This window comes from Alnus glutinosa, chromosome 13 (genome assembly GCF_958979055.1).
Source record: "Alnus glutinosa chromosome 13, dhAlnGlut1.1, whole genome shotgun sequence".
NCBI lineage: Eukaryota > Viridiplantae > Streptophyta > Magnoliopsida > Fagales > Betulaceae > Alnus > Alnus glutinosa.
This window is the reverse complement of record NC_084898.1, coordinates 23,143,545-23,215,633: the sequence shown is the minus strand read 5'-3', so window position 1 is coordinate 23,215,633 and position 72,089 is coordinate 23,143,545. Positions and strand designations below refer to the sequence as shown.

The 72,089-nt window shown below is 34.3% G+C and overlaps 6 protein-coding genes across 6 annotated transcripts; 4 read left to right on the top strand and 2 right to left on the bottom strand.

The window, feature by feature from the left end:
- Positions 1–1,867: 1,867 nt before the first annotated feature.
- Positions 1,868–2,579, top strand: LOC133853651 (late embryogenesis abundant protein 6). Its single transcript, XM_062289648.1, has 2 exons — positions 1,868–1,954; positions 2,072–2,579. Exons 1-2 carry the CDS (start codon positions 1,868–1,870, stop codon positions 2,351–2,353), a joined length of 369 nt encoding a protein of 122 aa, XP_062145632.1. The 3' UTR covers positions 2,354–2,579.
- A 923-nt stretch (positions 2,580–3,502) lies between these two features.
- On the bottom strand, positions 3,503–9,769 carry LOC133854754 (uncharacterized). Its single transcript, XM_062291022.1, has 2 exons — positions 9,248–9,769; positions 3,503–3,904 (listed from the first exon to the last, which is right to left on the bottom strand). The coding sequence occupies exons 1-2, from the start codon at positions 9,494–9,496 to the stop codon at positions 3,668–3,670; spliced, it is 486 nt and encodes a 161-aa protein (XP_062147006.1). The 5' UTR covers positions 9,497–9,769; the 3' UTR covers positions 3,503–3,667.
- Positions 9,770–14,224: 4,455 nt separating this feature from the next.
- LOC133854386 (AP-2 complex subunit mu) lies at positions 14,225–24,622 on the top strand. The gene is made up of 13 exons (XM_062290570.1): positions 14,225–14,542; positions 15,555–15,732; positions 16,481–16,571; positions 17,494–17,588; positions 17,813–17,902; positions 17,981–18,029; positions 18,110–18,248; positions 19,130–19,246; positions 20,478–20,568; positions 20,650–20,792; positions 21,103–21,217; positions 24,127–24,171; positions 24,259–24,622. Exons 1-13 carry the CDS (start codon positions 14,460–14,462, stop codon positions 24,337–24,339), a joined length of 1,317 nt encoding a protein of 438 aa, XP_062146554.1. The 5' UTR covers positions 14,225–14,459; the 3' UTR covers positions 24,340–24,622.
- Positions 24,623–29,017: 4,395 nt separating this feature from the next.
- LOC133854803 (AT-hook motif nuclear-localized protein 8) lies at positions 29,018–38,804 on the top strand. Its single transcript, XM_062291073.1, has 5 exons — positions 29,018–29,654; positions 29,744–29,796; positions 33,084–33,215; positions 37,848–38,009; positions 38,202–38,804. The coding sequence occupies exons 1-5, from the start codon at positions 29,153–29,155 to the stop codon at positions 38,469–38,471; spliced, it is 1,119 nt and encodes a 372-aa protein (XP_062147057.1). The 5' UTR covers positions 29,018–29,152; the 3' UTR covers positions 38,472–38,804.
- A 3,391-nt stretch (positions 38,805–42,195) lies between these two features.
- On the top strand, positions 42,196–42,870 carry LOC133854570 (auxin-responsive protein SAUR77). Its single transcript, XM_062290805.1, has one exon. It carries the CDS (start codon positions 42,387–42,389, stop codon positions 42,747–42,749), a length of 363 nt encoding a protein of 120 aa, XP_062146789.1. The 5' UTR covers positions 42,196–42,386; the 3' UTR covers positions 42,750–42,870.
- An 11,999-nt stretch (positions 42,871–54,869) lies between these two features.
- LOC133854399 (AT-hook motif nuclear-localized protein 23-like) lies at positions 54,870–56,472 on the bottom strand. The gene has a single exon (XM_062290595.1). The coding sequence runs from the start codon at positions 56,091–56,093 to the stop codon at positions 55,194–55,196; it is 900 nt and encodes a 299-aa protein (XP_062146579.1). The 5' UTR covers positions 56,094–56,472; the 3' UTR covers positions 54,870–55,193.
- Between the last annotated feature and the right edge of the window lie 15,617 nt (positions 56,473–72,089).

Below are 72,089 nucleotides of genomic sequence, written 5' to 3'. Positions count from 1 at the left end.
TCAGATGTTCCTTATAATTTTCTTTTTTTCTTTAAGAAACTTGAGTTATTAGAGGGCTTTCACAATCTTGGAACTAGTAAGTGCTGTCAATTTAAATCAACCTAATTTTTTTTTTTTGGGGGGGGGGGGGGGGGGTAATAATCAGATAAAAATAAAAAACAAAAAGACAAATTTAATTTAAGTTGCCATGAAAATTGAAATGGTATCCCCCCTAGCCTTCTTCTCCCTTTTTCCATCTCGATCATGCCTCCTATCCAAAATTGTAGAATATCTTAAACATTTTACATTATCTTATTTTCATATATTCAATGCACATTGTCAAAATAAATTAGATGTAAATAGCAAAATCTAATATTGAATAAATCTCATAAGATAAATTATTTATATACTATAACTAGGTTTAATATAGGGCAAACTACAAAAAAACCCCTCAAACTACAAGTCATATTTAAAGTAGCCCATAAACTACCAAATGTAGCAATATGACCCCCCCCCCCCCCCCCCCCCCCAAACTACCAGAGAGTGCCAAAAGGACCTATTTTGTCGAAATATTCTTATAATACTCTTGTCACATGTCATATATGATATATTCAATTGAAAAATAAAAACAATTTAAAAATTAAATTTAAAAGTCAAAGAAAAATTAAATATATATATATATATATATATATGAAGGGACGGCTCAAACCACTCCTTTGAGCCTGGCCACCCCCATTTTTGCCAATAAGGTGGTTGAGCCACCCCTATGGCCTGCTTGGAAGTAGCCGAACCACCCTATGGCCCTTAGGGGTGGTTGAACCACCCCCAAATTGCAAAATAGGGGTGGCCAAAACCACTCCCAAGGGCCTTGGGGGTGGCTCAACCACCATCGTTTGGCTTAAGGGTGGGTTCGGCCACCCCCAATGGCCAAACCTTAAACCTTTTTTTTTTTTTTTTATTTGGCATTATAAGAGTGGCCGAACCACTCTCATGGGCTATTAGGTGGTTCAACCACTCCCAAACCGACCGGTCTAAGATGACCGAACCCACTCTCAGGTCAAATGGGGGTGGTTTTGGCCACCCGCATTTTGCTCTTTGGGGTGGTTGAACCACCCTCAAGGGCCATGGGGATGGTTCAGCCACCTCCAAACTAGCCATGGGGTAGTCATCCCCTTGGCCAAAATAGCCACCCCTTCTTTTTTTTCTTTTTTTTAATTTTTCTTTGGTTTTTTTTATTTAATTTTTATATGTTTAATTTTTTTTTTAATTGAATATATGACACATGACAAGGGTATTATAGAAATATTTTGACAAAATTAGTCTTTTTGGTACTCTTTGGGAAGTTATATTGCTACACTTAGTAGTTTATAGGGCTACTTTAAAAACGGCTTATAATTTAGGGTGTTTTTTTGTAGTTTTTCATTTAATATATGATAGTACCATAACATTTTATATCAATACTTTTTATTTAAAGACTTGATATAAGATAAATTATTGGTCTTATTTCTTGCAACAATTCACTTTTCTCCCCCCAAAAAATCGACCTCTTTTCAAAATTATTACCAAACAACTTTAATTACTGTTCCCTCATCCACTTTGTTTTCGTTTTCGATGAGATCCAACAATAATTAATTAAGAACAAGAGAATTTGTTTCTTTCTTGTTCGCAGCATTGTGGCAGCATATCAAACACACCCAACCTGCATGTTCAACACGTGGCAATCAACGTGTCGAGCCCCTCGATTCTTCTTGACAATTCACTTCGATCCCCGTCTTCCTCTTTTCCAATTATAAATAATTGGAAAAGATTGAATTAATTAAAGAGCTTCGTGAATTCCTATCAAATATTCAAAGCCTTTTCTTTTCTGTCTGTAAAGAAGAGATATCAGATGCAGTCTGCAAAGGAGAAACTCAGCAACATGGCAAGTTCAGCCAAGGAGCACGTAAACATCTATAAAGCCAAAGTTGAAGAAAAGGTTATTTAATTTTGAACTAGAATAGATCGAGCAAGATCAGAATGGTTGGAATATTATATTATGGAGTACACTCGTATTTAAAGATTAATAATTTAATCAATACTTTGATGATTGCAGGCCGAGAAAGCGGCGGCGAAGACTGAGGAGGAGAAAAAGGTGGCGGAGGAACGTAGAAAAGCTAAGGAGGCTGAAGCCAAAATGAAGCTGCATGCTGAAAAAGGGAAGCACGCGGCGGAGAAACTGAGCAACAAGTATCACCACAGCCACCAGGCCCACCACCACGAGCCACCGCTTGTTGGTACACACGGGCATCAGCCTGTTGGAACCGCGGTTCCTATGCCTGGGGCAACTGTTCCAACATACCCGCTTGGAGGGCACCGTCCAGGGCACAAGTATTAAGTAGATTTGTTTGGCTGTAATAGTATGCCTAGTTGTGGGGTTTTTCTTTCTTTCTTTTTTTTTTTTGGATTTTGTGGGGAAGAATTGCACGCCCTCTCTTATATATTATGCTTATGTTGTGCGTTTTGAGGATTAATTGAGTCGTGCAACTGGTTTTGAATTTTGTATGAGAAGCTTTCAGTTGTGACTTGAAAGATTACTGATCATTTGAGCTAAATGTTTAATTAATGGGGTGACTTTAGACCAAATTTATGCACTTGAGTTATTAGAGGGCTTTTACAATCTTGGAATATTAATTAAATAATTAAATAATTTTTTTTTAATTAAAGTTTTTTAAATAATTAGTAATTTAACCTGATATTATGTATTCAAACTTTTTTCTTCATTGATTTTCTTTTGTCATTTCAGATAAATATTTGGGCCTCACTTTTTTTTTTTTTTTTTTAATATATATGACAAGAAACCTCTCAATGTAAATCACTTCATGTACTCATCTCTATGACATTTCGGGCCCGTGCAAAGGCGCCCCTTTATATGGATTGGGGATAAGACCTGACTTCATTACTGACGTGACTTAAAAAATTGTTTGCACTCAAAGATATTTGAACCTTTAAAGGAGCATTGGGCCTATTAGATAAAATTGATACAAATTTTCATCCGTTTGAACAGTGGCAGTTTGGACAATAGGTAATTTAACCCATAATGCATGATCTACAGAATTGGGCCCTTTTCTGAAGAAATTTCTACAAATTTTAATGGCATCTTTTCTATCATTTATATCAACAAAATGAATCTCATCATGAACCAACATGGAATAAGTATTCCTGCCCATCCCACTTTGTACATTTATATTGCAAAATATTTTTGTTTGAAAAGCATTTTCATCTGTGATAAACTTCCAAGACTTATTTCCAACTTTATTTATCACATAAAAATGAAATCATGACCATGAGCTGAGATGAATACTATTTGATCTTATCAATGGTGTAGCTGAACGTTCTTTTTTCTGTTTTGGGAGGGGTGGGGTGAGAAGCTGTGATTAATTTGCACGGCCTCTTCTTCTATCTGTGTCTGTAGTTTGCAATTTAGTTTGAAAAGCATCCAATTCCCAAAAATTATTGAGCGATGAGAAGCATCAAAGAAAATCCATAAGAATAACACATCTACATTGATACGAAGGGTTGCAGCAGGGTCCACAATCCATACAGGACAAACAATTACTGTTCTTTCTAAACCAACAGACAACATACTTGTGCTGAGGCCTAAACAAACCCTACCACCCAATAAGCCTGATCAATCTCTTTTCAAGGTACTTCATGCCCACTGCAATCTGCCTTGGTGCTCCACACACTGTTGAATTTTCCCATCACGCGACAGACCCAGGTTCTTCACTTTGGCCGGCCTTGTACTGTACTTAACTTCAAACCTCGGGAATGGCCTTTGACGATCTTCTGTATTGGTTGACGTCTCCGGCAGGACCTCGTCGAGGAACTCGTCTGCTACATCTCCGTCTTCATCTATCCTCAGCTGCTTTGCATACCATCTCAGACCCTGTAAATGATTTGAATGTGCAAGAGTTGTTACATTTCCGACAATACGCTAGCAGGAAGAGGATGGCAATATAGACTTGCCACTTAACAAGAAGCAGCACCTACTAGCATGAATGCAGTGTATCCTGAGTGCCTAGCATGACTAAGTTATATATCATGTCTCATCTTCCTAATCATTTAGTAGTCGCATCCTGATCATTAATGAAAGGAAAGGAGTCTCTTTCCACTAGGAGTTGCTTCTCACACTGAAATTTTCAAGCTTGGAACAGTAAGAAGGGCAACTGCATCTCTAGATACGCACATCATAGTGTCAGGCACAACTAATGCCAACAGCTAGAGAAACCAGGCCATAACTTCTGTCTATTTCCTGGACCAATAATAGAACCAAATTTCACGAATACGTGATCAGTGTTAGTCCATATTGGAAATAGGCGTAGACAGCTATGGCAAGAACTGTAACTGATATATTTGTATTCTGCAACCAGACTAATGAAATCAACCCCAGCCAGAGGGGAATGGTTAATTCTATTCAGAAACAATAAAATGAGCTTTCATCGTATTGCTAAAGGCAGGCTGATTTGGTGTTTCCTATGGAGACCAAAACAACTTTGGCCTTTAGTCACTAAGCAGTACGATTTGATGTATACGAAAGCCAAGGAGTTTGCATTAACAGAAATTATCCCTTGGTGAATTTTCCAAGCTTTAGGTCACCACAAGTACAACTGATATTCAAGGCACGGATGCAGCCATCCAAGGGAACAATAAGCATAAGGTTACTAATGAAACACATATCCAAGAAGTTGGGATAAGATTGAACGTTACACTATTAACTGGTAGCGACAAGAAACTCTCATCTATGCATCGAGAGTCTCATCTATGTGTCGAAAGATATATAAGATCTTTCGTTTATATTGTTCATACAAAGCAGTCCAATAAAATGACGACAAGAAAGCTTCGGTCTACAATTAAAACAATGGAAATGCTATTACAATGGAGGTCTTTTAGCATTTCTAACTGATAGACCGCACACTTTCGTTTTCTCAATACATGCAGATGTGAACACCTAGCTAGAAAGAGCAAAAATGGTACATAAAAAATGTTATCAGAATCATCAGCCCAACCTCATCAAACTCCTATTATTTGGGGCATGTTAGACATATGTCTGAAAGCAGAAACAAAACTTCTATTACCACAAAGCCGTTGTTACAAAATCTCAAGTAAAGAACATCTCTGACGAAGCTGAACCCAAAATTCAAAAGATACCCATGTTTCACAGAGTGCTTGAAAACTCAACTACTTTAGTTATTTACATCCAACCGACGTCTCTATTTTATTTCCCACCTCTACCACTCTTTGTGAACTTTTTCTTTCAGCTGAATAAAACCACCTTGGACAACTTTGAATTTAGCCTCAGAAGTTTGATGCAGAAACTCATCAAATAGAGTACGTATCCAAAAACAAGACCCACTAAATTCATTGCCATGGTCTAGATGCTGCATCAATAAAAATGAAGAATATGTGGCCTCAATTAAGTGGTAAGACATCCCTTCTTCAATGTTTTCAATAAATGCGAGTTTCAACCCACAACCCACAGAGTCACATTACAACCATTTAAGCTCTCATAAACAATAGAAAGCTTTTTCTTTTTTCCTTTTTCTTTAATAAGAATTGATACTAGCTTTTATGTGGTAATCTTGAGAACAAAAGATGCTCATCTGGAGCAGACCAAACAATTAATCATAGTGTGTTCTCTACAGGGTTGGGAATGGGGCAGGTTTGGCATAGGGTTCACCCCATCCATGCTCCATCTAGAAATGTACTCTCCCTGTCCCCGGTTTTTTAGAAATACCCTCCCCCAGTCCCCACCCCACCACTTGTTGATACAGTCTGGAAGATCCCTACATTTCTTACCTCAATCTGGCCATTGACAACGAATCCTGAAAATGTATCATAAATTTTACACCAATTTAGAGAAAATATATAGAGGATGGGGGGAAACCTTGGGGGGCTGGATCTGAGCTCAGCAAGGGGGAGGAATCGTGGAGAACACAAGGGCAAGCACTATGGAGGTGAACGAATTGTGAGTTCAGGAGTTTCCTATGAGTAGAAGGGGTTTGAGGAAGACGAGATCACTGGCACCCGGGGGAGTGGGTGGAGAAAGAGAGTACCTGAGATCACCATCAACGAGGGATGAGGAGCTGGCTGAGATAGAGAGAATGAAGAATAACTACCCGTACCGGGAAGAACCCATCCCATTACGGTTGGATCAGATCAGGTACCTGGTGGGGCAGGGAAGATTGCAAACCCTGGTTCTTCAGTTTCACAAAGTCACAGAAACATTAAAATATTATTTCTCCACTCATTTTCTTTCAGTATGGGGCTAATTTCTAACGTCAATGAACCATTCCCACAGCTGTTCATTAGTTCCGAAAGCTAAAAGCTCCATATACTCTGCTATGGAATTACAATGCTAGACTCTAGGTAAAATGTTAAAATATCCACTGTTTGAAGAGTGGTAGGACCGCCAATTGAGGCGAAAAATCCAACATAAAGTAATCATGTTGACAGACTAGAAGCTTTTGATCCCATACATAACTAAGGAATGAATGACAACATTTCCTTGCACTTCATATTTTGAATCTTTTAACAATGACATTTCCCTGCAACACCTACCTCATGCATGTCTGGCACTAGTTTGTACGATGGCGTGTCATTCCCTTATTAAATACCACATGTCAACACACTATTCAATTGGAGCACCCACATCCTCATCTTCAACCACTCAGGATATGAAATCAAAAAGGACCAAGAATGGCTAGCAGAAATTATGGTCATGCTGCCTGCAATTTAACTCAATGTAATAACCCAGAGAAAGCACTAGCTACATCCACACTATCACTCCAAAAGAATTAGTCAAGTTACAATTGAAGCTCTCTATAATCACTTATAAAGCTCAGTCTCACCTAGTAGAGACCAATATGAGACTTAACACCTATGAGCACTTTTATAATCCACCGATTTAATGTGGACAACTCATCTTTCCAATGTGCAACTAACTTTCTGAGATGTCATAATCTACCCCACTTAAATCCATGACGTCCTCATCAGGGCCCATGACATGCAGTGCTTAAGCGTCACATGGTATTATTAGATTGTTCTGATACCATTTGTAACAATCCTGGTATAGTGCTAGTCACACTTTCACTATCACTTCAAAATGACTAGTCAAGTTGCGACTTTAGCTCCCTAGAATTAACTATAGAGCCTAGTCTCACCTAGTAATGAATCAATGTGGGAGTTAGCACCCATGGACTCCTTTATAATCTACTTACTCAATATGAGCAACTCATCTTTCCAATATGAGACTAACTTTCTAGGTGTCACAATCTCTCTAGAATCACTTATAAAGCTCAGTCTCACCTAGTAAGGAGTCAATATAAGACTTAGCACCAATAAGCACCTTCATAATCCACTCACTCAATGTGGACAATTCATCTTCCCAATTGGAGACTAATTTTCTGGGATGTCACTCAATTTCGGTTTCATTGACAAAAATTTCTAGTTTAGATTCTACGTAGATAAATGAGAAAAATGCCAATTCACTGTCCAATTGGTATTTTTTTTTTCCCTTGAACTAGCCAAAGCAAATCTCCCATTTAAGGAGCATGATCAACATTATTTCCAACAACTCCTAGTGCATGTTGTACAAACAACAAACACAACAAAATTAGAGCGGGCACTACGCAGATACTTGGCGAGTGGTGACTTGATGTAGGAGGACATGGTATAAAGAAAGGAAAATGCAACATATACATGGATAGTTACTATAAGTATGCATGAGGTGGTTATTCAAGATAGAGACTTGACTCCCAAAGAACCACAAGGATATGGCAGTAGATGTTACGCATTTATCTCAGATATGGCATCCTACAGCACGTGAGGTAGCAATTAGTAGCACTGCTTGTGCGTCTTCTAAACATGGGAAAGGCAAGGCTCACGTACTATAGCGTTGAGTACTTCATTTGGGCTTTGGGGGTGATGTGGGTCCGGGTTTGTGTGCTTGTTGGGCTTGAGGGTTTTCCGGGTTTTGTGGTTTTTTTTTTTTTCTTGGGATTTTGTTTGGTGTGTCATATGTATACTATCTATGTACTTAGGGGCACCTAACGCTATCAATTGAAGGCTATGAGAGCAATCATTATAGTATTTGAAAAGGTTAAACCACAATAACCAATCAATCAATTTGTAAAGTCAAACAATAATCAACCCATGCATACATATTTTGCAATGTCTAACATCTGTATTATGCATAGAATTAGATATTCTAAACGTCTACCAATACGTCACTTCTTTTCAACCAAAACAATAAGAAATTTAACCATTTTTATGTTTCCCTCTCCTTTTTTTAAAAATAGATAATATGATGACATACATAATACTAGAGGGGCGGGAGGAGGAACTCATCCTCTAATGCATTGACTTGGTGCAAAGCCAATAATATTACACTAAATACTAATCCTGCAAAAGTTTCTTTTTCATACACTTAAGTTCATATTGATTTATTAGATGCATGGAAAAAGATCGATTTTGCATTTGGATTTGCTGAATCCAAGGTGGCACAGATTTAATAAAACAGCTCCAAATTGTCCTTCCAGATGAACATATTTCAAGGTTCAAAGTCCATGAAAAATATTGTACAAAATTTGAAATTGGTATTTCTTTACATCTTCCCACACAACTAAATTGGTGGATGGAAACCAGATTCACACCCTGAAAACCCGCAAATCGCAATATGTGCATGATCCGTTTAATTTAAGTGCAACAATAACTCAATAATTCAATGAGGCACTCATTCAAAACTTTGTCAATAACATACCAACTTAAGTGCAACAATAACTCAATCAACCTTCAGTAAATTTAAACACAACCAAGCACTTATTATCAATACAATTGCCTCGTTTAGATTTTGGACTGTGAGCAAAAATCCGATCCAAAGCCCACCAAGAGAGCAAGACCCAATAACTAAACAGTCATAAAACCACTAAATCTTCCAGCTTTGAATTACCCACAAGAAAAATATACCAGATTTACAATACTAAGTTGTAGACTAACTAAACAAAACCAGAATCAGCAAATAAAATAAACTAGAGAACTAAGCAATTGACCCAATAACTAAACAGTCATAAAACTACAAAAATATTCCTGCTTTGAATTACCCACAAGAAAAAAATACCAACATTACAATTCTAAATTGTAGACTAACTAAATTAAACCAGAATTAGCAAATAGAATTAATCGGAGAACTATGAATCCAATATTGAAATGGGGAGAGGAGTGAATGATCGACCTGGACGCCGCCGTCGCCGGGGTTACAGGGACCGAGGACTGGACCGAGCTGGGGCCGGTCGACGACGACCTGGACTGGCACGCCGAAGCCTCTACGAGGGAGCCCGGTATCTTGGAAATGGGCCCGATTATGGGCCTGAGAATCAGAATTCTCATCGTTGTTGTTGTTGTTCTCGTCGTCTTCGTCTTTGGGTTCGTGATCGTCCTTGACAATTCCTAGAAAACCCGCTATTCGCCTCAAGAACCCCATCGGGCGGAATCGATCGAGGGTCAGAGAGAAGACTGGTTGAGTGGTGGTCCAGTATTATGAGTTTAAGAAAATTGAATAGAAAATAAAGAAGACGACAGGGTTGTGGAAGATGAAGATGAAGATGATATTGCAGGAGTGTGAGGGAGATGGGGTTTGGGAAGTGGAAATAAATGGTCGCGTGTGGACTTTCTGGTTCTGGCTGCTCTCAACTGCTTTTATTTCTCGGCAGATGTTTGTTTGCAGGGAAAATTGGCATGAGTTTTCAGGGAGTTGAGTTAGGTTTTGAAGCCTTGAAAAGTGGTCTCAAACGTTTTTTTTTTTACAAAAAAAAAAAAAAAAAAAAAAAAAAAAAAAAAAAAGAAGAAAAAAAAGTAGGGTTAAAATACCTACTTGCCTTTATTTTTTACCTCTTGAGTTTTAATTTTTATTATAAGTTGTACTTGTAGTATGAGAAAAAAATAGAAATAATACCTTCATCTATTTTTCCATTCAAAATTTACGGAAATTAACGCCAGCGTCATGTTACATAATTCAAAATGTGACACGTGATCATACTATTTTATTATTATTATTATTTTAGAGCCTTTAAAAAAAATAAAAAATAATAATAATAAAAATTGTAAGAGTGGGCCTGTGTGGGGGTGGTTCGGCCACCCCCAAACTGGCCACCCCATGTGGCCTAAAATGGGTGGCTGAGCCATCCTTACAATTTTATTTTATTTTATTTAAAAAAAAAAAAGTGGGGTTAAAATACCTAGCTTTTATTTTTTACCTCTTGAGTTTTAATTTTTATCATAAGTAATACTTGTAGTATGGGAAAAAAAATAGAAATGGTAACTCTGTCTATTTTTCTATCCAAAACTGACGAAAATTAACGGCAGCGCTATGTGACACCATTCAAAATGCGACACGTGATCACACTGTTTTTTTTTTTTTTTTGTAATTTTAGGGCTTTAAAAAAAAAAAAAAATACTGCAAGAGTGGGCCAATGTGGGGGTGGTTCGGCCACCCCCAGATCAGATCGGTTGGCCTGGGAGTGGTTCGGCCACCCCATGTAGCCCAAAACCCACCCCTACAATTTTTTTTTTTTTTTTAAAAAAAAAAAAAAACTTAGTGTAGCCACATGTTGCATTTTGAATGTCGCCACATGGTGCTGACGTGGATTTCTGTCAATTTTGGATGGAAAAATGGACAGATATACCATTTTCATCTTTTTTCATACTGTAGGTACCACCTATGATAAAAATGAAACTCATAAGGTAAAAAATAAAGTTTTTAAACTACAATGGGCAATTTTGTATTTAACCCAAAAAAGTACTCCACAAGTTTTTGTTACTAAAAAAATTATTTTCATTAATTTTTTTAAGTCCAAATTATCAGCCCGTCATCAAAATAAAGAGCAAGGTAAAAACTACATTTTTATCTTATAATTATCTCACATAATGTGACAGTTTCAATTAACTCTTAATTTTTTATTTTTTATTTTTTAAAAAAGGAACAATTGATTCTCTGGCCGGTTGGGACGGCCAAATCAACATTGCGGTATAATTATTGGATAAAAATGCGGTACATGCAATACTCTCAAATAAAATAAAAAATAAATGTTATATGAAACATGTTAGACATCCATCTCCTACCAATTTTCATACAACCAAGTTTTAAATTTACCATTAAATTTGTGAGGTCCAATGTAAATCCCATAAATCTAATGGTTAATTTGAAAATGAGATGGGTAGGGAATAGATTTATATCATTTTTCATGTTATATACTATATTTTATCCTACAACTATCCTACAATGCTAGCGTGGAAGTTTCAATCAACTCAATGAATTTTTTTTTTTTTTTGAAAAATATAAAAAGATAAATGATATAAATTCATCTCCTACTCATTTCATTTTAAAATTTACCATTGAATTGTGGATTTATATTGAGTCCCACAAATCCTATGATAGATTTAAAAATTTTAAAAAAAAATTATTTAAAAAATATTTATGCAATTTTAGAATTATTTAAATTGCATACTATCTGCCATTGATCGATCACCTATAGTATAGTACTGATTGATCACTAGGGTATTTAATTTAATCTGACATGTCTTTGGGCCACACCAATCAATCAGTTACTTTTATCGATCGACCACTAGGAGTTTTAACATGTCGAGTAATGATTGAATACCACCTAAAAATACAACTTTTCACCACCTTGCCTATGTAGCAAGGTGGTCCCCTACCTTAATTTATTTTTAAAAAATAAAAAAACTCAAAAAACAGTGGGGGACCACCTTGCCACATAGGCAAGGTGGTGAGAAGTTGTATCTTTGGGTGGTATTCAATCATTACTCTAACATGTCTCGCACCACATCGATCAATCATTTATTTTTGAGTAATGATTCACTACCACCTAAATATACAACTTTTCACCACCTTGTCTATGTGGCAAGATGGTCCCCTACTAATTTAAGAGTTTTTTTATTTTTAAAAAATAAAATAAAGTGGGGGACCACCTTGCCACATAGACAAGGTGGTAAAAAGTTGTATATTTAGGTGGTAAAGAATCATTTCTCTTTATTTTTAGAGTGATAAATCAGTTACTTTTTTTAAAAATAAAATAAAATAAAATTTACAATATAGTGTTCAATGATAGATCGATCGTGTTTGTTGAGTTAGACCAATCAATCAAGCCTACTCACCGATAGATCGGTCAAAGCTAAAATTCCCTCAAAGAATTGTCCGAGCCTATTTTCCCTAACTTCCACGTCATTCTTTATTCTTTATTAATTCTTAGGGTAAATGTATAATAAATTACTGAGTCGACGCGCGATTTGAAAACGATTCCTCACTTTTTAATTTTAAACATTTATTCCTTAACTTTTTCGCGTTTTTGAATTGGGTCATTCCTTCAATTTTCCATCCAATTTTGTTAACTTCGTTTGGCTAAGTCACTAACTAAGCATAAAAACGACGTCATTTCAATATTTTATTATTTTTTAAATAATTTTATTTAAAAATAATAAAATATATAAAAAAAATTAAAAAAAAAAAAAAAAACAAAAAGAAGGGGGTGGTTTGGCCACCCCAGACCGGGCAGGGGGTTGCTTAGCCACCCTTTTGGCCAAAACGATGGTGGCCAAGAGCCACCCCCTTCTTTTTTTCTTTTTTTAAATTTTTAATTTATTTTTTTTTATTTTTAAACAACATTATTAAAAAAAATAAGGAAATATTGAAACGACGTCATTTTTAGGCTTAGTTGGTGACTCAGCCAAACGGAGTTAACAAAATTGAATGAAAAATGGACGAAATGACCAATTCAAAAATGCGAAAAAATTAAGGAATAAATGTTAAAAATTAAAAAGAGAGGGCCCATTTTCAAATCGCCCGTCGACTCAAGGATTTATTATACATTTACCCTAATTTTTAACCCCTCACCAAGAATTTCTAAACTCTAGTTTATAACAGGGTAAGGTCACCTCTATCCTATTGGGGACCTAGGGTGGTCAGATGAGCACCCTCTCTCCTCCGTTGGTGTAACCACCTCCCTCTCTCTCTAAATTTGTTTTATTTTGTAAGGAATAAGTTTGTCTCTACATAAAACAAAATAAACACTAGATTTATCAAAATACTCACATAGGAAATGTGTGGAAAATTTTCTAAAAAATATTTTGGTGTTTTAGATGTCGTCTCTGGTATGGGTTGCTCGAGCTTTAGGCGACTTAGGCGGTCGTGTAAGGCTCTCAATTGAATAAGGTTCCCAATTAATAATTATACAATATATATATATATATATATATTAAAAAAATGTATTGCTCAAAAAAATATTTGAAGGCTCTAATATGGTAAAAAGTTAATAAAATATTTTTTAATTAAGGTCCCAGCTTAATAATTGTACAATAAATGTTATTTTCAAAACAAATTTTAAGACTCTAATATGGTAAAAATTTTAATAAATAATTTATAATTAAGGCCCTCAATTATGGTAAAAGTAATTATAAATTGAAAGTTTTTCAAAAAGCATCTATAAAATATTGGAAAGTCCAACTTTTTTACTATTTTTAGAAGCTCTATTTTTACATTCATGAAATTAGTCCAACGTGCATAAATTTTTTTTTTTCCAACGTTTATTTGAATTGAATATTTAGAAAAATATAAAAAGTTTTCAAAGTGCATAAATTCTAATTGTTTGCATTGTGTATAATAGATGTGATTACACCATCAATGAGTCTTCAACGTCCAACAATTTTTTTTCGCATTATGTTCTATTACAAATCAATCGTTATATAACTTATTTTTATTTTTTTTCTTTAAATCTTATTATTTAATGTCTTTAAATCAAGTGATAAGTCATTCTATATCTAATAAGTTATAAAATAAAATAAAAAGTTTTAAAAAATATTTTATAAATAAAAAAAAGTGATCTAATTGAGATATTAAATAAAATAAATTTAATTAATATTTAAAATTTAAATTTTATTCAGATTATATCAATTTTTTTTTATAGTTTTATCTCAAATTTTTTAAACCATTCAAATATAATCTAAAAAAATAATTTTTTTTTCTTTCGATATTTACAATTTTTCAAAAATTTGTACGTCTAAACGAGCCGTTAACTTTTTATTTTTGTTTTCCAAAAATCTTTTAAAAATCCAAAAGACAAGACACAAATTTTGCGACCCGGGCCCCAAGCCCCCAACTCTTTTGCACTGATTTTCATTTGAACGGCACGTGCCGCCAGCCTCGCCACGCGTGGGATACAAACCAAGACCGGATGCGCTGACTGCAGCTCTGCGACCTGAAACTTTTCCATTCTGTGTCCCTCACATCCGAAGAGCACGACCATTTCCGACGCTGTAGTCGCGCACGCAACGCCGTCCGTTCTCCAGATCTGACGTCCCACCCACCCCTCGTCACCGTCCATCTGATCGGTGTTTCTGTATTTTGGTTTTGTACGCGATCCACTGGATCAGACATGCCGGTGGCCGCTTCGGCTATATACTTCCTGAACCTCCGAGGCGATGTCCTCATCAATCGCCTCTATCGTGACGATGTCGGGTGATTATCCTCTCTCTTTCTCTGTTGCTCGTTAATTCTTGGTGCTTTGGTGTAAAATTTGATGGGTTATGTGTAAAATGATGCTTAAATTCAAGTATGTGACGCATTGATGTGACAAAATTTTGTTTATAATAGCCAAAGTTTGATGTGTTCAAAGAAGGTTTTTGAATAATGGATTAGCTGTTTTTGTGGGTAAAAGTATCTGTGTAATGGGTATGTCGTGCTTTCATTTAGGTTACAAAAAGCAATGAAAGTGTACTGAATATCGATCACATGTTGGACATGGGTACATAGTTTGTTCTACATACTATAGAAGTGTACAGGCATTTGTGATCCTATTTGTCATGCAGCTTAGATTGGTTGGTGGCAGTGATTACCAAATTAAATTGTTGGGATTAAATTAAATGGTATATAGTTTTTGTAGTTTGTTCTCAATCTATGGATTTTGGGAAGGCCTTATTGGTGCAGGCACTGGTATATACATTTTCAAGTCTCTTCCTATGTGGTTGAGCAACTTGAGAAAATTTGGAGTTGTTTCTTGAGGAGTAGGAGTGATGGTCTTCGAATAGTGCGTTAATTGTTGTTCTGTCATAGTACATGATTTGCTGCTTTGGCTTAGGTGGCCTGATTACCTTGCTGTTGCATCAAGTTTTTAATTGGTTTGGGCACAAAGTCTTGTTCAAATAATGCTTTGAGGAAATGTTGCAAATGCTAATTTCTTATGCAAGTGTATTTATTTCAAATACCAGTTATAGATTATTAATCGTGTGATCAAACTTTATGTGGAAACTTTTGAATTGTTACTCTGGTTTAATTTTGTGTTGAAGTATATCTGTTTCAAAAAATGGCAAATATTTTTGAAGCTCTCTGCTGCCTAGTTGAGCTGTTGAAGCTTCATGCGAAAACTTTATGCTAGGCATTTTTTTGGGTTTTATGTAAAATAATTTTATTTATGCTCGTCATTTTCTTTTTAGTCCACGTTCTATATACCAACTCTTATACTTTATGTCAGGGGAAATATGGTTGATGCTTTCCGTATGCATATAATGCAAACCAAAGAACTTGGTACATGTCCTGTGCGGCAGATTGGTGGTTGCTCTTTCTTTTATATGAGAATCAGCAATGTCTACATTGTGATTGTTGTCAGCAGCAATGCAAATGTAGCTTGTGCTTTCAAGTTTGTTGTTGAGGTAATCAGCTTCTCCTTGTCATTTACATTCTTCTTTGGTTGCAGCTTTAGCCTTTTTCAAAATAGATTTCAAGATTTATTTTTCCAGTAGGAAGTTTTTCTATATTTATTGTCAGCTAGGTTAGTGCTAGATGCAGCTTCTAAAATTCCCTTAATGGGAAGTAGATGAATCCGGAATTAAAGGTTATATGCTTTAGTTTGCAGATAGATGCAGTTGATATGTCAAAAGGCATATTGAGTCTTATTAATAATCTGGTGCTAATGAGCTATAGCTCAAAAGACACATCGTCCCCCAGTAAGAACGGGGCGGAGAGTGAGGTCATAAGTTTGAGACCTATTGGGTGCGTGAGTAACTTACAATAAAAAAAATAAAAAAAGAAAAAAAGAAAAAAGAAAAGAAGAAAAGAATCTGCTGGCATTCATTTTTCAGTATCCATAGGTAGGCTTGTATTTAAATCATAGTCCAAATCCATTTCTCAACATCCACATGCATGCTATTCATAAAATTAAAAAAAATAAAAAAAAATAAAAAGAACAAAAAAAGAACATCCATAGGCATGCTGATATTTCAAATCGTAATCCGTTATTGGGACTGGAAACGTGATCCTATTATGCACAATTTATTGTTAGGTGATGATTAATGTCTTTAGCCTATATGGTTCGAGTGGTTAATGAAGTTCTCAAAACATTCCCAATTTTTGGAAGAAATTTGGTAGCTGATGCTAATGCTTCTCCTGTTACCTTTGCAGGCTGTTGCACTTTTTAAATCTTATTTTGGGGGGGCTTTTGATGAAGATGCAATCCGTAATAATTTTGTTCTCATTTATGAGTTATTGGATGGTATGTAATTTTAGAGGCAAATGCACTCAACTACTTCCATATGCATAATTTTACCCATGATTATTAGACTTGGAATAACCTGGAAGGATCAGGCTGTTGAACTGGTGACCTGGAACCTTTATTTCCGATGAATAATAATTTATTGATAGAAAAAGCCAAAGCCCTTGCACACGAAAAGTATACAAGAGAGACAAACACTCTATTGCATCAGATGTGGCCAAAACCATTTGGCCTGGCTGGTTTTTCAGTGACCTGTGTGATCTGATAGGGTTCTTATGCACCTGGTTGGTTTAATTTTTCCCTATAAAACCTTTCTTTTTTTTTTATCTTTTTTTTTTTTGTTATTGGAAAAACATAACTGGCATGGATTTAACCGAAGGCTACTTAGAAAATAGTATAAGCAAATAACCAATTACGATTAGGCTACAATGATGCTTGTGTTTATACCATCTTTTATATTTAATTATTTCCATACACTCTTGGTAGCAAATTCTAACTTATTTGGAAACATTAATGGATGAAACAACTCAACAATTAATGGCAAAGTCTAGTATAAATTCCAGCAGTAAAAGCCAATGTTGTTTGCATAAATGGCTAAAACTAATGTATCATTATGCTGCTTGTTAGTTGGCGTATGTACGCGTTTTCTTTTTGCATGCTTGTGTGTATGCCAGTATCTTTTATATAGCTTGTGAACTATGATGTGCGCCTGTATTTGTCATGCTTGAATGCTCCTGTTATTTTCTTGTTAAATATGATTTGTGTGTGTGTCAATGTCTCATCTATTCTGTTGCTTGTTCAAAACTTTACCTCTTTAAACCAATCGTTATTTGGCAAATGAAAAGTCGTACATTTTATTTTCAATCAGAATCAAGATCATAACGTGTATGTGTTGATGATTGGTATCTACCTCTAATTGCAGAAATTATGGATTTTGGTTACCCACAAAATCTATCTCCGGAGATTTTAAAGCTTTACATCACTCAGGAAGGAGTGCGCTCCCCATTCTCATCCAAGGTTAGTTGTTAGTTATATATTTCAGGATTTGGTTATCTGATCGATGAATGCCCTATTAGCAGTCTTCTAGAACCTTTTCCGTTGTGACTTTTATGTTTTCAGAAGTATGTTACATCGTATGTCTGATATGCTTGTATCAGATGAAGATTTGATTTATTCTTCCCGGTGTTTATCATTTTAATAGGCTTTGATAATTTGTTTCTGCCTTATGAAAAAAAAAATAGCCTACAGATAAACCTGTTCCCAATGCAACCTTGCAAGTTACGGGTGCTGTTGGTTGGCGAAGAGAAGGCCTAGTTTATAAAAAGAATGAGGTGATTTTAAATTTCCTTCTCTTTTCTGTATTGGATATGGCCATTCTGTCGGGTTCTTTTAACATTTATACTGTACAGGTCTTTCTGGATATTGTGGAAAGTGTAAATCTTCTTATGTCTTCAAAAGGTGGGTAGTGCTTTTTGGAGGTATTTTGCACCCGGTCATTTTCCTAGTTTTGTCACTTATAATCAGTTTTGTAAATATAGGTAGTGTACTGCGCTGTGATGTAACGGGCAAAATTCTTATGAAGTGCTTCCTGTCTGGAATGCCTGATTTGAAGTTGGGTTTAAATGATAAAATTGGCCTCGAGAAAGAGTCACAGCTTAAAGCCCGTCCCACTAAAAGGTAACTTTTGATTATACCTTTCTAATTCTTCACTACTCTGCCTTCTACGTCTTTTATTTTTCTAAACCACTTTTAAAAAAACACCTAACTTATTGTTTCCTTGATAAAAGTTGATTTTTTTTCTTTGCAATTTTTCCACTTGGTGTTCATCTTTAACTTTTATCTTTTGATATTGTTGTAAACTATATTTGAGCTTGTTATGTTTGTGTAGCACACAAAGAACAAGCCAAAGGAATACTTGAGTCAACCTTTGCTTGTTACCTCATCAATTTGTTATCTTGACTGTTGCAATGTGTGATCCTCATTAAGAAATCAGATTACTTATTATATTATTTCTTACTTTCTTAACTGCCTTTATTTTATTTTATTTATTTTTTCCATTTTCAAAGTAGATCCTAAACTTTTTATCTCCAACTGCATCGGCAATAAAAATTTAAGAGGTTCAAATTCAATGGTTTGTAACAAATAACATATTTGTTTTATTTTTATTTTTTATTTTTGTATATGATGTGCCAACTAATGTTTTCTGCATCTCATAGTATTTGTATTTTTAGAAAATTGTTTCTGCCACCTTTTCTTTTGTTGATTTCCAATTGATTTCTATTTTGTTGCTAATATTTTTGTAATAGAGTATACCTTTTATTTTTTGTATTTTTATATTACAACATACATAAAGAATGCTTTGCTTATGTTTATATTATTATCATAACGTTATCTTTATAGGGGAAAACTTGATCTGTTGGTTCAAGACATTGAGCATGCATTTTTGCCTTGCACAAATTTACTTAAATTACTCATGAACTTATGCAATGCTGGATTGTGCAAGACACTATCTTTAGATTTTTGTCTGACTATCTCTTTGGCAATGCTACTTCTTGCAGTGGCAAAACAATTGAGCTCGATGATGTTACCTTCCATCAATGTGTGAATTTGACGAGGTTTAACACAGAGAAGACTGTGAGTTTTGTGCCACCAGATGGTGAATTTGAATTGATGAAGTACGCTCACAAGTTTTCTCACATACTATTATGTTTTATATACCTGTGTACTGTATTTTTAATTGGCAGTAATGTATGCACTCCCACCCCCTCCTCTTACCCCTTGAAATTTTCAATTTTGTGAACTTTCTTCTATTGTGTTTATCCATTTTTGAAGTTATCTGCTCTACATAATTTTTATTTCTTTTTTAACATGAAAAGGAGAACAATTTAAAATTTGTTAGTGTTGTTTGTTTGTCTCTTGTGATGATAAGATATTGAAATTTTATTTAAAGTATCTTTGGATCTGGTAGTCAGAGAGATTTATGAACTTGGTGTTCTTTTTTGGCATTCAATTTATCTGTGATATTATCAATGAGAAAATGACCTGTCATAATCAAGCATGATATCACATGAATCTCGCCCTAACTTTTGGAGATGTATGTCATAATCAAGCATGTTATTTTGTTGTATGAACCACCAAATGATGTCTGTGACTATGGGATATATTACTTTGTGTCAAAAATTGTTTGTTGTTCTCCCCAAAAGTACTCGTTTGCTCTTGTTCCACTTAAAGATTCATTTTTGCCTTTATTCTATGGTTCCGTCTGTTTACTTTTTGTCAGAAATTGTTTGTTATTCTCCCCAAGAGTACTCGTTTGCTCTTCTTCCACTTAAAGATCCATTTTTTCCTTTATTCTATGGTTCCGTCATTTTTTTAATATTAATGATTTCCAAAACATCTTGGTCAAGCCCAATTCATTTATTGCCTATCAAGGCCTCACCTAGGTTACATTTGTTTATAATGTACCCTTTTTTTATTTTTTATTTTTATTTCTCTTTCATGTTCAATTCCCTCTCCATATACAAGTTTTCATCTTGCTTGGCCTTTGCAACTATGCTGGTTATGTTACTTTTACATTGGAATGTCATTTTCCATAAATCATAGATATGATATATATATATATATATATTATAAGTAAATATATATACTTTTTAATGGGAGACTTAGTACTGGAGGCTCATATATTTTTATACATTGGAATTTGTATTTTGAACTGCATCTATCACTTGGTGTTTCACAAATTTGATGTGATTAGCTTCTTATAAGCTAACTTTTTGTTCATATCTTGTTACTTATATGGAAATTTTTCAATAACATGAGATGTTTAGTGGTGCCAGACATTCTATCTTTTTTTTTTTTTTTTTTGGTCATAACTAATATCCACTTCTTTCATTCTATTTACCATAGGTATCGTATCACTGAGGGTGTTAATCTTCCATTCCGGGTATTGCCAACAATTAAGGAACTTGGTCGAACACGCATGGAAGTAAATGTTAAGGTTTGTAACTTTAACATGTTGAATTTGTCAAACTTTGAATGTGAACAGCTTTTCCATTAGCTTATATATGTTAATGTTCAGGTAAAGAGTGTCTTTGGTGCAAAAATGTTTGCGCTTGGTGTTGTCATCAAAATTCCTGTACCAAAACAAACAGCAAAAACAAGTTTCCAAGTGACATCAGGTCGAGCAAAGTACAATGCAGCTATTGATTGCTTGGTTTGGAAGTGAGTGCCTTAGTTTGCTAACTTCTGTTTGTTCCTATTCAACTTCATTTCTTGTTTTCTTATAGAAGTATTTTAAAAACTACACTAAAGATAAGCCTCAGAGAGCTGCAAGGATTAATATATTCTGTGACCAATCTAGCTGTGATTGCCAAAGAGCACCCCCACCCCCCAAAAAAAATTGCAATTATAAAATATTTTTTTACAATATGTTCTATTAGTTGTTTTATTTTGTTTATTTTTATAATTAAAAAAGTTAGCTTTGTTTTAGTTCTATTGATGTTTCTCAATTAGCGGTTTCAAAATATTGTAGGATAAGAAAATTTCCGGGGCAAACTGAACCAACCATGAGTGCAGAAGTTGAGCTGATTTCCACGATGGCAGAAAAGAAATCTTGGACAAGGCCACCAATTCAGATGGAGTTCCAGGTGATTAATCAACTTCTGTTTGCCACTTTCACATTCCCCATGAAAATGGACATGCATTTATGATTGTTTTGTATTTCAGTCTTAATACCATGTTAAATAAGCATAAGATTGGGAAGAACAATTTTTATAGATTGGACTAGAGTAGAATGTAGCTGAAGCCAGTATAAATGAGGGATGAATCATCAGTCAATTGGTTCATAAACTGCTAAACTGAACTTCAAATATTTTTTTGCGCTTATTGCTATCTTTTATAAATCCACCAGTGACGACAATCCTTTTCTCCACTGCTCTTTAAGATGTTTCCTGAAATCTTTGAGAATGGGACAATAAAATAAAAAATAAAAATAAAATTGATGAGGATATATTTTTCTAATTGAGAAGTTATGTAATGCATTGGAAAACGCCAAGCGGGTGTCACCCAAGTGGACAAGTAGGATGCAAGAGACCTTGACAAGAACAAAAGAAACAAGTGCAATGAATCTAAAAGACCATAGAAGATTGAGAAAAAAAGAGGAAAAAAGAAGAAGATACAGGATCTGCTATCCGTGCAACTATTAAGTCTTAAGTTGCAGTAATGTCTTTTTCACCCTTCTAAAGTTTGTTGATATGTAAATATTGAGTTTCAGAGAAAATAACGTGTGGTAACCTGCTAGTCTGTGCATCAAATGCATGCATGCTGATGGTGTTGTGTGATATGCCATGATGTGGACAAGTAGGATGCAAGAGACCTTGAAAAGAACAAAAAAAACGAGTGCAATGAATCTAAAAGACCAGAGAAGATTGAGAAAAAAAGAGGGAAAAAAAAATACAGAATCCGCAATCCGTGCAACTAAGGACCATAAATTAAGTCTGAAGTTGCAGTAATGTCTTTTTCACTCTTCTAAAGTTTGTTGATATGTAAATATTGAGTTTCAGAGAAAATAACTTGTGGTAACCTGCTAGTCTCTGCATCAAATGCATGCATGCATGCTGATGGTGTTGTGCGATATGCCATGATGTGACAATTTGGCTGCTATATTAGTTTTTTTTTTTTTTGATAAGTAATGATAGTATTATTGAAAGCGTAAGGCGCCCCTACGTACACTAGAAGTATACAACAGGAAACACCTAACTAGAAAGCGAAAAAGAAGTAAGAAATTCAGCAAAGCTGATAGATAAAGGGTACAAATAAGCCATCGACTAGACATACAAAGTATGAAGAAACAACTCTAGCACCTCCTCAAGGGAGCTTTCTAGATTCTCAAAACACCTAAGGTTTCTTTCTCTCCAAATACACCAAAAAAGGCAATTAGGCACCATCTTCCAAGAAGTAGCGCTCCCTGATCTCCCAGACTTCCACCAACAAGCAACTAAGTCAAGCACACTCCTAGGCATGACCCACGCAATCCCAAAGCGTGAGAAAATGTTGTTCCATAGAGCTGAAGCCAAATCGCAATGCAGAAGAATATGGTCCACTGATTCCCCATCCCGCTTGCAAAGACAGCATCTATCCACAATAATTAAGTTCCTCTTCCTAAGATTGTCCAAGGTCAAAATTCTGCCTAGAGCTGCAGACCAAGTGAAGAAAGCTGCCCTCGGGGGAGCCTGAGACCGCCACACACACTTCCATGGGAACCGAGTACCTCCAGCACACATCATAGAACCAAAAAAAGACTTCACCCTGAACACACCTTTCTTGGATGGGACCCATTTAAGACAATCTGCCCTCTCCATATTCACCTTGGTGGAGCCCAGCATCTGGAAAAAAGAGGCAAAAACATCGACTTCCCAATCATGAGCCTCTCTAATAAAGCTCACGTTCCATTGAATGGACCCGCCCAAACTCTCCAAATTATCAGCCACTGACGCATCCTTCACCCGAGCAATGCCAAAGAGATCAGGGAACACTTCTTTCAGAATCAAATCTCCGCACCACAAGTCATGTCAAAATCTGATCCTACTCCCATCCCCCACTTCAAATCTAAGGAGTTTGGAGAATTTCTCCCAACCTTTCCTTATAAACTTCCACAACCCTACTTCAAACGCCCCAGCAACCTCTCGGGAGCACCACCCACCCCACAAACTTCCATACTTTCAGTCCACCGCGACTCTCCACCAAGCATCCTTATCCATGCCATATCGCCATAACCATTTGCCTAGCAATGCGCGATTAGTTTGTAGAAGTATTTCTTTTATAAGCATATACAACTCACACCCATTTGGAATTGTACTGTTAGCTGTCTGCCTAACCCTTTATTTATGGGGGAAGGAGATCGAAAGATCATTGGCAGCTTGTAAAAGTAATCCTGTAAAACTTTTTGTACATTTACATTTTCATTTTGTGAAAGTCTTTCTATATATCATTTATCGTTCTTGAGCTATGCTTTCTGTGAACAAGATTTAATCGTTGTTGAGTTGAGACATGTCTTTTGCTTTTCCGTCTTTCCCCTTACCTCATAAGTGGTGCCCGGCTTTTGCCAACTGTTCGGAGCGTGTTCATGGTACTCAAGCTGCTTAGAGTATACTCAAACATGTTCCCTTATGTTAATTTATGTGTATCATTTCGTGGTTTGGAAGATATAGAGAAAATAGAAGTCAAAAGGGTGTGGGTGCTCGGCGTGCACCATTAAAGTCATAGATATGGCTTTCTTGACATCCCAAATGAGGTTAGAGAAAAGAAGAAATGTAGGACTTGGCATCTGATTAATTTAATCAATTTTGTGGGGGTAATTATGCAAACCGATGCTCTATGTCATTCTCAAAAGTTATGGGACAAGGAGAGTATAGGGGAGCTAACCAGAAATACAACACATTTTTCAACCTTCAGGTTTTTAGTATTTAACATGATCTGCATGTACCTGTAGATAACCGTGTCATTGCAGTCTACACAAAAGGTGGACAACTGACTTCTTGAAACATTGTTTCTGCAGGTTCCCATGTTCACGGCATCCGGTTTACGTGTCCGTTTCCTCAAGGTAATTTTTCGGGTTTAGCAGTATGCCCAAATTTTATTTGAAAATGCAGCGTTTAGCTCATTGGTTTTACTAACAAATTTTCTGCAGGTATGGGAGAAGAGTGGCTACAACACTGTTGAGTGGGTTCGCTATATTACCAAAGCTGGCTCTTATGAGATTAGGTGCTAGAAACTGGAAATGCTGCTGAGACTTCTGATGAGTTGTGGAGATTCAAATATTTGTGTGTACTATCTGAAGGATTTGATTGGTGGCTCGTAATAATATTTTTCTTTTTATCCGGCATATCATTTTTTCCTGTAATATATACTATATAGTAAGAAAATGGCTTTTGTATTGTGTGCATTAAATGATACTGTCGCAAATCGATTTTGAATTAGATAATTCGTTTTGAGCAATGGATTATGATAATATAGTTGTGGATGCAATGATTATGATGTCTTACATTTTGATACTTATAGCGTTAATGAAAGAGAACGTATTGTACAGCAGACTCCATATACGAGTATGCTAGAAGTTCATCTTGTGTTACTCGTGTTCCTCAAAAGATGAGGTGACTTTTAAAGTCACCATTAGACTTGTAATTGATCACTATTGAATTTTGATCAAATGGTGATTTTAAAAGTTACATCATTTTTTTAGGGACACAAGAGTGACACATGAGAGATTTCTAGAATTACTCCTTGTGGAGAATGGCGAAGCAGAGTTTGTTTTGGCCCATAGGCCATAGCACTAAGACCTTGGGGCATACTACACGTCTAGTCTTGAGATTTTTACACTTACTAATTCATCATCATTTGTAATCTATTATTTTGGAAAATGTTAATAGGAGTAGGCACTTGGCGGGGCGGGGTGGGGCCGGCGGTTTTCACCCTTTTTGGCCCTGCCCCGCTCTCCTGGGGGTTGGGGAAATTGGACTCGTGAACCGCTTATTTTAAGGAAATCCCATGCAATATGGGTATGTGCGGGGTAGGAGTGCAGGTTTGCGGGGAGTGGCGAGTTTTGTTGAAAAGACTTATATGTATCTCTAAATATTCGGTTTTTTTTTTTTTCTTCACATTTTCTCCACAACCAAACAAGATACCACTCACAATTCACAAACCAAACAACAAAATAAAACTTCAAAAGAAAAGTCTCAAAATATTTTCTGAGCTAAAATCTCGAAATATTTTTTAAGGAACCAAACAAAAAGTCAGAAAGATACAGATCGGAGTGTGTGAGAAAAAGACCTTGAAAATCTTCATTGTTAGCCACGAGAGCATGTATGAGAACCTCACGGACCTATGGACCTCCAGCAACCTTGACCACCCCGTAACGTTTGCAACGCTCGCCATGGACTTGGAGATCTTGAGAGGTTTGTGAAGAGGGAGTATTACGAGAAGAAAAAATGAAAAATGAAGAGAAGTTGGAGAGTGCGATGCTAGAAGAAAAGAAGGAAAAAATGAAGAGGGGGTTTAGGGAACACTAGGGTTAAGGGTATTTTTATTATTATTATTATTTTAATTTACACGGTGCGGGGCAGGTCCTCGGGATTTTAAAAGATCCCGAACACAAACCGCACCGCACCATGCAATTTGTAGAAAACTCAAATGGAATCCGAATATAAGACACAAGTTAATTGTTTTTGCAAGCCGGAGTGGAGCGGCTTTTTTCGGGTCTTACACACTCCTAAAGGTCACTATCTCATGGGATGATGACACATTACTTAAGAATCAAGTTTTGGACAAAAAAATTTGGTAAGTGTATCATTTCTCATTGTGAATAGCATATGTTCACCTAGCTACCTCATTAAGGAGGCTCGTGTGTATATCAGATTACTAGCACGAAATATGATTTAGATTATCCATTTTATAATAAAGATTAAAAATTTGTGCATTTAACGGTGTATATAATTTCATATTAATTAATTTTTTTAAGACGTGCTAACATCAACTTCATATACACCATTAGATACACAATTTTTCAATCATGACCATAAAATAAATACTATTCATTTAAAATTGAGAGAATTGTTGTCCTTTCCTAATAACATTTAGTATTTACTTTTACCTAAAACTGAAAAAATAGTATTTACTTTTCCAAGCCCATAGTAATTGTAGACTCGCGAGTGACTTTAATTTTCAGAGCCGTTTCCGATTTAACTCCAAATGAGAGAATGTGCGGTTGTTCCTTTGGTAGGCCCAAGCCCATGGGCCTCCTAGGCCTTTTACATAATCCTGCTATTCAAGAAAGTAACCCCCCCCAAAAAAAAAAAAAAAAATATATGTCGAGTATTTCGAACAATAATAGCCAAAGTAGCTATTAAAAAGTATAACTCTCCACTCTAGCTACTATTTTTTCTATATTCTATCCAACAGATTATCTATTCTACTATTTACTTGCATTTAAATATTATTTCTCATTCTTTTTTTTTTATTATATTTTTGCCAACGTTCAACGAAAGAGAAAATATTGAATTTCCATACATTTTTTGAACTACACAATACGAATGTTGTACCAGTTCAATATTCTAACAAAATTACACAATTTATGAAAGCAAAGCAACCAAAAACATAGCAATTGATAATTTCTTTTTTTTCTTTTTTTTTTTTTAAAAAAAAAAGCAACAAAAAATAACAATATAAAAAGGAAAACAAAGCAACTAGAAACATACAATAAGACTCATAATTCTTAAGATTGACCATGCAATTGCCACATGTGCTTGATAAGGTCAGATTGCAACTAAGAATGAGTTTGATTGCCTCTAATGTTCACATGCTTTTCTATGAACTTTAGAAATTTATGGGTATGCTCGTGAGAAATTTGTACATAAAGAGTTTCATCGATTTATTCATATTCAATGTCACTAGCATCATCAGTATTTTGTTTGTCTTTAATAATCATGTTATGTATTATTATGTACGCTTTTATAATGAAAAGTTTGTGTATGTGTATATATATATATATATTTTTGTCATGTTCGCATAAGAGGGGGATAAAGGATTCGAACTAGTGATCTCCGCTTCATGAGATGTGATCCCCAGCCGATTGAGTTACTTATTTGGGACATAATGAAAAGTTTGTAAAAGAAAGAGTGAGATACATGAATATTATATTATTTTAGCTTTAATTTTTCTCTATATTTTATTAGTTATATAATAAACAGTGAACGTCCCATTAACTATTCATTCTATAAGAAAAATAGCCATTTTGCCATATCTGCTGGATTGAATATATATATAAAAAAAAACACTTAATAATAGTTAAATTTGACTATTTTAAGACATTTGACTGGCCTATCGGAGATTCTCTTAGAGGCCCGCCTTATTATTGCTTTAGCCAGCATATTGGAAAAAAATTTCCCTTAATTTTCAAATTTAACAAAAATAATCTTCAGAATCTTTGTTTTAATGAAGATTTGGAGAAGAAAAAAGGTAAGAAAGCAAATAGAAAATATTCTCTTTGACAAAACTCCAAGAGCAATCAAAAATAATAAGAAAAATTTACAGCATTACAATAGTAACTCGCAAATAAATTATAATTATTACCACTAGCATTAGCATACAAATATGTCTTTGCAATTTTCTTATTTATATGTGTGAGTGATTAATAAAAAATAAGTACAAATTTAATTTCAAATTTTATGTTTAAAAAAGTTTAGGTTATCTCAGAATTTAAAAGATCGATATTCCATCATAATCTAAGCTCTAAATTCTTTCAAAATTTAAAAATTTATCTTATTACTTGTTGAGTAATGCTACACATCATCCCCTTGTCCTCTTTTTGTCTTCTCAAAATTGATGTGGCTCTTAAAATCACCATTGGATCAAAATCCAATAGTGATATATCAAAAATTCAATGGTGATTTTAAGAGCCACATCAATTTTGGGGGGACAAAAGGAGGACAATAGGATGATGTGTAGCATTACTCTTACTTGTTTGGAAAATCATTCAACATATATGTACAGAGTAATGCTACACATCATCCCTTTGTCCTCATTTTGTCCCCCCAAAATTGATGTGGCTCTTAAAATCACCATTAAATTTTTGATATATGATTATTGGATTTTGATCCAATGGTGATTTTAAGAGCCACATCAATTTTGGGAGGATAAAAGGAGGACAAGGGGATAATGTGTAGCATTCCTCATATGTACATGCACGCTACTATAATGTAATCCTATATATACAGAATTTCTTATTATTAAAAAAAATATAGACATTTTCCATCATATTTTTAGGATTCTAAAAACTTCTATGAACTCCCCATAATTTTTCAAAAAATAATAAAAAGAAAAAAAAGAAAAAAAAGCACATGGTCAGTTGGTTATTACCTTTTCACCATAAATCTTTTTTTTTTTTTTGCACCAAAAAGAAAGAAAGAAAAAAGAGCGAAAATTGTTAAGGTACATTTGATATTTGGGTTTCGTGACGACTTCAAATCAAATCGTAGAAAATAAATAATTTGAAATTGTGTTTATTAAAAATTACGATTTGAAATTGCAAAAAATTTTAGTTTTTCAAATCGTAGTCAATGGAGCGTTTTTAATTTTTAATTTTTTAAAATGCATAATTTTAAATACTGAACTGTAATTTTAAAGGCTAAATTGTAATTTGATCAAATATTTAATTATATTTTTAAAAATCAACATATTTCAAACGAATATTTTAAAATTATACTTTTTGAAATTTAAACCTCAACCAACCTAACTAAAAGCATAAAATTGCAAAACCTAAAAAAAATTTGAAAACCCTAGTTTAAAAAGTTCAAACAACAGAATTTTGCGGCCCCGCTTTTCATTCCCTGTTTTTTTATTTTTATTTTTATTTTTTTTATTTTTAATTTAATCTCCACTCTCAAGTCTCGACCCCCTCTCGCTATACGGGACGTAGGTTTCAAGTAGATACCTCACTGACCCAAATCGCCTGCATTTTACTCAACTTTCTTGGATTCCAAACAACCCCAAGAAAACCTAAAGAGAAAGAAAAAAAAGGAAATTCTCGTATGGATTCACGGGAAGCTCCTCCTCCTCCACAGCCTCCGAACATGATGTTGGGCCCCACCTCGTACCCCATGTCCACCAACACCAACAGTTCCAACAATTCCTCTATGATGATCAGCCCCAACTCCGGCGGCGGTGGGCAGACGATGATCCCTCAATCCTGCGGCGCCGCCCGATTCCCCTTCAACTCGTCGAAGCCGTTGGATTCCCTCAACAACAACACCAACAACTCCGGCCCTTACGACGGATCGTCCGGGTTCAGCATTGACGCGTCGTCGGCGTCGGCGGGGAAGAAGAAGAGGGGCCGGCCGAGGAAGTACTCGCCGGACGGCAACATTGCGCTGGGTCTGGCGCCCACGCCCATCTCCGCTTCTTCCGCGGCCAATCACGGTGAACCCGCCAGTGCCATTGCCGGCAGCGGCCCTGGTTCTTTGTCGGAGCCTGCCCTGAAGAAGCACCGCGGCCGCCCTCCCGGCTCCGGGAAGAAACAGTTGGATGCTTTGGGTAAAATGTTGGATTTTGTTGATTTTGTTTGTTTGTGTGTTTGGTTTGATTGATGGTGTTGATTGTAGATAGTTAATTCGGTGTTGCAGGAGCGGGTGGGGTTGGATTTACTCCGCATGTAATTATGGTGAAAGCCGGCGAGGTAAGCGATTGAATTTTAGTTATTATTGAATTGGTGGTGTTGGAAATACATGAATTTTTGTTGTAGTACATCTTAGGTTCTAGTATGGAAAATGGAGGCAGTTGGGGTAGGAATTATGTTATGTGAGTTGAATGCTTTTCCTTGTTAAGTTCGGTTGCATATATTAATGACTTGTAGCTCAATGAAAGACGATCTTTAGCTAGTTAATTGATATAATTCTTTGGAAGGAAAGTGTTAAGGGTTTCTCATCAACTTTAAGCTTGAAATGCCTTGGTTGGCTTGTTTTGTAAATTTTGTGTTGCCACTCATATTTGGACTCATCATAAAAAATTATACAGGGAATTAGATGTTATTAAAACGAATTGGACCCATTTCAATTCTTATGCACAACAACATGGTTTTGTTTCCATGCTCTATTTCAGTGCCTAAATTGTTGATTTGCTTTCGTCGAAGTAAAAAGCAAACGGTTTTACAAAATGAAGCTCATTCAACTTTTGTTTCGTTAAAAAAAAAAAAAATTTATACTCAAGTAAAGGATTATTCCCCAAATTGGGTTGGCTTCATGAATCCTTTGTCAACTCATTGTGTAGCGATTTTCTGTTTCGTATTTAATTTTGTTATTTAAAAAATATCCGTACTTGCACACTTGGCAGCTCAATTCCTTTTGGTTCAAAAGGATGAGGGTACCTTGGAAGTATTTCTTTTGACTATTTTTATGGGGGGCTTGTATTATTTTTTCAGAACATTTAATTCACGATCTCCCATACCCCTTAGAATGCCAGTTTAATGGTTTTGTGCATAACTTAGTCATAACAATTGAGGCATAATCCTAGAGCCGGCTAAACCATTAGGCAAGTTAGGCAACTGCCTAAGGTCTCCAAATTTTTTTTTTGGTAAGTAATCAATAATATCATTAAAAGCATAAGGCGCCCTTAAGTACACATGGAGTATATAAAAGGAAACACCTAACTAGAAGAAGCAAAAAGAGTAAGAAAAACGTTATAACTAATCAACAAAGGAGTTAAATAAGCAATTGTCCACAAATACAAAGTTCTAAAGAATAAAGATAAAATCTCCTCTCGCAAAACTTCTGTCATTCTTCTCTCCATAAACACTATAAAATGCATGTAGGGACCATCTTCCACATTGCAGCACTCTGCGGACTACTAGAAATCCACCAGTAGGCGTACAGATCGACAACAAGTCTAGGCATAATCCACGACAACCCAAAATGACTAAAAAAGGCAATCCAAATGGCATAAGCCACGTCACAATGAAGAATAAGGTGGTCTGGGAACTCCCCATTCTTCTTACGCATGCAACATCTCCCCAATTTGATAAGGCCCCCAAATAGTAATTGATAATAAAAATTTATTTTCTAAAAAGATAAGTAGGGGTTTAATTATGGTCAATACTCTTAATTAAGAGCAATTATAGTAAACAAATAATTAAAGATGAAAAAATTTCAATGCCTAAATATTAATATTATACCCAAGACACATGAAAAAAATTTGCCCTCACTGTCATAGATATATAGTTGGGGGTAGGTATCTTTAATTATGATTTTCGTTGATAGACCGAAAAGTTCTTGAAAATTGATAGCATTAAAAGATAATTAATTCAATAACATTAAACGCATTGCAAGATTGCTTGTAATTCACGCATTGTAAGATTATTCTTGCGGTTGTTTCTTCTAGAGTTCCCACTTGATTTTGACGTATATATATATATATATTTATAAAACCGTTTAAAAGGATAGATAGTATTAAAAATCAATTGCATTCAATTCGTAGCATTAAACCATTAAAAATCGATTTTGATACTATTCTATCTCCACCATCTTCTCCAATGTTCGATTCTTGAAAGTCTCATAGTTCAAAATGGAAAAAAAAAAACATTTTTTTTTCAACTATAAATAACTCTCTTTATAACCTTCCATTTTATTCTCAATTTTGTCTATTCACGTCTCATTCGAAAATTCTCTTTTCCCATTTCATGATTTTCCAACTCACGGTTCAAGTCTTTAAATCATTCCATAAATGATTAGTGATAAAAAAGATTAGTAAATCATTAATTTTTTTGATTTCATTATTTCATGAATTATTGGATTTCCATATACGAGGAATATAACTAATTATTCGCCTAACATAGACGTTAGATCAATATAACTAATTATTATTTAATTAATATTTACATAAAGAAAAAGGCCCCATTTAACCTTTTCGTCGTAGGCCTCTAAATCTGTTGAGTCGGCCCTGCATAATCAATTTGATCTCGAACCTTAGATGGCGACACTAAGGTGTCACAATAAGCAAATCTGGTTATGCAAACAAGGATTTGAAGGATTTTTATTTTGTAAGCTGATATCTTACTCTGTTCAACTGCTGTTGCCTAAACTTTTCCATTTAATCTAAAACAAAAATTTCAGTTGATGTTGTTGCAAGTAACAGTGGATGGAGAGATAAAAGATGGGATTTGTTCTAATGTTAGTTTTTATAGGGATTATTTATAATTCACAAAGGGTAAAAGAACCAAAGGATATTGGTTATGTTAATCCAATGAACAGAGAAGGTAGCTTTACACACACACAGGCACAAAAGTTTACCTGCATTTATGAGATAGAATATGTAGTTCATTTAATAAGATTTGAAATTTTAAGCCCATACTGCCTACTCATAAGCACTCAATTGTTTATGTCCTAGTAAAGAACTTAACTTTAACGGTGTCCAACATTGAGACTACCCGTTTTAGGTGTGTTCATGCAATGTAATGTTTGGAATCATTCAATTGTTCAACTAAGCTAATTAGATTTATGTATCCAAGGTTTGATGACTTTCAAGTAATTAGGTTTATCTTTTCTTGTCTTAACTTTTACTTATGTAGGAGCAGCTGAATATAATTGCGAGGCCCATGCTAGACGCTTGTATATTCCCCTGCAAAAGACTTCTGGGGATTATGTGCGTGTAATTTGTAACATGATGAACCCATGATATTTATTAACCTATAACAAAATAATGTGTTTAAAACATTTTTTTTTTAATTTTTAATTTTTTTAATTTTATGAATTTGAGTAGTTAATGTTTAAAGATGTTTGTGTAAATCATTGAAGCTTGTGAGTGAAGCCTTGGTGATGTTAGGAAGTTGTATCCTTCTTTTAACTTCTAAGGTGTTGTTCTTTTATGATGTAATATGATCAGTTCAGTTGTAACTATTAGTTGGATCTTAGAAGGGAGCTGTTTATTTAAAATATAATATCCTTCTAATTAGTCTGACATTGTGGTTTGCAGGATATATCATCGAAGATTATGGCCTTTTCACAGCAGGGGCCACGGACTGTTTGTATTCTCTCTGCAAATGGTGCCATCTGCAATGTTACCCTTCGCCAACCAGCAATGTCTGGTGGTACTGTAACATATGAGGTACCTTTTCTATTCTTATAAGATCCATCTTATATTTACTCATTATTATTCATGTACAGCAATATGGGGACATGTACATGATACAATAGGTTCAACTAATGTAGAAAGTTCCTAAAAGTGAAATACAATCTAATGAGGACAATAAAGTGCACACATAAATACATACATACAAGCATAACTATATGTGTGCATATCACGTCCTTGCATATTACTGAAAACTTATACTTGCCTTTTCCTTTATGATGTCCATGCTTTTTAATATTCACGCAAAATATAAAGGCTGTGTTCATTTTCTGTACTAAAATGTAATATCATTGCTGAAACTTATCAGTAAGAACTAATTGCCTCCAATATTGACAATGGTGGTTCCTTTTGTTTTTTTAAAACATTCTCTGTGAATTTTGAATAGCATGGTTTGAAATAAGCATAATCTGTGGCTCAACTTACATAGGTATAACTGCTAAATTTAAAGGCTATGAAAATGTAGAACTTTTGGAGGCACCTTAAGAGTAGACCAGCTTATGCTCTTACTAACTCTTAAATGATTGGACCCTTCTGTTAAGAGTTCCACATTAGGTATGCCTGGTTTGTGGGCTTTATAAGTTTTGAGCAAACCTCTTCCTTTAAGACATCTTTTGAGAATGAGTTAGGCTCATGGACTTTTACATGGTATCAGAATCACAAGTTTCTTGCGATGATGGACATTTTCCTCCCGTTGTTGTCCACGTGTTTGGCCATTAGTTGTCACATGTGAGGGAGCGTATTAAAGTGTCCTACATTGTTAAGATTTTTTTCACTTGGGCACTTTATAAGCCATGGTGTCACATCCTCTCTCAAGACGTCTTTTGAGAGTAAGTAAGGCCCATTGAACTTTTTCACCGCAGCAGTGGGTTTAGCTTGCCTGTTTGAAGCACAACAAACTGCCCAAAGAAGAGCCCCGTTTTCAAAGTTCAAAAAACCAGCCACGCCCACTGATCAACCACCATTACCATCAGCTTCTCTTTCAAGAGGAAGAAACCCAATGATAAAACGACTAAACCCAACATAATTACAAGAACGAAGATCTAAGGGATTGTGTTTTAATTGTGATGAGAAGTTCTCACCGGGCCATAGACTTAAAAGATTGTTCATGATTGACGGATACTACGAGCAAGAGGAACCACCGGGTTAAGCAGTTGATCTCGATTTTGGCCCAAAGGATGACATTCCGGAAATTTTGCTGCATGCCATAACGGGAGCTCAGGCACCGCAAACCATGAGGATTCGAGGTGAGATTCATGACCAAAAGTTGATTTTATTGGTAGATTCTGGTAGTACCCATAATTTTCTCAGTGAAGCATGGGCTGAACGGGAAGGGAATCACACCCACCACACAAATCTCGTTCGAAGTGGTCGTAGCCAATGGGGTGAAAATAGCCAGCAAGGGGTTGTGCAAGGGTGTTCGTGTGGTGCTCCTTGGAGAAGTTTTAGAAATTGATTTTTACTTGTTGCCATTGGGGGGACATGACGCGGCACTGGGTGCTCAATGGCTGAGGCTGTTGAGACCGATACTTTGGGATTTTGGCAGCTTGTTGATGAAGTTTTGGTTGAATGCACGTGGCTTATAAAGTCCTTTTCTTCCCCCTGTCTTGCTGGTTCCAAAATGTCCACTGCGGATGGTGATCCTTTATCTCCAACTGACATTACTACATATCGCCAGACAGTGGGTGCTTTGCAATATTGTACCTTAACATGTTTGGATATTGCATTTTCTATAAACCAGTTATGTCAACACATGCATAATCCTTCTACGCTTTATTGGACAACGGCAAAACGAGTTCAAAGAACCCGCTCTGATACCATGTAAATGTCCATGGGCTTAACTCATTCTCAAAAGACGCCTTGAGAAAGAATGGGACGCCTTGGTTTATAAAGTTCACAACCTAGAGAAACCTTGGCAGTGTGAGACTCTTAACACGTCCCTTTACGTGTGGTACTATTGTCCAAACACGTGTACAACGGGAGGGAAGGCCCAATATCGTCCAAGGCCCTGGTACTCTGATACCATGTAAAAGTCTATGGGCATAACTCATTCTCAAAAGACGCCTTAAGGGAAGAGGTTTGCTTAAGGCTTATAAAGCCCACAAACCAGGCATACCTTGGCAATGTGGGACTCTTAACATGCCCCTTCACGTGTGGTACTATTGTACAAACACGTGTACAGCGGGAGGGAAGACCCAACATTGTTGAAGGCCTTGGAGCTTAGATACCATGTAAAAGTCTATGGGCTTTACTCAGGTGAAGGAAATCTTAGCGATGTGGAACACTTTTAACACCTGCAACTGCAATACATAGAATCACATATTTTCAGTTGCCTAAATGTGATTCAGCTGTCAGTAAGATGCTCTGTAAATGTTAATCTTGAAATTTTCATGGTACTTTGTTCCCTTTAGTAAAATGGATATGCTTATATCAATTTTGAAATAAATGAAATATGCTTGAAATCTAAGTTCCACGGATACTCCTTGAAGTATTTGAGTTATATCTGATGCCAGTTGTGCAGAATTTATCTGGGAAAAAAGAAAAGTCCAAGCATGTGAAAGTGCTAATATTTTTCTAGTATATTAAAACTTATTATTATTCATCAATTTTTTTTTCTAGTATATTAATAATTTCTTTTCATACATAATAGATCTTTTTCATATTTGAAAATTGTAATGGGAGTTTCTCCAATAAGGAGGAATACACGAGGGACTGCTTAACAATTCTGCTGTCTTACCATATATAATATTTTCCATATCAAAACACCCATGACAAATCTTTTGCCTTCATTTACAAATAAGTTTCCGTGGCATATTGCAACATGTGATTGGTCTTCCCATATAGATGGCTTGGTTACAATAAGAGCTAAAGATTTATGTTCTTTCCTTTTAAAGGGTCTCTTGTATACTCTCTGTGTACTAGGGTTGCGCCATTTGTGCCATCTGCGCTTTCATAATAAATTGACATTACTTATAAAAAGAAAAAAGAAAAAGAAAAAAAAGAGAGAAAGATGCATAAATGAAGCTAACACTATTTTTTTTTTTTTTTCATAATAATTGATTTTCCTCTCGCTAACCACCCCCACCCCCCCTTCCCCCCCCCCCTTTTTTTTTCTTTTCATTCGAAAACCATGGACGGAAGTGGAACAAAATGAAACACCTTTAGGAACTTCTATCTCGTCATATTGGCATTTAGAAGAGATTGGAACGAAATTTGATGAGTGACATCTACAACAATAAGAGTTCCTTATTTGAAGCCAATTGAATTATTGCATCTTGTGAAAAAAAGATATTGAGAAAAATTTATTGTAGTTTAATTGCATAAGATAAGGAAATGTAGTGGCTTGAATTATGTAGTGAATTTAATGCAAGCATTAGACAGGTTTAACCAGAGGAGAATAAGGGAAGAGAGGTTGGAAGTACTTTTGATATTTACGATAAGAATTCCGCCCCCCCCCCCCCCCCCCCTCCTCCCGTCACAGAAAGGATGTCTTAACTTGGAATGGCACGATTATTAATGAAAAGGTGCAAATATAGTTATCTTTCTAAAGTGTCTTTTAATGTATATTGGAGGTGGCACAACTTTGTGAATCTTGTTTGCTTTTCTAAAAAATGAGGGTGATATTGGAAATTAAAGAAGTGAGGCTACTTTTTAGTAGTGGATGTATATCTTTGGCAATCCTAAAAATGATAAGGGATCTAGGGAGTATTAAAAAGCATTGAGAGGCATGACCACCTCACCTATTTTGCAGGTAGTATACAATAGCGCTACAAAATGAATGAAAAAAAAAGTAGGAAACATTTTTTTTTTTTGGGGGGGGGGGGGGGGGGGGTGCATGTGGAAGAAAACTCTCCTAAACTTAAGCTATATAAAACTTCACAAATGAAGACAATTTTCAAAAATTGCAATTGCTTCCCAGCTTCAGTGCAAGCTCATAAGTAAAGACTAATGTTTATGCAAAGAAAGAAAGATCAACTCCAAGGCTTCATCTTTCACACTGGAGAAATACTTCAAGATGGCTCTTACAGTGTGGGAGTAATCCTGTTATTAAGGACGGGAATATTCTCTCTCAATTTTGATCTGTCAAACTCCTTTGACCTGTCTCCTGCTTAAGATGATACTCTGCAGCTGTTTTGATTTCTTGTTTACTGCATTTATGCCTATTTTTTTTTTCTTTTTTGATTTGTTTATTGTTTCTGTATCTCATAAAATAGTTAAGATGTGCTTTGTGAAGTAGAATGCTGGACAATGGGATCCTATGATGGTATGATTTGCTCTAATGATGTTAGGAACATTTTTAGTTGAATTAGTTATTCCTTCCAAACCAAAGTAGATGTTTTTGTTTGAAATTGCACACTATTATTATAAATGTTCAAATATAGGGGGTTTCTCCAAAAGTCTTTTACTTTATGCTTTTTGAAAAAAAAAAAAAAAAATTGAGAATGAAAGTGGATATGTATTTTAGGATGTTCCAAGACTGAAAGTTAGAAATTTAAATTTGGTCAGAGGGAGTATTATAAATCAGACAGTACTTACAGAGGAAAAAATAAAAATGGCAATCACAGCAAAACAGGCGGTTTGAGCGTGTTATGGTGTCATTTTTGTTTGCAGGGTCGATTTGAGATAATCTCTCTATCAGGTTCCTTTTTGCTTTCTGAAAACAATGGCAATCGCAGCAGAACAGGCGGTTTGAGTGTGTCCCTGGCAGGGTCAGATGGTCGAGTTTTAGGTGGGGGTGTTGCAGGAATGCTAATGGCAGCATCTCCAGTTCAGGTATATTGCTTCACTGTTATAATGTGTGTCGTTTATGAAGTTATGATGGATTATTCACCTTCTGCGCATTTAAGAAGTTTTTGAAGTGGACATACAATGTGTTATAATAGGGATACCAAAAAGTGTATAGACACCTGAGGAATTGACAAGGATACAAATACATTATCGTAACTTTGTCTGAATGGCTTCCAGGTCATTGTGGGTAGCTTTGTTGCGGATGGAAAAAAACCGAACTCGAATAACTTGAAATCTGGTCCGTCTTCAGCACCGGCATCCCAAATGTTAAACTTTGGTGCATCTCTGACGGGTGCCAGCCCTCCCTCTCAAGGGGCCTCAAGTGAGTCATCAGATGAGGATGGTGGTAGCCCTATTAATAGAGGCCCTGGATTCTACAATAATACTAGTCAGCCCCTACATAATATGCAGATGTATCAAATATGGGCTGGCCAAACCCAGCAGTGAAGATGCTACCTGTTTAACGGTTTAGCTTGCTTGGTTATTGACTTTGGAGATACCTTCTGCATAGTGGATAGAGGTGAAGTCCAAAAGCTAACAGAATGCTCTATTTGAGGTCTATATCTAGTTCTCTTGCTCGGGTCACTTTGTTCTTTTATTTGAAGTTAATTAGTCCTTTTTTATTTTTTCTTCTTCCATAAGATTGAAAGATGGCTATTGTTGATAGCTGAGGAAATGCCACTTGATTTTTAGGATCTTGGTCAGATCAAATTGCTTTCTAAGTATTTTGATTTGCATCTATTGTTTCCTGTTAGCAGTTTATGGACTTAATATGCAAAACTTGTTCTAGATTATGAGATTTATAGCAGTTCAATAGAGTTTAGTGCGAAATTATTCCTAGTAATTTCACCATGTTCGCCGTTGTATCTCTACATTTTCTGGAGCTTCAGTTTTTAGAACAGTCCCCTCCCCTCATATTATTGATGATGGTTTTGGGTGATTCTGATTATAATATTAAAAAAAAAAAAAAATCTTTGGTGATCGGTACCGTTTGAGTAGTAGTGTGATCGAATGGTCGGTCAGTGGTACTTGATGCCAATCGAACCAATCAAATTATTATTATTATTATTTTGGAAAATATGCCAAGGACAGCATGTGCTTTTATGCTGGTTGACATGGGAGATGGTTCTTAGGCATGTGTTTTGAACATTTGAAAATCAAGATTTCTATTAGATTTTCCGTCATCATATGGGATAATCTCATATGAGAAATGTTATATATCACACTTTTATCATACTTTGTTCATGTACCGTCAATTAATCTTTAATATTATTTTTTAAATAAGGATTAATCCAAGACTGACCGGATAAAATTTTGATAAAAGTATAGTGTATATAGCACCACATATTAGATAAGAAAATAGAGTGAAATTATAATTACGCCTCTTATTAGGTAAAAAATTTAAACAATAAGAAAAAAGAAATGGAGACTAATTTCCATGGACAAAAATCCATAGTCGTGCGCTTGAGGACCTGAGGTGGTGGAGACTCGCGACCGTGGGTCTCCTCAGACCCATGGCCTAGAGACCCACCTTATGGTCATGGGTCAAACCCACAACCCGGAGAACCATCGTGGCCAACGGGCATGGATGTTGACAAACCATGGGGGTGTGTTTTTCTATTCTTCTTTTATTTTTTTTTAATCTTTTATCTGAGGGCATTATTGTATTTTCATACTCTTTTCTATTAGCTATTTGACAGAAATGTTCAACAAACGTCTTGATTAACAAACATCCAAATCAGATGGTTAAAAAAATAAATAATAATAATGGTAAAAAAAAAAAAATGACCATTGCTAGAGTTGAGACTTAAATTAAGATGATAAACAAGATAGTTTTTGTTTAATATAGGGATTTATTTAAAAAATTTGGACAAAACCTAAAGACCATCTTCTTGAAATTAAAAATTTAAAGAATAAATTAAAATAAGATAAAAACTTAAGGACTAAATATGATTTTTCTCTATAACTATAACTATATAAGCAAACTTAAAATTAAACTTTCATTCTTTCAAGAAATTGGGCATAATAATTTACTTGAATGGCTAGCAATTTAGGCAGGTAATGTGAGAAAGCTGTATGTGACTCGCTTGTTTAAATAAATTTTGAATTGTCCGGCCACATTCCCGAATAAATGGATCGTATATGATAATTACGTACTCTCACAAATTACCTATCTAAATTGCTTAATTCCAGACAAATATTTGCTGGGATCCATTGCTACCAGATATTCTAGGAAGCTTCTTGGTTGAATGTAAGAAGCTGCAATGCATTTATCAATAGGAGAAAAAGCCCAAGATGAGGGGCAGCTGGGTCTTAACTGGTTCATAGCTAGCTTATGTTGACCTGATCACTGTCTACAGCTCACATCAATGGTCCATAGTAAGTGCCGACATCTTCAACCTAGAATCCCCCACGAAACCAACAAAATCATAATAATAAAATAAAAGGGCAAATAATTCCTTATTAAAATAAAAAAGAAAAAGAAAATTAATATTTCAAGGGTAAGATTTAAGATTATCCCCATTGTTGAAATAAGTTGCTCATATTTACTTGGGGATAGAGAGTTATACGAAAGTACTAGTATACGAGAGCACCGGTGTTTTAGGGTTTTTCATATCTGTTCGTACAGTAAAATTTTGTTATAAATATGTTATTGAATATAACCACATTCCTGTGGACGTAAACATATTGGCGAACCACGTAAATTTGTGTCTTGATTTTTTCTTGCTTTCCCTTTTCGATTCTATATTATTCATTATTGTTGTGCACGGTAACAACACCCATGATACATGCATAATATTGAAGGCCTATTGCACAATTCTATTGAAAAAAGAAAAAAAGACGGGTTAGAAAAATACATAAAACTGTTTTCATTTTTATGTCATATCATAATAAATTTATTTATTAAAAAATATCTCTAGAAAACAACAAAAAAGAAGAAGAAAAAGAGCAATTATATATATAATTGAACAGGTCTTGGAAAAAATTGAAACTAGATTACGTAGTATATGAAGAAAATGCACACAATATGTTACATTTGACTGGTTAATAACATTACTAATTAATTCCTTTTATTGGTTCGTCGAAATAACCCAGTTTAATATTAATAAGAATGTGTTTGTTAATAAAAATAATAATAATAAAAAATAGTGAAACGTAACACTGCGTCACTTTTGTTAATAATTTATTTCTAGAAACACTTTCCATCATAAAATATCATCAGCTTTGCCTCACGCGCTTTGGCCTTCTCCATGAAACCCCTGGCCCTGACGCATAATCGTCTGGAGCGGACATGGAAGTCGGCCCAATTCCACTCTCGCCGTCTCACGCGCTAGCCATTTTTTTTTTTTGTTTTTCTGTTATTATTATTATTATTATTTTTGGCAATCGACTAAGAATTCAATTGAAAAATATCTTATAAAGAAATATGGATGAGATGTAATATGACTCTAGAATTTATTTTGCGGTTAAGATTTTTATTATATTGTTTTTAACGGTAAACATAATGTCAGGTTATTTAAAAGTTTTAAATGACGTGAAAATATATTTAAAATATGAAAATAGAGAGATTATATTCTCATTTTTTATTTTTTGTAAAAAAAAAATCTCTCACTATGATGATGAGGTTAAGACGACTAAAAAAAAAAGAAAAAGGATATTGGTCCATGGTGGTATTTCCATTAGGTTTAGGGTTCCAATCATTTTCATGTAAAAAAAATAAATAAATAATAAAATATATATATATATATATATATATATATATATATAAAAGAAGATAAGAGAAAAAAGAAAAAAGAAAAAGAAAAGAATTCAACCTATTAAATTTTTACATATCTTAAAAAATTAAATTAAACTCCCACGAATATACGTGCTAATTCTTGTTCAAAAAATATGGTGTCCAGAAAATAAAGCAACGACCAACTCGTCAACATCCGATTGATTCACACGCGCCATCAGACAAAAGTGGTCCCTCTCACGCTCCTTATTGTAGAAGTCGGCAGTCGTACTCCGATTCCTACCACCAAGACAGCTTCTTCCTGATCACTCCAACGGCTCTATTGCCAGCAAATACGACATCATCGGCCACATTTATTTATTAAAAAAAAAATAATAATAATTACCTTTCGTTGTTTATAAATACTCTCTCTCTCTAGCCGTTGGTTTGGCCTATTCAATCCGACCGACCCTTTCAATTCAACCTCTCTTTCTCATCAATTCCTTCGCTTTCACTTCCAAACAACCAAACCCAGAATATTGATAGTGTTTATATATAATCCACTGACCCACCTATTCTTAGACTCATTTCAATACCATTTTCCTCTAGTCTGAAAACAGAGTACGTGTTTTTTTTTTTTTTCCCTCATGGATTGCTTGGTCCTGCCGGTGAATATCTTCAGGAAGTGCTACACGGGGGGGTCACGGCTAGGCTACCGGCCTTTGAACGAAGATGGTTTCGGCGAGTCAGGGCGGCTGGTGACGGTGGTGGTCGGCAAGGAGAAGAGGGAGTTCTTGGTGGATCCGTTTGTGCTGGAAGAGAACCCATTTCGGGTTTTAATCGAGATGATGAAGAAGGATGAGGTGAAAAGGAGCGAGAACAGGGTGATTTTTGTGGACGTGGATGCGATTTTGTTCGAGCACATGTTGTGGTTGATGCATAATGATTGTTCTTCTTTGTTTAAGCTCAACCTCAAGGAGATAATTGACTTCTATGCTCATGATTTTTAGAGAAAAACCCAGAAATAAGGTGCATGAATGAATACATATATACATATATAAAGGAACAGTTTATACGTGTACTATATATGTCCATGAATATATAGAATACATTATCATCTCATTCCTTTGATTTTCCAACTCTTTCTATTTTTTTTTTTTCTTTTTCTTCTAATTAGCTCTTTCTAGCTTCTTCTTAATTATCTCCATCAATTTTAGGTAATTTGCAATTTGGTGGGTTATTTTATGATGTATTTGGTAAATCACCACTTATCTCAAAAGTTTAAGTAAATTTAATCGTTTAATTAATATTTTAACAATTTTTTTTACGTGTGAAATATTTAATTAAAATGGAGGTAAATGAAATGGACAGTTCGAACTCCGATCACTATGTTAAATTATCACTTGTTCCAAAAGCTTAAGCTGATAGAAAGATGTAAATTTAATCACTGAATCAATACTTTAACACTCTCACTTAATCAAACTACATTTTAATAGGTGTGGCTTAACACGTGAAATATTTAATTGAAAGGGATAATTACACTCCCTATAGTTTAAAAAGTTCATGGGAGGTCCTCGTAGTATGCAATAATTACAAATCGATTCCTGGCATCAAATTTTGTTAATTTTTTTAACAGATTCCGCCAAATGCCACGTCAACGACACGTGTAGTTAATAAGATGGCGACACGTGTCCATTTTAATAAAAAAATATAAATTTATTAAAAAATAAATAAAAATACTTTAAAAAAAAAAAAAAAAACTGAAAGGGTGGCAGGGCCACCCCCAGCCACTGGGGTGGCCGCGCGCCACCCAAGAGTTGTCTGGGGGTGGCTGCCCAGTGGCCTGGGGTGGCCCGATGGCCCCTTGTGGCTTGGGGGTGGCCGCGAACCACCCCCGGCCACTGGGGGGAGCCTTCAGCTTTTTTTTTTTTTTTTTTTTTTTTAAAAAAAAATATGTATTTTTATTTATTTTTTAATAAATTTATATTTTTTTTATTAAGATAGACAAGTGTTGCCATCTTCTGACGTGGCATTTGACGGAATCTGTTAAAAATTTTAACAGAATTTGACGCCAGGGATCGATTTGTAATTATTGCATATCACGAGGACCTCCCATGAACTTTTTAAACTATAGGGAGTGAAAAATAATTATAGCATACCACAGGGACCAACGGTGCAATTGTCCCTAATTAAAATAAGAATAAATGGCAAAGTCAAATCACGTGAAATATAATAAATTACTACTTATTTTAAAAGTTTAAGCTAATAAGAATAAATAAATTTAATTATTTAATCATACTTTAACATCATGATTTACATCTACATAACCATGCAATGCTACATATACAATTATTTTACATTTTTTTTTAAAAAAACTTTTAACATGGTAATTAGAAGGATATTATATATATATATATATATAAAATTCTAAAATAAATATTTGCAGACACAAACATAGGGGGGCTAGCGTATGCCATGGCTTCAGGGTTTTGAGAAACAATATTGAAAAAAAGGGTTGCATAAGCCTACAGCCACAGAGAAAACAAACAAAATAAGAAGGCAAAGAGAAGGCAACTAATTAATTATTGGTTAAAAGACGTTGCAAAATTTATTACAAATTCAATTATAGATAATGCTAATAATTTTTGATACGAACTGCGAATTGACAAGAACATAAAGAGTTAGGGTTGGAGAGTCTGACCCGTTTAATTAAATATGTTGGATTAGAGTTGAATAGCTTATATAATTTTATACCCATGCTTCGACACGACATGAACCTGACACGCGACATAATAACATGTAATTTTTGACATGACCCGACAACCCGACACAAACCCAATATAAAATTAAAGAGTTAGGATTAAGGGATTAGACCCTTTTAATAAAAAAGGTCATGTTAAGGTTAATTTATATAATCTTATGCCTATGCCTCAACATTACCCGAACTAGACACCCAATCAAAAATTGCCACCCTTAATAATAGATAAATTTGAAAAACTAAAAGAACATCCATTTCCGTTTTGATAGGCCATTAGGTTGAAAGTTGGGATAGGTTAAAAAAACAATTATTAAACATTTTCTTTTGTCTTAATTTTTCTTAACACTGAAAAATACTAATTTTATATATTAATTTAATCTTCAATTTTAATATATTCTTCATTCATATATATATATATATATATTATCTATCTTAATTAATATATTTCTTATTCATATTTTAGTCCCATCATGGATAAGAATTTAACGTTCATCGATCAGCATGACGAGATCGAGGGGCCTCCTCTGGAGTCTGGAGTCTGGAACATCTGCGTAAGCATGTTGCTACTTCTTAACTAATGTTTTTTTTGGTTGGTGAAAAAATCCCAATTTCCTTTTGTTTACTCCATAGGGACGGCATAGCCAAATTAACATAAACATTGAGTAGTACTTTTACCGAGATAATTCAGATAAAACATTGATTATTATTGACTGCTTTAACCATAAAATATAATAGAACACCTACTGCCCTTTTAGATCACTTCAAAGCTAGGCCCACATTTAATGGGTGATGTAATTAGAAAGGTCACCGACATTTATGACTCATAAGTACAAACAACATCGATCGACATTTAAGATTGATGTCACTAATTAATCAAATTAAGGTTGTTTATTTGATTATTCCTCGTAACTTAAGATTACGCATCTTAAGTTACGAGGAAGAAGTAAATTTTACAATCTCTTTCTCTTAAATTATTCAAATTTTTGTCAAATTCGAATGGTCGGATCTTGATCTCGATCTCATAATCACTTCTAGATTGGCTAAAGTCCAATAATATATGTGTCACTCACATTGAAATAGGCATAAAGTACACATGGAACTAAGGTACCATTCATCTACCTATTGCGAATTTCTTGCAAAGGAAGACTTACATCTTGGCCTTCCTTAAGTGGGTTTTTTTTTATTTTATTATTATTATTATTATTATTATTATTATTTTTTTTATATATATATATAAGAATATTATTGTCATTTTGGGTTGTGTGATTTAAGTTGAATTTAACAAAAAAGAAAGAAAAAAAATTCTAATGAACGGGATTAAAAATGCATTTGTGATTGCGATTTCGTAGACAAAAAGTGCGTTTTTAAACCAAATCGCACAAAGTGAATCGTTTATGAATTGCATTTTTAAGAAATTGCGATTTGAAAACGCAAAAAATCTGGTTTTTCAAATTGTAGGTAAGGTGGTGCTTTTTTTGAAAACGCATAATTTTAAAGACTAACTTGCAATTTTAAAGGTTAAATTGTAATTTTGCCAAGCGCTTAACTTCGTTTTTAAAAATCACTTTTTTAAATCGTACATTTTAAAATCGCAAACCCAAACGAATCCTAAGTGAAGAGGTAAATAATTTGAGAAATTAATTACCACTCTTTTTTTTTTTTTTTAACCAAAAAAAAAAAAAAAAAGGAAAATGGAGACATTGCAATTGACAAAGTTTAATTTGCGCATACAACCAAACAAAAACCACCAAAAACCAAATTCCCTCCGCTTCCTACAATGTTTGATTTTTTTTAAAAAAATTATTTTTCTGTCTTCTTGTGAATTAATTCATGACCAGCTCCATGCAAATCCTATGCTTATGAAGTTATATATATATATAATAGCTTGTTCTGGGAGCGGCTCCCTATGTTATGGTCCAAATATAAAGTAAATGCATTTAACGGTGTACATGATGTTTGTTAATGGTGGCATGTATGTATTTTAAAAAAAATTAAATAATGTGGCATTATGTATGTACATCGTTAAATATACTGACTTTAAACCCTGATTATGAAATGAATACTCTCAATTTCGAACGAAACGGAGAGAATCCTTTCCGGCTTGGTTTTCCTGCAGTGAAAGCTACATTAAATGGATTCTGCCATTCATTCCTTTTGAAAGTTTCGAATATTTATGGAAGCATAACCAAGAAATCAATTCTAAGAAGTTTCGAATATGTATGTATATATGGAAGCATAACCAATTAAGAAATCAATTCTAAACTTTCTTCAACTCCAAAACTATCAAACAGTGAATGTTACATAGAATTTAAAAGAAAGTATATGTAATTCAAACATTGCTCTCCAATCCCACATTTTATCAAACGACTGCTATGCATACATATTTGTTAAAATATTGATTAAATGATTAAATTTATCTCTTTTTATCAGTTTAAGCTTTTGTGATAGGTAGTGATTTAACATGGTATCAGAGCAGAGGTTCTGAGTTCGAATCTTGTCTCCTTTATTTATTTCCCATTTCAATTAAATATTTCACGTGTTGGGCCTCACTTATTAAAAGGGAGTTGGAGCTCACAAGTGAATGGGAGTATTAAAGTATTGATTAAATGATTAAATTTATCTCTTTTTATCAGCTTAAATTTTTGGAATAAGTGGTGATTTAACAATATTTAATCAAACAACTTGACAAAGAGTTGCCACTGATTTTTCTACAATTAATAACATAGAAAAATGCTTAATTCAAAGGTCTCCTTAAGGTTTAAAGTTTATCAATTTACTCCATAAAGTTCTAATTATTATCAAATAGCTCACTCTGCCACCTTCTCTTAATTTTCTAACGGTACTCTCATGTCACACCCAATCAAAAGTTGACATGTTTCTAGCTACGTTCGAAGGAGACAGTTAATGATAAGAAAAATGCTCTACTTTCAATTTTTTTTTTTTTTTTGGGTCCAAAATTGGTTCTCAAGTGATATATTACCATTTTTTAAAATAATGAATTTCATTCATTATTGACATATAATTTGAGAATCAATTTACGAGGAAAAAAATTGATAAGTTTATAGCTCGAAATCCAATCATGCTAAGAAAAAGTAACCCGGCCTTATCTGTCAATACCTTTGGCCCAACGACTTCGATTCTTAAGGTTGGCTTGGGCTGCCTTGTTGAGTTGCCCAAAAGCTTAAAAAAATATAAGGTTTCCATTTAAAGGTTTAAATACTCTTTTGTCCCCAATAGTTTCAAATCTTTTTTTTTTTCTTTTTCTTTTTCTTATGTGCTTTTATTTTTATCACAAGTGATACCTGTGTTATAGAAAAAGATGAGATAATATCTTCATCCATTTTTTGTTGTCAAAACTGATGGATTTCCACGTTAGCGACACATGGTACCATTAAAATTGCGACATGTGGTTGCTATATATATATATTTACTTTATTTTTTAATTTTAAGACTTTAAAAAAAATTAATAAAAAATTGTGGCCTTTTAATTTTAAGGCTATTGTTTTTTTTTTTTTTTTTTTAAAAAATGTAAGGGTGGTTGAGTCACCCAAAGGCCAGTTTTGGGGGGGTGGCCGAACCACACTCCATAGATGTGGTTCGGCCACCCCAAGGTCCAAAGTGAAAAAAAAAAAAAGAAAAAAAAAAAAAAGAAAGAAAAAGAAGAAGAAGATGTTTTGGCCATTGTGGGTGGCTGAACTACCACCAGGCCAAATGGGGGTGGTCAAGCTACCCCTAAGCCAAATGAGGATGGTTTTGGCCACCCTCAATGACCGAAATGGGGGTGGCTGGACCACTCTCAAGGGCCATGGGGGTAATTTAGCCACCCCCAAAACTGGCTAAGCCACCCCCAAAACTGGCCTTGGGGGTGGCTTAGCCACCCCTACATTTTTTTTTTTTTGAAGCCTTAAAATAAAATAAAAATTAAGAAAAAATTGTGTAGCCACGTGTCGCAATTTTAATGGTGCCCTGTGTCGCTAACGTGGAAATTCGTCAGTTTTGGACGGAAAAATGGACGAAGGTACCATTTTCGTCTTTTCCCATATATAGTACAGGTACCAGCTGTGATAAAAATGAAAGCACAGAGATCGAGTAAAAAATAAAGATTTGAAACCACTGGGGACTGTAACATATTTAACCCTTTTATTTAAAATGGCGTGGAACATGTATAAAAAGTGACTCATTACTTAGCTTGATAGTCTGTTGCTCTTCCCTCATTTTGGCTTCCTCTTATCTCTGGATGCCTTAAAAGGTAATTATGATGTAGCCATCCGTGACAACTTTGCTGCATGTGGCAGTTGCGGTTATTAGTAATTTTGTAGGTGAAATCATTCTTGACTCAAAAACTCTCTGTCTTTGATGTCCTAATAAGTGGAGCTTTTAAAAGCTCTTCTTGTTACTCGGCTCATTGCTTCTATGGGTATTGGAGATTTTATGCTTGAAGGGGTTGCTCTTAGCGATTTTAGCTGTGAATCAGCCTTATCTGTTTTTCTTTTTGGCATTTTGCTCATTTTATTTAGGATATTAGATTATATCTCTCTTCCTTTCTTAGCTTGAATGCTATAAAAGTCTCTAGAAGTGTCAATTTATGGGCACATGTTTTAACTAAATGGACTGTTACCCACATTGTATTTGATAGCATTTTCACTGGATCTCACATTCTTTCTTTTATCATGATCAAAAACAGAAAAGATTCACCCTTGTAACATTTTACTTATTCAATCAGAAAAAAAAGAAAAAAAGAGAAAAGGGCTGGTGCCTCTATAACTTGGACATGTTGATGGAACTGTTCCTGCATGAATACGATGGCTTTTATAAGGAAGGTAAACAAAACTTTATAGGCAAGAAAAATGTTTAGGATACCACAATTTTTATTAATTTACAAATTTAGGTGGCATATTATATTATTTTATCAGTTATATATAAAATGCCATGTCAGTTTATAAATAACTTTGTAATAAAAGTTGTAGTACTCTTAATACCATTCATTTTTGTTTCTATTCTTTAAATTTCATCCTTTCTTTCCACGCTATAGAGGGCGTCATTCATTATCAGGGTCTAATATTTTATGAAAGCCTTTAGATTTTTTTTTTTTTTTCATTTTTTCCTAAGACAATTAGAATCATAGTTTGAGAGTAGACTATATATATATATGTTGATGAGAAAATAAAGGCATGTACCGGAAAGTTAGCATATTCAATGACATTTCGCTCTCTCAACGTACCCTGGGCCCTCCCTTTAATTTTCCCGATATATATATACATTATTCCCCAATCCCACAGTTGGCCTGGTCCTCGCCATCTCTACTACCTTTTGGTGTGTAATAAGATGTTATTCGATCGATCTCTTTGGAGACTTTAAACATGTTTTTAGATGCATAACTATAAGATTATATGAGTCAATCATAATCCGACCAATTTAATTAAACGGGTCAAACCTTTTAATTTTAATTTGCTAATTTTGTGTTGAGTTTGTGAGTTGAGTAGAAATTTGTTTGCCCTAAACAGAATGCATGGTTCATACCTATTATCATACTCTATATATATTAATTTAAGCTATGTCAAGAAATGATTTTGATCAGAAGTTTAAGTTTGAGTCTATAGTAAGCTGGGCCTGGGTTTTGGCTACCCAACTAAAGCAGAATCTAATCGTAAACGTACACCTGCTTATTTCTTTATGAACTGGTCTAAACAAGATGAGAAGCATAGATGCCATGGAAAAATAGCTCCGGCACTGTCCAAACTATTGTTCATTGACAGGCATCAAAGAAAGGTAATTCGTTGACCCTAATACATGCAAATACTCCTATATATATATACTAATTAAATATTTCCCTCGTCTTGGTCGTTAATGTGAAACACAGCACCGTTCATATATCCTTATACCTCGAAGTTCATCAGACAATGACCTTCACCAGCAGGCACGTATATACCAATTTCCGGCCTCTCTTTCAATTCCATATATATATATATATATATATCCTCATCAACGTACCTTTTCAGCTTGGATTTGTCTATTTTTAAGTTCTCCATATATATATGGTCAACATCATTACTGCATAACTTTCAGTCAATGTTCATCATGACATATTTTGCATCTTATAAATACTGTTTATGACATCTAGGACAAGTGACAACAAAATCATTTCTTAATACATCTATCTTAAAATCATGTCGTGTCTAGCTAGGATGATTCATAAAATATATAGTTCGATGTTGTAATTATCATGTTTTGGATCTTCTGAATGCTATCTTTTATATATACATTCGTTTAATTTAAATCAATATAATTAAGCATAAGAAATTAAGCAGTCACTATTTATTAAACAAGCCTCATATATAAGAGGGGCATTAAAACAAAATCCGTAGTACTTTGTCATCATTAATTATTGTCGCAACCTAGCTAGTACTTGTCGCAATACACTATTAACCATAAATTAAGCCCCCATAAATGTTGTTACACAATATCATTGTTTACTGGAAGTGCATTAAAATAAACATAAAATATAATTATGGTTTCTAGTGGAAATATAAAATTCATTTGCTCTTGATTGACAGCTTAGAATCAAATGGTGTAAGCATAGACAATTTGATATTATATTGGACATCAACCGCACCCGGCCGTCAGCTCTTTTTCATTTTTTTCCGATTCATTTTCTTTTGGTTAAACAATATTATTGATTCCACGACACTTGAACTACTTTAATTTTCCTTAAGCTAAGATATGATCATTATCTCCTAACTCCTAACTACCCTTCAAGTATCTTTGTTAATTTTCTCCTCGATCCTCCTTCTCCTCCTATCTTTCATCATCATCATCATCAAGTCAAAATTAGGATAGGATCGAATAATTTTAACAATTTCGTCAGTTCACAGGTTTTAAGAAGATGAAATCTTATTAAGCCCATGATGAAGATTGAACATAGGCAATGAGGGCATGAGGTAATCTAATATACATATGGCTTATCTACCTAAATTAGGCGAAAAAACTTTTCCCTATTACTTATAATATTTAAGCAGACTTTCTATCATTCCCTAGATTATAGTGTTCACATATTTTATAGAAAGAATGGAATTTGTATGTATGTTTATTTTCTTCCAAGAAAATGGGAGGAATAGCCATGTATCGACTTGCACGGAAATTACATCTTGTGAACACCAAAATTGTGGCTAGCTAGTAGCTAGCTCATGTTCAGTCGCTAATATATATGTATTACATTCGCATGTATCCGATTCAACTTGTAAATTTACGGTTAAAATATTAATTAAATTATTAGATTTATCATTTCTTATCTATTAGCTTAAACTTTTGAGATAAGTAATGGTTTAACATAATATTATAACAAAAGTCATGAGTTCGAAGCTTATCTATGTCTTAAACATTTTGGAGTAAGTGTTTAATACACACACATATATATGAGTGATCGTTGCTACATAGCAGCACTTTTTTTGGAATTCATCCGGAAAAAAGTGCTGCTCTATAGCACTTTTTTAATTTAATGTAACATGAATAATTACAAATGTATCATGGAGCAATACCTTTTCGGATGAATTCTGAATAAAGTGTTGATTTTTAGCATTAGCTATATATATTTCTCCGTCAAGAGTAAAGTAGCATCCCACCGTCATATTGTATATACTTATAATAATCCTTGGATGTAAGAAATTTTTTCTTTTTAAAGGCCACTTCTTTAAAGAAACACTTTATAATTCCAGCTCCAAAGAAGATTACTCCTTTTTTTATTCTAATTAAGCTTCAAAAGAGATCACTTGCATGCTTGGTTTAGCTCCAAAAGTAGAGCTATATATTATAAAGGCAGGGATTTTATCATCAAATGGGTCTTGGAGTAACCAAATTAACAATCTCCGATTGAGGCCTAACTAACATACAAAGTTGATTAGTGAAGAGTAAATGATCCAAGAAGTGATGATCAGCTCAAACAATCCTATTTTTGTGGGATTAATTAATAAATACATTAAGTTGTAGCATTTGTACGTTTTTCCTTCCATTTTCCATAAACTTGAATCATGATGCAATGCACACAAGCCTTGGACGTTTTCTGTATGAAATATTTATTATATATAGAAGTTCTAGTACGTAGTACGAGTTATCAACAGGATATATATGGCGTCATTACTACTATATATATATAAGAGCTCTTCACGCAGTGCTAGAGGCAATCCCTGAAGCTAACAGTAGCCTAGCTAATTCATATTTTAACCTAAAGTTGGCCTGAAAACTGATTAGAAGATATCTTATATATATAAGCATATTCCATTCCTTAATTGCTTTAAGGAATCAAATGCACTTGTCCATAGATCGATCTATGGCACCAAGCCCACGTGAGAATTTGTTTCAACAATATATGGCACCTCACATTCATTCATTTAAGTGGAGAATAATTTAAAGTCAGTACCTGACAGTAGTATATTTTCCCAATATTTAAGTCTACTGAAAACCATGTTTAATTATATATATTAGCGGTAGACTGAGACAATGGCTTTTGATCAATAGGTTATAATTATTGAGTTATCAGATCACTGTCCCTATGATTTGAATTCCCAGAATTCTAATCAACTTGATTTAGTTGATACAGCAGTCAATTTTGTCTAAGCCATTTGAGAGATGAGCTGAATTGTTGTATCATTAAGGTATATGGAGGGGATTGGTAATTGAGGCAGAAGAAGGAAGGCTTAGCAACTCATAATTGTGTATTTGTTGAAGGCTCGAAGCACTTATTAGTTAATGCAATTTCCCTAAATAAGAATATCAAACCGAAAAGTTTAATAGTTAATTAATTTCTCCAATTTAAATATATCAAACAGACAATTGTAAGAGTTACATAATCAAACTGCATATATAGGAATCTTGATATATATTCAGACAGATAAGGATTCTGTATTATATCCTTCATGAAGAAGAGGAATTCAGCACGAGAACAATGCCTCTAGATTTAACCTCTTAAAACATATATACATATATATGCTCAAGAACTTTTTAAGCTACCGCATGCCCCAAGTTTTGCTTAAATCACCATTTATATATCTTAAAAACTAAAGTTTATAAGAAAAGATAAATTTAATTATTTGATTAATTTTTTAACATTTTTTCTCACTTGTGGGCCAAATTCTCTTTATTAACAAGCTAAGGAGAGTCAAAATGTGAGATAATTAATTGAAATAGGAAGTGAATGGCATAAATAAGATTTGAACTCAGAACATTTGTTGTGGGACTATGTTAAATCACCACTTTATTCCAAAAGTTTAAACTTATATATAAGAAATCGAGAATAAATTTAATCATATAATCAATTTCTAACCGTTAATGAAGATAAAGGTTTATATATATATATATGCATACAGATGTATCTGTATGTGCTTTTCATTGCTGTCTACGTACGTACCTGCAAGTGACAAAATGCCTCAAAGGAACCATGGAGGGTTTTCAAGCTTGTAAAGGCATCTATCCTTACAGTTCCTGGCTGTTCCCAACCCAAATAGTTTCTAAAAATATTAAATATATATATATATATAGATGTTTTGGACGCGGAGTAGATGACCTTGAAATCAAGGTTCCAAGGCAAATGTCTACACATGCAGTTGACTCTTTCCTCAAGTACTCCATAAAATGGATCATGCAGGACACACAGCTAATTAAGTTGACAAAACTACTAGATCTTGATCAATTGGGTAGCCTAAAACGCCTCTTGATTTCCATTTTGGCCATGATATATAATTAGATTAAATTCCTATAATTGCCTTTCTATCTCCGAAAAATTACTTGAAAGACAAGTAAATAATCATGAATAATCATCAACTGGCCGTCAACAAAGCGGACCTGGCCATATATGTATAAGAGAAGAGTGGAAAACAAGGGTGTTGAAGTTTCTGTTCTTTTTATATTTTCAAGAGAGACATGGAAGAGAAGAGAGATTTGAATGCACTAAAAGACTAACAGAGATCATTAATTCGCAAAAGGAGTAGATAATTAGGAAAGTTGGGCTGAACAATATTAATGTGACCCTCGGGAAAACCCTTGTTCTTGATGATTAGTTTTTACAGTGTTGTAGTTGTTGTTATTTTCTGAAAACTATGCAAAAAAAAAAAAAAAAAAATCCCATGTTCCCAAATCCTATAACATGTACTAAATGAAAATACTTTTATTAAATTAAAACTACATAGAAAAGTATGGAGGACATATATAGAGAAGGGATAGGTATAATAGTTGATCTAAAAATAGATAAATAAAACCTAGTCCAAAACAAAGAAAAACCTAGGTGATCTGTTAGTATATATCAGTGGAAGTTTAATTAGTTAGTACTGCCAGTTTCTAAACATAATGATGACACATATAGTGATAATATATAGAGAAAAGATGAATCCTCAAACCATTTCATATTAGCAGAAGTAAGAGAGTTCCAGCATCACAGAAGACTAATATTTCCAGAAATCAAAGAGACCAAAATCCAAAAAGAAAGTGGTAGAAGAAGAAGAAGAAGAAGAAAGAGTAGTGGCTACAACATCAACGTACAGAAGTAGAAGAAGAAACATGACCGCGGTGATGATACAGTCCATGAAATTTCCTGACCTTTTTATGAACGATCGATCCCAGAAGCCTCTCCCATCCAATGCAAAAACCTCCAACAAATCCCATAAATCGCCCTATCTGAAAGATCATCAGTACATTACATCAAACGCCCTCAAAACGGACCACGCGCCGCCGAATTCCCTGCCCACCCATCAACCGGCAACTGAACATTCGGCGGCATATTGAGCGGCATATTCAAGAAAGGAAAACCCGCAGACGGGTCTGAAAACGGGTTGTTCCCAATACCTCCTCCACCGCCACCGCCGCCACTTCCACCACCACCCGAGCCCTGCGACGCAGGAGGCTGTATCTGAAGCTGCTCTTCCTCCTCCAGCGGCAACCTCTCGTATGCAACGTTAGTAAACGACGCTGCGATGACGATGACCGGCCCTGCGGCAATCAATTCCCCCACCACACTCCCTCCCACCACATGCCCCTGCCCGCCAGCCAAAAATATGGTCAAGCTTGTCGCCCCAGGCGGAGCCGGCGGAGGCAGGAAAGATCCCGAGAGCGACAGTATCTCGAACCTCCCGTGGAGCGTAACTATGGCCCCCGCCGCCGCCGGCTGCCTGAGGGTGACATTGGTGACAGTGCCACTGCCACTGAGAATACAGATCCCGCGCTGTCGACGGCGAGCATAGGTGGCAACACAGTCAAACACGTCGCACCCATTCCCCACCTCCAGAATATGAGCTCTCAGCGTGTTTGCGCTCTCTCTGGTTATTATCACCGGCGGTTTCGGCTTGTTCTTGGACCCAGGTGGTCGTCCGCGGGGGCGCCGACCCCCGATGTCACCTGGGCCGGCTGCGTTGCCGGTGTTCACGAGGTCAAGCCCGTGGTGCGGGCCATCCTCTCCGGAGTACTGGCCGCCGTGGTTGTTGTCGTCCTCCGAATCTTCTTGTTGTTGATGATGATGTTGCTGCTGCTGCTGCTGTTGTATTTGGAGATTAAAGTCCGGCCTGTGGAGCTGGTGAACGTAACGAGAAGCAGTGCCTAAATCCAAACCAGCCATAGACACATCAAAGGGAAACAAAAGGAAAACAGAAAACAAGGAAAATATTAAAAATAAGCGAATTAAAAAAACACCTTAACTGTTATTTTTTTTAGCTTTTGTTTATTTTAAGGGAAGTGGGAAAACATTAAGAAAAAAGAAAAGAAAAAAGAAAAGAAAGAGAGAGAGAGAGAGAGAGTGATGGAAAGAGAGAGAGATAAGGAGCTCGGGAATTCGAGGCCTAGATTTTTTAATTTTTTTTTTTTGAGGAAATAAAAAAGCAACGACAAGAAGAAGGAAGAGCAAGATCGAGTACAGAGAAAGGGAAGGCGAGGAAGAAGGAAGATCGATGAGAGAGAGGTTTGGGAAGAGAAAGACTCAAAACGCAGTCATTTCTCTCACACGAAAAGTTTAAATATATGCGCTTAAAATAATAATTGGTTGAGAAATCTTTTATATTGCTTTCTTGTGTCGAAGGAGGAAGAAGGGGTCGTGGCATGCAACCCCAGTCGCATTTAGAGAGAGTGAGTTGAACGTACGCTATGCTTGCTGGGAACTTGAAGAAGGTGGTCTGGCAATTGGCATGCATTGATAATTGTTTAATATTCATTTAAAAAACTGCTAATTCCATTCTGTCTTCTTTTCTATTTTTTCACTCCCATCAAGTTGGAGAAAACTTTTTTAGATTAATTACTTCTCAAGTTTGAATCAAGGTTGTGTTATTTGTTTAGATAAATATGCAATAATAATAATAATAATAATAATAATAAAATTATGATTCTTAAATGAAAAGAATTTAAAATAACAAGGTTTTATATCCATTTTTATTTTAAGATTTATTTACATAGTTTTGTTAATTAGATAGAGTTTTGAGTGAAGGGCGGGCGCGTGGAGTGTGAGCAGCGTTTGTTAATCCAATGACATAAACATATATATAAGGAAAAGAACCCTAGACGAGGTGGAGTTTGTGGGTGGGGATAGCCGATGGATGTTGGAGGTCATGAACTGAGGGTTGGACTTTGTGGGGTTCCAAATCTAACCATGGTTAAGGGTGAGGGGAAGTTGACTAGGTTGGGTTAAGTTGAAACGTGAGGAGGGGGACAAAGTTTTATAAAAATTACAAAAACGAGGGGAAAATGGGCAAGTGGGAGATGGTGCTGCGGCGGATGGGTCCCACTCTTGTCTTCTTCACCCACCCTGGACGGCCCTCTTCCTTCTCCTTTTAGCCGCTCCCATCCTAATTGCTTCATTGGCTCCGCTATCATGCTTCACACCCTATTATATCATAGAATGAACCCCCTTTGATTTTGTCAGAATCCAAGAACAAGCTTGTTCAATATATATATATACCTTAAGGTATGTATATTAGTTAATTACATCCATGTATGTTAAAGTCTTAATTACATCGATCAACATCACCATCCTCTCCATTAATTATCCCATTTCTTAGAATTTACACATAGTGTATAAATATCTGGCCGGCATCACATAATACACAATTAATACGAGGCTTAGAGTAATGTTAAAAACTACATTTTTATCTTATAATTATTCAATAATGCTAATGTGGGCAGACCTAACCAATATTTGGACCATTTCGACACATTATAGAATAACTAATGTAAGATGAAATTAAATGTGGTTTCTAATTATTATTTTTCTAAATTAATTAAGCTTAATTCTTATGTAATGTCCCTAACTCAACACGTACCTACTATGGAAATTCACACACATATGAGTATGGCATGAGATATTATAGATTATTAAGTTGAACAATAATTATTTACTGATTTAATTAATGATTTTAGTCACTTGATTCTAAGAGATCGAAATTAATCCAAACAATAAAGATGCAATTTGGATACTTTAAATTACAAAATGTTGCATGTACGTGTTGGAAGGTATTACTTAATGAATTTAGTCAAAGTTAATACTATATTAGGGTTAAATGGACTTAAAAGTTCAGATAATAATATTGAAATTTAATTTAGGCAGTGGAATCCTCGATCAATTTAGTAGCAATTAGAAAATCTAGTGATAGCACCCAATCCTAGCCTAGATCGATCTTTTTATTATAGAATGGTAATGGACATAATGATATATGTATTATCCGAGTGCATGTTTAAGTGTAAGATCGATTTACCCGAAATTTATTATTGATTTCCTTGTTAAATTATGAGATTGCTGTTATGTCCAAGTACAGACAAAGGTTGTCAGGTTGTTTTAAAATTGAGTTCTGTGTTGAGGACATAACCATACCTTGGGTATATATATATTATACTATATTTTATAATTTTAAATAATCTCTACATATATAATAATGGTAAACTAATAATATAATTTTTTGAGGTCTTTAAATACATTTTATATAACTAATTGACCAAATTAAATTCTTTATTAATTAAGCTAAGGAAAGCTGTAGTTGATGTTCTCATAATAAGTATTTGCAGTTTAATATGACAGAAGGAAGCATAAATAAAGTTGGTTCTCTTTTTGTTTTTTTTGTTTTTTTTTTTTAAAAAATTTATTTTTTGGACAATATATAAAAATTAAGTTATAATTATAGTTTCCTTATCTATGAAAAAGAAATCAATGTGAATTACGTACTTTGAAAACACCAAAACTTGAATGCTACAACCCGTGGGTGTTAATTCGAAATTTCCAAGGAGTCGGCTCGAGTAATAAAGCTTCGTTTGGTTCATGAAATAAAATCTTAGAATGAAATGATTATTCTTATGGAATATTTATTCTTTTATTTTGTAGGAGTTTATCCTTAGAATAGTTATTTTCATTGGAATAACTATTTCTTTACGTGAAAAATACCGATTCTTCTAAAAAAATGAGAGGAATAGTTATTTCAATATGAATGAATTACAATTTCCAGGAAAAAAAAACCACTCTTATTTTCTAATGTTCTTTCGATTTTTTATTTTTTATTTTTTAAAAAAAATTTCAAAAAAAAAAAGAAAAAGAAAAAACGAAACTCAACCCCTTACACAGTGGCTGGCCGACCACCCATTGTGGGTGGCACAGGCCACCCCCGGCTCTTTGGTGGGTACCAAACTAAAGATTATGAATAATCATTCCATTCCACTTTTCTTTTATTATTGGAAATAACTATTTTTTTTTTCTTCAATAGAATACTCATTCCGCAAACCAAACAAGGCCTGAGTGATGCAAAATCTGACACATTCCCTCCTTAAGCGAGCTACCGTTAGACTTGTGATAAAGATAAGTTCATCGCAGATGATTGGTGACAAGCAAAATCAGTGGCAGCTGGTTAAATGAGTTGATTATCTTTATTATCTTATCATTTCAATAAACGTAGTTGAAGTGTGATCAATTACTGAAGTACCAATGTTTATTATTTATGTTATCCTAGTAGTGGTTATCAAATAAGAGGTTGGTGCCTATATATCAATGTAACCGAGTTTATTTTAATTAATGAAAGCATTCATGTTTTATGCTAATTATCTTGAGATAAGATTCATCTTTTTGTAGTTTGATTCCTCTTGCTTTCGGTGGTGAGAGTTTACCAAACGCTATTAGTGGCCAGTAAGACTCTGTGCAACATGAAATTTATTTGTCTTTCTTTGGTTCTTTTTTCGTCCTGTATTGGTACGTCACTTGGCGCTGGTGCTTCATGAAGTATTAGATCTAAGGTTCTATCCTCTTGAGTGCAAACAATTATTTATGGCTACACCCGCAGTCAAAACCTCGAGTTTTACCCGACTCGTTTGGAGGGAGCACTTTGTAACGTGTCCTGAGAATCTAGTTGGGGCGAAGCTTCGAATTAATACACAGGTTATCAAACATATATATGCTTGCTCTTTGATGAGAGAGATAAAGAAAGAAGGAGCTCAGAAAAATGAATAAAGAAAGCGAGAGAGATCACATGATGAAAATGTTTTTTAAGGGTTTGGTTAGTCATTTTATATAGAAATCTAAAATGCATTGTAGATGCTCTAAGAAAAAGGTACTTTAATTTATTTACAATACCTAAGATAAATGGTTGAAAAAAAAGAAAAAAAAAGAACAGAAAATACATTTAATTAATATAAATGAAGACTCGTGCAACTCATGACATTGCGTAATTTTTCCACCCAAAGAGTTATTTGTTACATGATTTATTGAGGAGATGTTGAAGAGGTCTTGCTTTGGTATTCCCAAAGGCTAGCTCTTTGAAAAAACATATTGAGCTTAATTAGACTAGGACCTCGTCCTTGTGTTTAAAGAAGAGGTCCTCAAATTCGCCTTGGCCATTAAAAAGGCAGAACGCGTAAAATAACAGCTTAGGGCTTAGGAGGAATTGCTAGCTAGCTAGGCAAATATATGGACGTTCAAACTGAGAGAAGGTTCTTAAAGTCATAATACAGAAGACTAAAGAGGCCCGAAGTTCAAAGTTGGAATCAAAGAAGGCTTAATTTTCTTAAGAAAGATGGTAACTTTTACTTAACCTTGGCTTACCTAACTGAATCAAATTGCCAGTAAACTATAATATATATATTAGCTGTGACAAAATTCTATAAGCCAAGAATTCAGCGCACCAATAGCAACTTACAAATTGTTATCAAAGATTAAACAATTAATTTATATTCTACAATCTAAACATTTGACAATTGTAACCACGACTCAAAATTTCAAACCGACCGGCCATATGCGGCAATTGGAGGCATTGAAATTTACCATTGATCAATAGCATAGTGTCTTAAGTGAATAAGGGTCCATTTGGTTTTCATACGTGCGATTTAAAAAATAGAGTTTAAGTGGGCCGGCTTTGAATGAATGCCATTCAAAGAGTAGCGACCTAAACAGTAATATTCGAATGGGGTTTCAAATGGGCAAACAAATTTCAAATGTATATTGGCTAATTAAGGTTTTGGTTCAGTCATTATTACATTTCTTTTTCTTGTTCTTAAGTTTCAATTAGTATATTTTCTTATTTAAGAGATTATGATTTTGGGATTACAAATATATTAGGGATAACTTCACATAAGGATATCAAATTATCGCGTGTTTTCAATTAAGGGTACTGATGTAGCAAAACTGTCGATTGGGTGTTTGCAATTATCAAAACCGTGCAATGTCGGGTATTCTGTCAGGTTCCGCTGTTAATCAATGACAGAATACCCATCACGTGCGACCTACATGATTTTTTAAGCAAAACTACGTGATTTGTTAATATAATTTTATTGCTTTGCATATTTTGATGATTATATGTGTAGTTGCTTATTTTATAATTGACTGTGAGATTAACTTTTTAAAATTGTGGTATTTTTTGTAAAGCACCTATTCACCCCCTCTACGTGTTGTTTGGGGTCAATTGGAAAATTTCATGTTTACACATAACCTCCTTACCATTGTCGCAATAAAATTGTCATTTTTTATGTTTTTTTTTTTTCTCTTTATAGCTAGATTCAAGGAATTCAAAGAAAGCATATTCTTCTCTCTTTTTTTACCTTGGCAATGTTTCTAACCATAGGTAGAGCTAGAGGTGGGTGAGGGGGCAAACTGTGTTTCTCTCACACATGTGACACATCTCTTCAAAGTTTTCAAAGTGCTTAAAAATCCATGCCCAAGGGAACTAGCTAGCTATTGTGCGGCCGGTGGAGCTTAGTAAAAAAAGTAGTTATTGTGCCTAGAATAGAACGAAAAAGTTAGCCCTTTTCCCCTTCCCATGCACCCACTAGGCAGCCCATGTCCATAGTATTTTTTGGTCTCAATTTCGTAGTTTTGCACTTTAATTTTACTGCATATTGTTTATCTCTTTCTTGAAAATTTTCAAGTATATATGTAACTAAAATTTATATTAATTTATTTTTTAATAATTGTTGATATATATAATTACCAAAGATTATAGAAAACAATAATTCTATGGAGTCCCAATCGAATTCTAAATAAACTCGTACGTGTTGAGGTAGGTTTAGTCAATCTACTAGTAGATTATTGCTTAAGATTTTTTATTTTATTTTATTATTATTACCATCCTAATGGTAGAGACCAAATTCGAAGACTATCAGCAATGTAAAAATTATTTACATTTATATGTTTTAAATGATAATTAGTTAAATTTTGTTGGATTGTTTATTTATTTCGCTAGTTATATTCTTTAATTTTTTTAATCATTTTTTTTTCAACTCTATCTTTTAATCTTACACCATCATATAAACCAAAATTCTGGTTTCACCACTGTAATTTCTATCCTCATAATTAATTCTTAAGCAATATATTAGGATGGCATCAAATTAAAGGTGTTATATATAGTAGCTGTAGGATTTAAATTCGGGTTAACTCTTCTTAATTAGGTGCCTTAAACCAACTGAAGAGCTACTCAAACACTCTTAGTTCTAGTAATATTTTTCCATTCATTCAAGTCAAATTATGCAGCATATTTGTTTGACGTACGGTACAAATATCTAATCAAAACCTTGTTGGTCAAATATCTAATCAAAATCGTTTTCAAGGGGTAGCTCAATCTGTTAGGAACCATACTTCATGAAGCGGAAGTTACTAGTTCAAATCTCTATTTCCTCGATCTCTTGTGTGGACAATTTAAAAAAAAAAAAAAAAAAAAAATCTAATCAAAACCTCCATTAGAAAAACTTAAATCCACCCATATAATTGGAAGATGTATTGCCTTTTTGCCTTTCTAAAATATTGGGTAGGGATCAAAAGAAGGGAGCAAGGGAATGAGTAGTGGGGTTTATTGGCTTTTGTTAAACTAATTAATTACTCTACAATATGCCAAGTCATCAGCTAATTATCAAATTTAAAAACTATAAAAAAAAAATTGGAGATCTCCCCTAGTCTCTCAAAAAGCAAATCCCAACTTCTGCTTTTAAATTAAGCAAAACTCAATATTTTATTTGATCAAACTTTGTAGCAATTATTAGGTGAATTAAGTTATAAATTAGGATTAACTGTAGCACACAAATATATTAATTACCAATGCATTATATATATATATATATATATATATATATATATATATTTAGGATCTCTTCTAGTCTAAATCTAATCAAAACCTTTGGAAACATGTATACATATATATATGTACTTTTTTAGAGCTAGCGTTGCTTCAAAATTAAAAATATCTAGCTGAAACATCCTCGTACTATTTTACTACCCAATCTTTCTTAAGAAAGAGATTGATGTCTGAATGTTGGTGATCAATTCAAATTAAACCGAACCAAAAACAAGTACACAACCATATATAAATATATATATAATATGTGGCTTTTTAATTAAGTGTGCAGATGTATGATCTGATTAAGAAATGTTAATTTGTTTAATTAGTTTTCAACTGATTGCTTTTTTGCACGAGCGTCGTTTATGTAATCATGGTCAGGAAGAATTCGTGACTTGCTTTTCTTTCATCAACAAGGATCAATTTAATTAGCACGGAAATCCTATTTACAAGGCTTCAGAATTATTATAATAATGAAACCTTTTTCCCCCTTATTAAAGCAAAACGAGTGGCCTAGCTTAGCTTATTTGGTCCATCCCCTTTTTAAATGAGAAAACTAAACAAATTTATCTTATTAAGTCTTCCTCGATCACATTATTATATGCACTTTGAAATGATTGCAAAGGAAGTAGATCGATAAGATGTCATCTAATCAAACCCATACAATTTCTACACCCCATTTTTAGTTTCTTCTATAGAATCATCTAATTAAATGGTAACTAAAATAAATAAAATTTCCAAAAATAACACTATATTTTCATACCCATCTTCATTTCTTCTACATAACGGTATGTTGATTAATGCTTTTATTTATTTATTTATTTATTTATTTTTATGGGAGAACTTCACTTAAGGGTGCCAAACTTTCACCATTTTTGAAAGAAGATATTTGAACTTCAAACCGTCTCAATCTAAGGTATCAATTTTTCGGAAAGTCTCAATTGGGGGTCTTCCGTTAGGATTTTTCGTTAAATCCTATCAAAATTCTTAAAATACCCCTCATGTTTTTTAGGAAAAAAAATTGCTAGGATTTGGGTGTTGGTTAGAATTTAATAGAATTTGCAAAATTAATACACATGCCTAAATCTTTGAAAATTTTTGTAATTTTTTTTTTTTTTAAAAAAATAAACACATAAATATTTTGAGAATTTTGATAAGATTTAACAGAAGACCACTAATTGAGATTTTTTGAAAAATTGATATCCTAAATTAAGATAGTTTGAAGTTTAGGTATCTTCTTTAAAACATGATGAAAGTCCAGTACCCTTAAGTGAAGTTATCCATTTACTTATTTATTTTTTATTTTAAATTTTTTTTTTGATGTGATATAAATGTAAAAATAAGTTGTGTTAATTTTTTTTTTTTTTTTCAAAAATATCTTTAACTCAAAGGCATGGGCCAATTAAAGCGCGTAAAGAGAACGCTCTTTGAAGTGCAGAGCAAAGTTTGGTGATCAGAGTTGTACGTATGCTTGTGAGAGAAGTTGAAGTACTACTTGAAAGGACCCAAACAAAGATTTTAGAAAACGAATCACAAATGTCAAATCCAATTCTTGGATCCACGTAACCTCAACGCAGACTAAGTTTAAAATACCATTTCGTACTCTTTGAAGTATATACTACTCTACCTCTCGTCCTCTCGTGTGCCCCAAAGGACAAATTTATATATGTTTTTTCCTCTCTACCCAAGAAGATACATACACTTAATTACTTGCATTAACATTTTTGAAACGTTATTGATTAGTTAAATTTTACTTTAATAATAATAATTAAAAAAAAAAAAACACCAATTGGTCAATATATAATTAAGTACTCATTTTTTTGACAAAGACACTTTGACGAGGAAGCCTTAATTAAAGAGATATTTTGTGCCCATGGTTTCTTGAATGAGGATTGTTACACTTACAACTCATTTTACACTCTTAACTTTTTAAGTGTCAAGAGCCACATCAGAATTCCACTACCCCTCTTCTTTTTTATTTTTTTGTTATTTTATTGTGTGGCTCACTCCTGGCATCATTTCGAATGAACGGGTTGGATCATTGGAATTGCAAATCAAGAAATTGTAGGGGATTTCAATCTATTTGGAACTCCATTATGTTTGGTTGGGAAATTGTGTTGTTTGGTTAGGACTTATATAAATATGTTGGAATTCTCCTCTTAAAGAAGGTATGGACTTTTAATTTTTTTTCCTCTTTCTTTTTGTATTTTGGAGAGAATGAATAAATAATTGGATGCCGGGTGCATTTTAAAGGCCATCAATTAAAATAGATAAAATAACTTTTGATTAGCTATTTTATATAGAAATTCGACCAAGTCATTGAGGATGCTCTACAAGATGCCTGTGGAGACTCAACTCCCCTTTAGTTAACTTATTGGGACACTTTAGTTTGTTACCTTTTCCAAGTACATTTTTTGTGCATGCAATTCTCTAACATATAAGAGCACTCACATCCAGCTATTTAAATGCTATTTAATTTTGCTAGCCGTGAAGCAAAACATGTCAAACAAAAAGTGATGCATGTATCGCTAGCTAAACTAACAAAAAATACTTGTTGAGTACTGCTACAACTTGTTGAGTACTGTAAAGATGTTCAAATTGGGCACTTCTACTTACGTTGGATCCCAATTCGTTTGACTCAAGGAAAAGTCTATGCATATCCGGGCAGTAGTCCTTATCCATCATGGCACTCAACCAAGATTTCAAGAAGCTAGCTACCTGTACTTGCCTAAATCCAAATCCTACTCAAGTGGTTTCCTTTTTCTCCCCAACCCCAACTTTCATTTTTTCTACGTGGCTTCTAGCTAGGCTCTATCTCTATCTCTCTCTCTGTCCCTCGAGTCTCGATCTCTATCCATTTGTGTAAAAAAATAGAGAGAACGAGCAAGTGGGAGAGGTTTACTGGGGTGAGTAGTAATTGAGGGAGAGAGGGATCACGTGAGGTCCCATGTCAAGAAGGCAGGAGCTTGGGGTTAAGGGGGCACCGTATAGCTGTCGGCCACGAGGCAGCTCTGTCATTTTCCATTGGGAATTGGTCTCTCTCTCTCTCTCTCTCTCTCTGAAATTTCAACCGCTTAAATCCCGGGTGTCCTTTATTAATGTGCCCTCCTCTTACCTGCCCCTAATTCCCATCTCCACACTCCTTCTGCCGGCGCGTGGATCCCATGCTCCGGTGGGATCGCAGTTTTAACTCTTAAAACGTGCCAAGAGACCACACAGGTGTGTGTTAACTAGCGAATAAAAGGGTTTTCGTGAGTGTTTTTGTCAGCTTTATATTCCTGTCTTGAGCGGTAAACTGGTGCGTGGGGTTCCGAAGGGTCTTTTTGCTTTGCTTGGGGCAGAGATAAAGCCTGTGTCTTTCACAATCCTAGAAAAGGCCCCCGGAATTTTAGGCAAACCAGAGAGGTTTTCTGTCTGTCTCTCATCAGTCTCACGCACAGTCACTCCACCGGCTCTCACTCTCAAACAAACACCACCTACGCAGCATGTAGCATCGCTTTGATTTCATAAAAGACAAACCCACGAGGGATAACCTTCAAAACAAACAAAGAGGCAAAAGAAAGAAGTCAAAGACAGTGAAAGCAAAAGCCAGGTAGCCAATCAATCCCTTGACTTGTTGATTAGACCCAGTCCATCCTTGGAAGATCCACCAACTCCCACCCCCCGTATCCTCCTCGTGTCTACATCATCATCTCTCTCTCTCTCTCTCTCTCTCTCAAATGTCAAATTCAATAGAGAATGCTTCTGGGGGAGTTCCTTCTGGCTCGGACTGAAACAGGTTTGGGCAAACATGTTAGGACATCTTCCCTTATTCACGGGCTGGAGCCCCTAAGAGATGCCGTGAGGCGTGAGCCACTCTTGCATGGGGTCATTTCTCATGCTTCCTGGTCTCTAGGTCTTTCTTGTTTCCAAACTGAACTACATCTTTTAAATATGAAAAGATATTTATAAAAATAACGTTATTTACTAAACTGATATGAAATATAACATAATTTAAAAACATCATCATGTCATTTTAATTGTATGGTAATTTTTTAAATAATATGATGTAAATTAAATTGGTCGTGGCCCGGTGTACGGGGCATGGGGCATGGGGCACGGTGTATGAGGGAGAGTAAGAATGTTTCATTTAAATTATCATGATTATTATTTTTTTTTTCATAAAAAAGAAGAAGTATTTTCTTCAATGTAATTGCTGAATTTAAAATGTATATTATCAATTTACGGCGACTTTTACATACAAAATAACTCCTTTCATAATGCGGCGTAGTGATGATATTTCCAAGTTTGATGGAAATGATGGTTGTTTTTCGTTGGAAGGAGAAATTAATTAGTAACTAAATTTGAAATTGCAGGTTTCGTTAGGTATATTCTATTTAATTGTTTGTATAATAACAGGCATTTTTGCATGTTATATACACGTTTTTGTTAAGCTTCTATACGAATATATTATTGAAAGTAACTTGTACGTTACTTAATTAATTGCAGCATTCATTCCGAATATGGCTTAAAGTTTTTTTTTTTTTTGAATAATCATCTATTTTATTGAATAAAATTCAATTACCTATTGGCATAATGCTCCTTATAAATAATACCGGCCACATACAATTTGGAGTTTTTTCAACCCAAACTCTATCTATGACACACAAAATAGTCTTTTTGGCTATAGTATGAGCGGTTGTGTTCGCATTCCGCTTGACATGGTCAATGATCTAAAATCTCAACTGGCTCAAGTTGACGTTGATTCCATCCACGATATGTCTAAACTTATTTTAATTCTTGCATGGTGCTTTAATCGCATTGACAATTTATAGAGCATCTCCCTCCAATACAATATCCATAAAACCCAGTTCCTTACACAAATCCACAGCATAACTTCAACAACAACAGGTTCGACCATAACGTTCATTGTAGTACTACGTGCAGCTAGAACGACACCCTCATGATCACAAACAACAATTCCAATTCCAATATTGGATCTCGTTCTTTTAATTCACAGCTGCATTCCAATTAACTTTATACATACTTGTAGGAGGAGTCTGCCATAAAAAGGAAGACTCTATAGGGATAGAACTGTTGGCATCTAAATCATTTGCGGTTGTCCTCCGGAATATAATTCATCATTGGCGTAATGTTGTGAGCATAACTTTTTGGAAGAAAAAAAACTTTACTAAATTTTAGTGACAAGAATAAAATTAATTGTTACAAGCAATATTAAAGAGTATAATGAAATAAAGTACTTAATAAGGGAATTCCCTTTGAAACCCACTAGGTTGGAAACTGTCTTGGTTATGATCACAGCTAAGACAGTTTCCAACATTCCAGTTGGCCAAATCTGTATTAATCCAGCCAATTAAGTTATAGCTCTAAACTTAAGTTACCTGTGGGTAAATTAAAAACAGTCACTAAATTCACAAAAAAAAGAAAAAGAAGTCATTAATGCTTTTTAATGTGTAAAGGTCCCGTGCTTTAAAATTTACAATTAAATGTAAATGTGAAAGTTAACATTTAATATCAGTTTAAACTTTTTGAATAGTTGTTAATTCCACATGGTATTAGAGTAGAGATCATGATGAGTTCAAACTTTGTCTATGTAATTTACCTTCAATTTCAATTAAATATCTCAAATATTGGTTTAATTTATTAAGAAAAAAAAATTTAAACTCAATAAGTGTTAAAATATTAATTAAATGATTAAATTTACCATTTTCTATCAAAGTTTTTAGAATAAATAGTAATTTGACACTTATTATTTATTTATTTATTTTTATCAATTGACAATCTCAAATAATTGAGAGCACTAGGTTATGAATCTTGCAAGAAGAGACGAAATTAGAATTTTTTATCTGAAAGGGCCAAAGCATTAAAGAGGGCTAAGTTTAATTTTGAACAGAGACCAAACTAATTTTTAGGCAAAAAGAAAAATATTTTAACTATTAACTATATAATATGTATATTCAAAACAAGGGGCCGGAGTGGGGGCATGGTCCCCTCGCCGATCCCTACATAGCTCCGTCACTGCTTCCAAGCAAGGCCTTCCACATAGTGTAAATACACGCGCTAATTTGTCGTCTTTTGACATAAAATAATAACAATATCTTAATGATAATCTTGATGATAACATCATCTACACCAATAATACTGCATTATCACATTAATGCGTCTTTGGACACCAAAGCCATAATTAGCTCCCTCTAATGTATCTTTAAATCCGAGATCCCCCACAATCTCTTGTCTTGACAATATAAAACTTATTTTAATAAAATTTCAGACTTTGCCACATTGCTACCAAAGGTTTGCTTGATTTGTAAATTTCACCAGATAATTAATTAATTCATAACTTTCAACTGTCTCGGGTGATATTTTCCTATGCTTCAAGCCCGCCCAATAGGCCAATAGGATAAGATCTCTTTGTTAATAATTAGTCCAAGTAGTACTGATTAATTTTTTAATAGCTCATTTTGAAATTAATTAATTTCATTTAAATATTAGTGAGTTACAAGGTTATTGGAGCGAAACTATAACTATATCAATTCATCTTTTCTTTTAGATAACGAAATTATACGATAGCTTAATTTGAAGACCTTTTTTTTCATAGCTTTTGGTTATAAGCACTTGTATTATATATATATATATATATATTTTATGTCTTTTCTATATAGTGCCTAGCCAACCTAGGATAATTAATTTTGGACCAATCATTATATGAACAGGCGCACTTCCTAGTTCTGTAGACACAAGAATCCATTTTCCTATTATAATAATAACATGAAAAACTGCAGACATACACGGATGGATCTATTTATAATGAATTAATTAGGATCTTCTCTTTTTAAATTCAAGTTTTTTTTTCAAATATAAATAGTACTATTTATTTTAATAGTTCTCTCTTACACAGTTACACTAGAAAAGATTAATATATATAGAAGATAAATAATTACATGCAACCCACGTTCAAAACAGTCTCATTAGTTTTATATATATGTTGATAGACAAAAAGAACATATGGATCAAAATTACTATTTACAAAGGTCAAATATTAAACTATATATGCCGGCCACAGGTTCACAAAAAGTGGTTCATGAAATATTTATCAAAATTAAAATGAAGGCTGGTGATTCTTATATTAATAAATAAGCAATTAATTAAAGTTTAACAAACAGTAATTGTTCAAACTCGGTAAATTAATCTTCACTAGATATTGTAAACTACCTAATCCGGCCTCTTGAACAATCATTTTCTTTCCATTTCTTCTTTTATGACTGAAGTGATCATCTAAATTTTATAAAAGACATAAAATAAAATAATTCAACAAGAAGGGATAAATAAAAAATAATAATAATGAGGAGATGCATCAGCGTAAGTATCTAGGGCATAACATCAAAGAATTAAATTAAGAAGTGTTGGCCGTTGCAGAAGCACAAAGTTTATGCCCATACGGCCGTGACTGAATTAAGCTCTCTAAATTCAACTCCACCTTTATATATATATATATATATATATATATATATATATATATATATATATATATATATATATATATATATATATATATATATATTGTGATTATTCAATTATTTATTTACTTATTTGATTTAGTTTTTTACCTTCCTCTTTCGTGCATGTCCATTTCATTTACTTGACGGAAATATAGTCAAATAATAAAGTGGCATATCTGAAATTTTATTATAACTTGATAGTGACAAGGTTCAAACAACTGGACGCAAGAGTATTAAAGATTACAAGAATTAATTGGACGAAAGGATATTGCAAGGATTTTACAAAGTAGAAATGCTAGTAGTGATTGCTCTCAAGTTCACTCTTAAGTTTGCCATTTAAACCCTTGTTATATATATATATATATTTCCAATGGCCATGTAACTAGCCCTAATTTCTTGACCATGGCTGAAAAAAAAAACGTGTATATTATGCTTATTTCCTTTCGCTTTGTATTTGATTGACTTGTATAATTTAGATTATACTCATAAGACAACTCTAAATTCTTCAAATTAAGCTTCTGAAAACATTCATGCCGGCCATTTTGGGAAATAAATTAGGGTATATATACCTTTTGCTTCAGAAAACTTGATGTTTTTTCATCTTTCAGAGTTCTTCAAATATCTTATATATATATATATATATCTCCTATAAGCTTCTGAAAACATGCCATGAGCAACTGTACACTGCAATCAAATATTGATTAGTTGTAAACCCTTTTTCGAAATAACTCAAAGATCAACATCACATTGACAAACACAGCCAAACCATCTTTTTGAAAAATGCTCGCACTAAAGCCAACTTGTAAACACAATATAATATTCAATCAACGATAGTAAATTAAATAAATTTTCGTTGTTCTTTTCAAAGTGGCCCTACGTACTAGCAAGTAGTGTAAAATAAAACAAAAACATTGTCTAAACCGACGCATTATCGCATAGATTCCTGTTGTTTGAATTTAATTAATTTAATAGAAGAAAGTTAACGAGAAATCGTGGGTACAACACCATGATTATGAGCGGCCCATGTGGCTGAAAATGACAGCATTTTCGCTTTATTATCATATGGGACGGGCTCTATCTTCTCAACTTGCGTAGCTCTTCAACGTCAATTATCCGTTTATTTAACCTTTTTTCTTTTGTAATATCTCCAATATTCCAGATCTATCAGCTCCATGTAGGCATGGCAATTCGGGTTGTTGTGTCAACCCATTTAGTTGGCGTGTCAACCCATCGGGTTAGCGTGTCAACCCATTTAACTAATTTGGTAAAAAATGTGTAATTATCGCGTCATAAATATGTTATAAACGGGTTGATGAGTCATAAACGGGTCATAAATAGGTTGGTGGGTCATAAACAGGTCATTAACGGGTTATAAACGTGTCATAAACGGGTTATAACCTAAACTCAAACCCTATATATTCGTGTCGGATTCGCGGGTCGTGTCAAAATTGCCAAGCCTAACTGCATGCCACCAGAATGGCAGCCCACCTCATTTATGTCTTCCTTGAGGCATCGATCGGAGCCTGGCCAATCGAAAAGATCGTCGGCATC

Excerpts from the sequence above, each read along its gene's own strand:
- LOC133854803 (XM_062291073.1), top strand. The coding sequence starts at position 29,153 with ATGGATTCACGGGAAGCTCCTCCTCCTCCACAGCCTCCGAACATGATG. Across the intron at positions 29,655-29,743 it reads GAAACAGTTGGATGCTTTGG|GAGCGGGTGGGGTTGGATTT; the intron begins GTAAAATGTTGG and ends TCGGTGTTGCAG. Across the intron at positions 29,797-33,083 it reads TTATGGTGAAAGCCGGCGAG|GATATATCATCGAAGATTAT; the intron begins GTAAGCGATTGA and ends TGTGGTTTGCAG.
- LOC133854754 (XM_062291022.1), bottom strand. The coding sequence starts at position 9,496 with ATGGGGTTCTTGAGGCGAATAGCGGGTTTTCTAGGAATTGTCAAGGAC. Across the intron at positions 3,905-9,247 it reads CCGGCGACGGCGGCGTCCAG|GGTCTGAGATGGTATGCAAA; the intron begins GTCGATCATTCA and ends AATCATTTACAG.
- LOC133854570 (XM_062290805.1), top strand. The coding sequence starts at position 42,387 with ATGGATTGCTTGGTCCTGCCGGTGAATATCTTCAGGAAGTGCTACACG.
- LOC133854399 (XM_062290595.1), bottom strand. The coding sequence starts at position 56,093 with ATGGCTGGTTTGGATTTAGGCACTGCTTCTCGTTACGTTCACCAGCTC.
- LOC133853651 (XM_062289648.1), top strand. The coding sequence starts at position 1,868 with ATGCAGTCTGCAAAGGAGAAACTCAGCAACATGGCAAGTTCAGCCAAG. Across the intron at positions 1,955-2,071 it reads AAGCCAAAGTTGAAGAAAAG|GCCGAGAAAGCGGCGGCGAA; the intron begins GTTATTTAATTT and ends TGATGATTGCAG.
- LOC133854386 (XM_062290570.1), top strand. The coding sequence starts at position 14,460 with ATGCCGGTGGCCGCTTCGGCTATATACTTCCTGAACCTCCGAGGCGAT. Across the intron at positions 16,572-17,493 it reads CATTTATGAGTTATTGGATG|AAATTATGGATTTTGGTTAC; the intron begins GTATGTAATTTT and ends CTCTAATTGCAG. Across the intron at positions 18,030-18,109 it reads TCTTCTTATGTCTTCAAAAG|GTAGTGTACTGCGCTGTGAT; the intron begins GTGGGTAGTGCT and ends TTGTAAATATAG.